We start from the raw sequence: 71,038 nt of genomic DNA on the forward strand, positions 1-71,038 counted from the left end.
AGAGCTTGGTTTTAAAGTCTCTGGATGTTGGCCGTTAGTGGGTTTGGTGGGCTATACTGGAATTTTGTTGTAAGATCTTAACCTACCCAGGTACAACTATTAAAGAAAATAATCAGGGACCAGAGCGACAGATAATATAGAAGGTAAGGTGCTGGCCGTGCACGCAGCCAGCCCAGGCTCAATTCCTGGCACCCCGTATGCTCCCCAAACCTACCAGGAATGATTCCTGTGCATCGCTGGGTGTGACCCCAAAACAAAACAAGACAGAAGATGAAAAAGAAATATGATCATTATTTGCAAGCTTTATAAATTGTTAAATAACTTAAGAGTTTTCAGAGGGTATCTAACAAAGTACAACACTGGCAACCTGAGGAACTCTTTGAAAGAATTTGCACAACCAGCTTTTCGCTTTTAACCTTAACAAGCTATCAGCAAACTTCATAAAAGACCAAATCCTCACAGATGATCTAAATACTTCAAAAGTATTGGGATGAGCTAAGCAAATGTACTTCTTTTGGGGGGTTGGCACTTGAACGAATCTACTCACATTTACGCCAGGGCCTGTGGTCCAAAGCATGAAAATCTTTCATCTCCCACCTTCAGCTAGAAAAACAGATGAACTTTGTGCGTTTCTGAGAAATGAATAACGGCCTGTCCGTGTCTATCTCTGTTAAAGCCCCCAGATGGGGTGAACCTGCTTCTGGATTTACCTGGGTAAGAACAAGTTTTCTTTGCACAAACAGTCCTAGAATGAGGCGAGGATAGAGGAAGCCAGAAAAAACCGCCAAACCAATGGGAGAGGAACTGCATTAAAGAATGAGGCCAGAGAGATCATGCAGTGGGAAGGGACGGGACCTGAGTTTGACCCCCGCCAGCCCCTAAGGTCCCCCAAACCTTGAAGTGGGGCATTCCAAAGAGTGATCCCTGAGTGCAGAGCCAGGAGGAAGCCCTCAGCAATGCTGGCTGTGGCCCAAAAAGAAAAGGAAAAAAAAAAAAGCTCAACCTTAGCATTCTCTCGCTAATAAAGATATAGACCTTGAATGAAGGGAAAAGTCCCACTCTGTTCAATTGTGCCTTGTAAAAAGAAAGTTAAAAAGTAATTCTAAAAGGAAGGCAGCCCTGCAGCACCATAAGACTGGTTTTTGTCCCCTTCTTCCTCTGTAACTCTTTTATGGCGAACTGAACGCTCAACATGTCCCTAGATTTATCTATGTGTATTTTTATCTCATTGGAAAAAACGAGGCTCAGCCTTGAGCCTCCCTAAAATTAGCTCTACTTGTGAGAAGGTCTCTGTCAGGTGGTTCTATCACACTTATCTAATAATTACATTTAAACAAAAATGGTTTCTTTCCCAGCGTAGGGCCAAGTTTCTTTGTTGTAAGTGGAGCATTTCAGTTCTTCCTGAGGGATCAAAATCACTGCCTTAAAGTCAGAGTTTCAGTGACTAGATTTCTCTCTGAGCTAGCTGAATCAGTGGTTTTGCTACAAAGTTATTAAATCGCTGCATAACTGATATGTCCCATGGTGGGAAATATTTCTATCATTTTGGTGCTATGTGAAAATTACAGTCCTCTAAAAGTAACATCTTTGTTGGGGTAAGAGAATTATTCATTTCTTTTTTCAATATAACATTCTCAACTAGGAGAAGTTAAGAAAACAAACAGGTTTCTAGCACAGTGGGTAGGACATTTGCCTTGCACCCGGCCGACCCGGGTTCAATTCCTCTGTCCCTCTCGGAGAGCCTGGCAAGCTACCGAGAGTATCCCGCCTGCACGGCAGAGCCTGACAAGCTATCCGTGGTATATTCGATATGCCAAAAACAGTAACAACAAGTCTCACAATGGAGACGTTACTGGTGCCCATTCGAGCAAATCCATGAACAATGGGAAGACAGTGCTACAGTGCTACAGTTTATTTGGTTGGTTTGGGGCAACACCCAGTGGTGCTCAGGCCTTACTCCTAGCTCTGTGCTTAGGGATCACTCCTGGTGGGCTCAAAGAACCTTAGAGGGTGGAGGAGAGGCCGTGTGTAAGGCGAGCACCCTACCCACTGTTCTCTCTCTCCAGTCCCCAAATATTTCTTTTTAAATGTTAAGCGTCAGAGCTTCCTCTTCCAAACCTTGTTCTCCCTTGTGCTCCCATCTCGCTCGCTAGTCTCCGTGTGGCTTTGCTTGCCTATCTCCTCTCTGGAGAAGTCTGTGTTCTCTCTTGAACACACACTTTTTTGCTTCCCCTCCCCACCCCGCCTTCACATCTTTCTAAATAAATTTTAGTAAAAACTATCTTGCTTCACAAAAAAAATCAATCAATCAATCAATGTTTACCATCAGGTTACCCCTCTGCACAGACATTTCTATGGCATCCCACTGCATTTTAAACAAAACGGAAGTTCTTTCAAGTGGCCAACAGGGTTGCTAAAATGTGGCGGCCACCTGCCTACCCGCAGGTGTGTCCCTTCCTTCCTTCCCTGCCATATAGTGGTGTCCACCCTGGTCTCTGATCGCCTCCTCCTCTTCTTTTTGTTTTTGGGCTCAGGGTTTACTCCTAGCGGGGCTCAGGGGACCATATGGGATGCCCTGGATCAAACCTGGGTTGGCTGTGTGCAAGGCAAATACCCTACATACTGAATGAACTTGGTTCCGCTTACTGTTTGTTTCTTGTTAATGCTTGTGAGCACTTGAAAGCACCACATTTGGGGCCAAAGCAATAGCACAGTGGGAAGGGTGCTTGCTTTGCCTGTGGGTGACCTGGGTTCAATCTCCAGCATCCCATATGGTCCCCCGAGCATCACCAGAAGTGACTCCAGGAGTATTGCCAGGTACCCATCTGCCCCCCTCAAAAAAAAAAAATTATGAAGTTACCATGTTTAGTTACTTTTTTGTTTTCAAGTAAATGTATTTATTTAGTTTTTGCAAGGTAACACTCAGAGGTACTGGGGGTTACTCCCAGCTTGGTGCATCGTCACATAGTGTCCAGGATCAATCCAGAGACTCCAACACGCAAGGCCCTTCAAGCCTCCTTCCTGGAACCTATTAGCTTCTCTCTTTGGTATCTTTCCCCTACTCAAATCTAAGGTCTATTTCAACAGGTCTCTCTTCTCTCTGGGTCACAACTGTTTTCGGCAAGTCTAGCAGAGCAGCCAACACACAGCAGGTGTTTAGAGCTCTTTGGCCAAGTACAAGCTTGATGCTGCTATATTTTTTTCTTACTTCAAAAAAAAATATTTCAAATGAGATGTTAGTAAGCAAAAGTATTTTTAAAATGGCGGGAAAGCTTAAAGATGTCACTGGCTAGGCCACACGATGTAGCTCAATGGAAGACTTTTGCACACCTTGCATGTGTGAGGTCCTGAGTTCAATTCCGGCCCTGCAACAATAAATGAAAAGAGATTCAGTAGCAAATACTAGGATATGGTGAGTGAATTACCACTACACATTTTTTTTCTTAAAAATATACACTTTCGGAGAGTTGACATATTTTTTTCCCTTAAAAAATATCAGCATCAGGGCTGGAACCATAGCACAGCGGGTAGGGCCTTTGCCTTGCACGCGGCCAACCCGGGTTCGATTCCCAGCATCCCATATGGTCCCCTGAGCACCGCCAGGTGTCATTCCTGAGTGCAGAGCCAGGAGTAACCCCTGTGCATCGCCAGGTGTGACCCAAAGGGCAAAAAAAAAAAAAAAAAAAAAAAATTTGTGTCTTGGGCTGCAGCAATAGACAGCGGGGAGGGCGTTTGCCTTGCACTCGGCTGACCTGGGTTCGATTCCCAGCATCCCATATGGTCCCCCGAGCACCGCCAGGAGTAATTCCTAAGTGTATGAGCCAGGAGTAAGCCCTGTGCACCGCTGAGTGTGACCCAAAAAGCAAAAAGACAAAAAAAAAAATTGTGTCTAGTGAATTCAACTTAAAAATAGATTAAAAAAAAAAACAAGATGGGGGTGAATGAGAATGTTGATTATTCATCAGTGACCCAATGGCCCTAGGTTACTAGTTTTCCTTGATTTTGCATTTGACTATTTCTTTCTTTCTTTTCTTGGGGGGGGTTTGGGGGGGAGGTATTTCTTTAATTCATACTAGCTTCCTTCTTCACATAGATAGAGCCCAGGTTAAGGATGGGGGAGGGGCATAGGTATTAATTTGCAGAGAAGCAGTTCATTACATGGCTGTTTTAAGTAACACCCAAATCCTTGTGCAAACATGGATCATGGGTTGAGCTTTTAATGAGGATGAAAGCTGCCAAAGTAGGATTTCAAGTATTCGAAAGTTAAATGCTAAAAGTGGTTTGTTTCCAATGACTAAAGTGCTAGTTATTTTGGAATTAAAACATAACTGTGAATACAAAGTAGTCATGATTCTCTCCTGCCTTTCAGTCCGTGGTTCCTCTGACTGAAAAGAAGTCCAAAAACAAGGTGAGCACAACTTTCACATGAGTCCAGAACGCCTAGCCATCCTTTAGGGCCAAGTTCAGTCTTGTTACGAGGATCTACACGCAAACATGCTCTTCCTTCAACCACTAAATGCCAATACAGTAACACATAAATGGAACCATAACACAGAAACCTAGGAACTAGAAATGTCTTTCAACATTCTTTTTGAGTGAATACACAACTGAAAAGTACAAGTATATTACCACTTGGAGCAATAAATAGTGGTCTCCACGAATATATTCCAATTCATATACAAGAAATTCACATGGAAGAAAGACAAAACATAGTGATAATTTATTTTACCAAGGGCTATGCCATATCTGTAAGTGACAAATGTGGCTGAGGACAGAGTATGACTTCTTCATAAAATCACGTTGGCTTAGGAACTGCTTTTTTTTTCTTTTAATTAACAAATGGTATTGAAAGCATGACTGCCAATAGTATCACACTGAGTCGCTCACTTTTCTTCCAAAGATGCCAAGACACTGTCACGTTTATCATTTTCCTTTGTCCTCTTAGCAGACTGGTAAACAACTTGTGCTTCTTTTTAATACTGTAATACTAGTCATGGGGAAACTGAGGGATTCATAAACTTGTCAACAGTCACAAAACAAGCTTCAAGCAAAACAGCACTTTCTCTTTTTTTTTTTTTAAATTTGTTATTAGAGAATCACTGTGAGGTACAGTTACAAACTTATGAACTTTTGTGTTTGCATTTCAGTCATACAGTGGTGGTTTACCCATCCCTCCACCAGTGCCCATTCTCCTCCACCAATGATCCCAGTATCCCTCCCAGCACCCCCACCCCATCCCCCATCACCCCACCCTGCCTCTGCGGCAGGGCATTCCCTTTTGTTCTCTCTCCTGGTGGGTGTTGTAGTTTGCAATAGAGGTATTGAGTGGCCTTTATGTTCCGGTCTATAGTCTACTTTCAGTTCGCACCTTCTAACCCAAATGGGTCCTCCCAACATCTTCTACTTGGTGTTCCCTTCTCTATCTGAGCTGCCCTTCCCCTCAGCATGTGAGGCCAGTTTCCAAGCTGTGGGGCAGATCTCCTGGTCCTTATCTCTACTACTCTTGGGTGTTAGTCTCCCACTCTGTGATTTTATATTCCACAGATGAATGCACTCTATGTCTGTCCCTCTCTTTCTGACTCATCTCACTTAACATGATACTTTCCATGTTGATTCACTTATAGGCAAATTTCATGACTTCATCTTTTCTAACAGCTACATAGTATTCCATTATGTAGATGTAGCAAAGTTTCTTTAACTAGTCATCTGTAAAACAGCACTTTCTCTTAATCTCATTTTCTCCAACTAGTCAGTGTAGGATTTCTTTCATTTTTACCCCACATAGGCACATATACTGTAAAACCCAAAATAGGTAATGTCACTAATAATTTTCAATTAAAGTTGCCCAACATTCTGCATTTCTTTTTCTGGGGGGAAGGGGCGAGAGGGACACCCCACAGTGCTCAAGGCTTACTTCTAGCTTTGTGCTCAGTAATCACTGCTGGAGGGCTAGGGAGACGCTTTGGGGTGCTAGGGGTTTAACCTGGGCCGGACACACGCAAGGCAAATGCCTTGCCTGCTCTATTATCACTCCAGCCCCCCAACATTCTGCATTTCAACTAAATTTCAGAACCACAATGACAATTTTCAATTCTAAATGAAGTTCCATTAATAAAGAAAATAGACTCTACGAGAACATTGTTATTTGTTCAAACTGCACTCTGTTTCTCTTCCACCAAACTGCTGTTTTACTTGACCTTCAAAGGTCTGTGGGACTCAGGGAAATCTTCCTTATTAAAAACAGACATGCGGGCTGGAGAGATAGCACAGTGGGTAGGGCGTCTGCCTTGCACGCAGCTGACCCGGGTTCGATTCCCAGCATCCCATATGGTCCCCCGGGCACCACCAGGAGTAATTCCTGAATGCAAAGCCAGGAGTAACCCCTGAGCATTGCCAGGTGTGACCCAAAAAGCAAAAAAAAAAAAAAAAAAAACATATTACTCATATTATATAATTCATAGCATATAAAATTCAAGAACTTTTTACAAAACTTTTTCTTAAAAGTGAAAATGAACACTTGATGCTCACTCAAGTAAATTTGGTACATCTCCATTAGGTTATGTTTTATTTATAAAAGTATTCATGGAATTTCATCAGCCACAATTCTCTTTCATTGCATTATTTTTCTTTTTTGGATAACGTTACAAAAGGGTCTCCCCTAAAGGGTTCTTAGGAAAATACTTTTCCAGACATGGATCCCCGGGAATATCAGAGTAATAAATCAAGTACTATTCACAAAGACAACTGATATTTCCAACAAAGTATTTGGGAGCTAGAGAAAACCAGTCTTCAACTTTGGATTTTTCCAACAATTTAATGATAAAAACATAGAAAATAAACAAGTTACTTATAAACCATAGAGTAACTTTTTGGACTGGAACACAGGCAACCCAATTCCCTAAAATATACAGGGAAGGCTCAATAAATGTCACTGTCCAACTGAAGTTTTCATTCTCCAGATTTTACTTGTCTTAATTTTTACTGTCTAATTTTTTCTCCATCCTACAAGTTCCAATTAATGACCACTTTAAATACAACATATGTTTCTTGAAAGAAAAAAAAAAAAAGAAAGGAGTCAGGTTTTTCTTGGGTATCCTCCGCTCACATTCCATGGATCTTATGCCTAAGAAACACTTTACCATCTGGAACTGATATGGTTCAATAGAACTGTGTGTGTGTATGTGTGTTGGGGGGGGGGGGCGGGGTTGTGCTCTCAATGAGAAAACAATTTGCTATGGCTGCTGTTTTATTGGTGGAAAGGGTCCTTATTCTTTAAAGTCAATTTCCCCTACATTGTTCTCCCTAAATAGACTTTCCCTGTCTCTGAGGGAGATAAGGGTGTAGGACGGTCAGCCTGGGGGTTCTGAGAGCATAATCGAGAATGCCCCGTGCAGGACAGGACAGCGGGTAGGGCATTCGCCTTGCACACAGCTGACCCATGGTCTCCTGAACACTACCAGGAATAATTGCCAGGTGTGGCCCCAAACCCAAACCAAAACAAGACAAAACAATTCCCACTGTTGGGGGATGGAGAGACGGTTTAGGGGGTAAGGCATTTGCCTTGCACATGCCCGACCCAGATTCAATCCCCGGCATCCCATATGGCCCCCTGAGCACTGCCAGGAGTAATTCCTGAGTACAGAGTCAGGAGTAAGCCCTCAGCGCTGCCAGGTGTGCCCACCCCCCCAAAAAAAAAAAAAAACCCAAAGCATTCCCACTGTTTATACCTCGGATTCTGGTGATGGGAATGGTCCCAGAAAGCTGCAGGAAGACCCAGAGGGGAGGTTTAGGGCTCTGTGGCACTCCCTTGATAAAGTGAGAAACTTGCCCAGCTCACAAACATGTGTCCTTGCCCATTCCTCCTGCTTGCTACCGTTTTAATTAGCTATGTGGAGGTTTTTAATTCACTGTGAACCAACAGGAACACATCACTTTTGTAGTTTGCTGACAGCTATGCTCCCATTCCCCCTCTGTAAAATGATCTCGAACCATCTGAAATCATTAAATTTCTCTCATTTCTTCCTAGCTATTTTATACAACAAATCCTCTATATTTCTAAAGAACCCAGGTATAGAAGCAAGAGTCTACAACATATTTGGAATTTCTACTTTCAAGAAAACTATTGTATGCGTTTAAATATACACAAATCCTTAAGTATGTAAATAGACACTTTAACTTATAAATCTCTGTTTTTCACTAAGAAGTCCTTTTAACTTCTTTAACTGCATCCTTGTATGTATCAAGTCCCCTTCTGGATCTCTTTCTAAATTATCCTTGCCGTCACTTTCACTTAAAAATGTTATTTAATAATAAGCGTGGAGGAGAAATGATGTCATAGATTAAGTTTCTTTCCTTTAAGTGTACAATTTACTAGTATCACAAGTAATCAAGAGGTTTATATGATAAGATAATGGGACAATTGGGTAAATGATATCTATTTTTCCACAAACCCTCAACAGCTCCTATTGATCTTTTTAGCAATCTGGTAAATCAATCCAAAATGAAATTAAGCATTTATAAATTCTTACTGGGTTTAACCAGCTGATCTAACTTATTGATAGAAAACTGTCTCGAACAATTAACTGAGAATTACAGATTTAGAAATGAAACATTCCATGACTATCTCTGCCCCTAGACGGCATAGTGTTACACTGTGTTTCTTTATCCTCTCCCACCCCCCGGAGAAACAGGGATGTCATTATGCGCTCTTATTTCACGTCCTGACCTCAGCCACTGGGATTTGGAAGACACGATTTTTCCACTAAGGTGAAGAGACAATATTTCTACATTATTTACAAATCAGGACCTAAACATTTCTATTGCTTTTAATGATCAAAATCTCTCTTGCGATTTGAAAAAAAAAAAAACACCCAAAACCTACTAAGAACAATGACTCTTCAAAAATTAGAGAACTGCATCTAAGGATGAAGTTGTGACGGATATGAAATCTGTCATTTTCCCTAAATTATGAACTTCAGCGTGCTGAAGTTCAAGAGCTGCCACCCGCATTTAGGAGATGGGAGGGGGGAGTGAAAAAAGAAAGGCCTTCCTCTTCTCTTTGGCCAGAAAGTAGCTAAAAGGTGATACAGCGGCAGCCTTGGCACAGCGGCTGGGGCAGGAGTCGGTGCAAAGCGTGCCCCCCGCCCCCTCCAAGCCTTGCAGCACCCCGGCTCCAGCTAAGGGGTTCGCAATAAACAAAAAGAACCCCAACTGCTGAACGCAGGAGGGTCCACACGGCGGGAGCCCCTGAAGCTGACTTCGTGCTGCCAAAGTGAACACAGCCTCGAGACTTGCCGTGGGACTCCTGGAGGCTGGAAATCACAGCAAAATAAATAAATCAATTAAAAGCAGCGAGGTCAGGACTGTGCTGGGCGCCTCTCCTCTCCCTGCAGACTGACCTCACCCGGGTCCAGCCGCCGCCTCCCGAGGCTGGGGTCCGAGCGGGACTTTCTGGCTGCGGGACGGCGGCTCCGGACCCGGTCTGGCTGCGCCCTCCGCGGCGCATCCTCACCCCCTGCTCCCGCCGCCCGGGGATCGACGGCCCGCCTGGGGGAGGAGGGAGGCAGGCTCTCGCAGCCCGCGCCCCCCGCGGGCGCTGCCCGGCCGTCGCCCCGTCTAGGATGCGGCCCCCGCGCCGCGGCACATGACCTCCTTCCTCCCCGCGTCTCGGAAGCGCCGCGGGCAAGCCACGTCCGGCCGCCGCTGCCCCGGGGCCCCGCGCCCGTCGCCCTCGGCACCGCAGCGCCCCCGGGCCCTGACAGCGCTCGGAGATCAGGGGGAAAAAATTTCAAAGCCCCCCAATCCGCTCCCCCTCCCCTCCCTCTTCTCCGACTTTTTTTTTTTTTTTGGCTGGCCTGGCCCCGCCCCCGGGCGCCACGCGCGGCGCAGGAAGCCGGAGGGGGCGGGGCGCTGACGTCACGACGCCGTGCGTCACGGGACGGCGGCGGCTGCGGCGCTGGCGGCGGCTGCGGCAGCGGCGGCATTTTAGTCGGCGGCGGCGGCGCTGGCAGCTGCGCGGCTGCGGCTCCTCCCGGCATCCCCGGCGCGGCCCTCGCAGCCCCACCTCGGCCGAGGGGCGGGCGCGGCAGCCGCCGCTCGAGCAGTTGGCAGTCTCGGTCCCCCGGGGGGCGGCCGCCGCCGCCGCTCCCCGCCGCGCGCCCGCCGCGCCGCTCCCTGCGGAGAGCGCGGCCGCGGGAGGAGGCCGGGCCGCGGGGGCGGCTCCCCTCAGGGCCCGCCGCCCCCCGAGCGCGCTTCCGCCGCCGCCGCCGCCACCATGGCCCCGGGGCTGCGCTCCGGCTAGAGCCGGCCCGGAGGCGGCCCGCGCCGCCCGCCACGCCCGCCGCGCCCCTGCGCCCGCCCCGCCCCGGCCCTGCTGACCGCGCCGCGCTGACCGCGGCCGCCGCGCGTGCGGGAGAGGAAGCCGCCGCCGCCGCCGCGGGGATCGCAGCGCGGGAGGAGGAGGAGGAGGAGGAGGAGGAGCCGCGGGAGCAGGAAGCCGGGCGGGGGACGCCGCGGACCAGGATGCCCGAGCGGGCGGCCGGCGCCGCCAGCCCCAGCAGCCGCCCGTGACCCGGCCCCGCGCCCCGGCGCCCGCGCCCGCGGGCCCCCGGCCTCAGCATGTCCAAGATGCCGGCCAAGAAGAAGAGCTGCTTCCAGATCACCAGCGTCACCACGGCCCAGGTGGCCACGAGCATCACCGAGGACACCGAGAGCCTGGACGACCCGGACGAGTCGCGCACCGAGGACGTCTCGTCCGAGATCTTCGACGTGTCGCGGGCCACGGATTACGGCCCCGAGGAGGCGTGCGAGCGCAGCTCGTCCGAGGAGACGCTCAACAACGTGGGCGAGGCCGAGACGCCCGGCGCCGTGTCCCCGAACCTGCCCCCGGACGGGCCGCTGGCGCCCGCCAACGGCGCGGGCCGGGCCGCGGCGCCCGCGCCGCCGCCCCCCGCCGCCGCCGCCGCTGCCGCCTGCAGCTCGCGCTTCCGCGTCATCAAGCTGGACCACGGCAGCGGCGAGCCCTACCGCCGGGGCCGCTGGACGTGCGTGGAGTACTACGAGCGCGACGCGGACAGCAGCGTGCTCGCGCGCTCGGGGGACTGCATCCGGCACAGCGGGCCCCCGGAGCCCGCCGCCGAGCGCGACAGCGGCCTGGGCGCCACCGGGGGCTCGGTGGTGGTCGTGGTGACCTCGCTGCCCGGGCCGCACGGGCCTGAGCCCGGCCCCGACGGCGCCCCGCCCGCCGCCGCCGCCGCCGAGAGAACGAGCCAGCCCGGGCCAGCCCCGCCGCCCCCTTTCGGCGTGGGGCCGCCGCCGCTGTTCCCCGGAGCCCCGGCGCCCGGCCCGCCCCCGGGGAGCGCGGTCCCCGCGGGGCCCCTCGGCGCGGGGCCGCCGCTGGCGACGGTCACCCTGGCGCAGCCCGGCGCCCCGACGACGGCGCAGCCGCCCCCGCCCTTCGCCTACCCCCAGCCGCCCGCCCGGCCGCCGCCGCCCGCCGGCCCGAGCGCGCCGCTCCTGCCCGGCGACCCCGGCGGGGCCGGGCCGCCCCCGACCGTGCCTGCGCCGCCCCCGGGGGGCAGCGGCGCCCTCGCCGCGGCGCCCGGAGCCGCCAACGTGCCTGCGGCCGCGCCCGCGCCCAGCGTGCCTAGTGTCCCCGCCGCGCCTCTCGCTATGCCAAATGTCCCCGCGCCGCCGCCGCCCGCCAGCCGGAGCGGCGGCGCCGCCCCCGCCGGCCCCCCGCCGTCCGACCCCAGCCCGCCGGCCGCGCCCGCCGACGAGGCCCGGAGGCCGTCGGAGCCCCTACCTCAGCCGCCGCTCGCGCTGCTGGCGGACAGCAAGCCCGCCGCCAAGCCCGCCGCCGACGCCCTGGCCCACCCCCTGCAGCTGACGCCCATGGGCAGCCTTGCCACCTCCGTGTTCAGCATCGCCATCCCCGTGGACGGCGACGAGGACAGGTACGCCGGCCCCCTCCCCTGCCGCTCCCCCTCCCCTCCCCCCGGCGGGCGGGGCTGGCGCGCATCGCGGGCGGGGGCGGGGGCGGGGGTCGCGCCGGGGCTCCGGAGCCCCGCGGCGCTGTGTGCTCCGTGGGGGCGGGCGGGTCCCAGAGGAGCGTGGCCTGTCGCGCCCGTCGCAGGCGCCGGTGGCCGGGGATGCCCCGCGGGCGGGCAGGGGGCGCCGGGGAAAGGGCCCTTCCCGGGACGCGCCCCCGGAGAGTTCCGTGCGGGGGGGGGGGAGTAGGACCGGGACGCAGCCCCCTCCCGGGTGGCGCTGCCCAAGGGGCCCCCTGGGAGCCCTCCGCGCCCAGCCTTTCAGTGAAGCGGCTGCCCGCGACGACAGTGCTCTCAAGATCAAGCTTTTCTTTTTTTCTTTTTTTTAATTCTTTTTCTAAGCGAAGCGTTTGTTGGAAAAATGGTATTTTTCCATCAGTCCTTTTACTGTCGGGAAGGTAGGCGAGAGAGACTTTAAAAGAGGCAGAGGCCGTGGCTCCTGAGATTAGAGTAGTTTTAGCAGGGGAAACCGAATGTTCACAGTTGCCTCCCGGTACTACAGAGATGCTTTTTTTTTAATGAACCGAGGGAGAATTGGTGCACTGCCATACCGATTCTATAACAGTTGATATTTGGTTACAAGTTAATGAAGTTTCAAGGTGGTTTGAGGAAGTGTCACTTGAAAACTTGACGGTACATATCCTATCCATAAAACAGCCTCCTATAAAGCTTTAAGGTTACATTTTAGGATCTAAGGAAGTTTTAGGTACTTAGCAGTGTTTGCTGGGGTTCTGTTTTACGAGAGATGAAGTTTAGACGTGTTAAAGGCACAAAACTTCATGCATTCCTAGAATTGGTATGTAAGATGCAATGAGATCTGTTAAAGCTTTTTTCAACTGTTCCTTCTGAGCTCTCATATTCTGTTATTAACATTTCTGATTAGCTTTGTGATTTTGTTATACGCTTTGTTGACTTGAGAAATGCTCACTCAAGTCCATCTTTTTGTAATTCAAAGTTCATCTTTTTTTGTAGGTGAGTTGGCTTGTGGGGAGTCTCCCTCTCCCGAGAACTGGTAGAGAATACCACGTGCCCAGAAGTGAGCTCAGCTAGCTGGCCGTTGGGAAATTTTATATGTAAGGGACTCCCGAGAAACCGATTCCACGGGCCACTCAGAAAACCCCTCTTTACTTTCGTTACCTTCACTTTTTATACACGAGAGTACACGGAAAGCAGATTGAGTCCCTTTGTTCACCTTGGTGGCGGACAATAAGCCTCTTTCCTTCGCAGGCTGCAGAAGCTCATTTTTTTCTGATGAGTTGTAAATCATCATTGGCTCACTCTGCTCCTGTTGTGCACTTGCCCGATATTTCTCACACACACACACACACACACACACACATACACACACACACACACACACACACACACTTCTTCACACCTTTTTACATCATGTAATTAATTTCATTCCCCAGAGCTTTAATATAATGATAAAGCATGAAGAAAGGTCTGTTGACAAATGGGGTGTGTTCTTAGGATGAGACCTCAAAGATACATTCCTGTCTCCTCTTACTGAAAATTGAGCATTTCAGGATTGGTCTCCGAAGGGGAATGAACCAAGGCTTGCCCTGTGTTAGTGCTTTCGTTAGTTCCCAGTTAGTGTAGGGCAGGGCTCTGATGGACGTGCCCTCCTCACCCAGTCTCTTGAAAATCTCGCACTGCTTATCAGATATGCATCTCTAATTTTTTTTTTTTGCAGTTTATCATTGATTTTTAAGTTAATGTGTTAGTTTCCAAGATGTAATCTTAACACATTTGACTGTTTTGTCACTGGACCAAAACACCTGGTGAAGGATCCATTAAGCAATTGAGCAGAAACAACTAGTGTATTTTTTTTTAAATTTTGTTTTAACGGAAAGCCTTTGTAAAGGAGAGCGCATTTTAATAAGTTTTACACTTGAAATTCAGTAACAGTTTTTCCAGGCCCATGTTTAAATTATTGAAATGAATAATATACTTTGAGGAAAGAATACTAACAAAATTATCATTTTAATATAGTGTTTGGGTGGCTTCTTAAAATTTACAGTCTTACTTGCAGTGGTTCAAATGGAAAATAAAACCGTGGAGTGAAAGGTGTTGAGTAATTATGATTGACATTGACCAGATTGACAAATTTCAGATCCCATTGCTAATGTTTATAAAAATAAGATTTTTTGAAAAGCTGTTCAGACCTCAGTAATAATCAGAAAGGAAAGAAAATGGAAGATTAAATTAAGTGATTGTGGTGCTTTAAGTTGATATGTTAGAATTTCTACCGTGTGATTTTTATTTCCATGATAAAATGTTAGACTTTACATTGGCTCAGCGTAAAGCTATATATTTTAAGTAATCAAACCTTATGTACGACATTCTAATATCAAGCCTTTACAGGGGCCAGTGGTTGTATATCACCATATGAAAATGTGCTGAACTTTTCGGTTAACTTTTCAACTTGTATTTTTTATTACCATAAGGCTTATTTATTCTTCTAGTCATCCTCATTAGGAAGACAGTTGAGATTCTTCACATTGATTTTGATGAACTGTAGGATGTAGTGGATGGTTGGAAATACTTTTCGTAGAAAAGAAAAATGTGTGGCCACTTTCACAGTGAATATTACGAAATTTCTTTGAACTACTTACACATTTAAAAGACTTCTTTTTGGTGAAAGTGGGGGAGGGGGAGAGAATTACTGCCACTCTGGAAAAGGAACCCGGTACAGATCGTTTTCCATAGATAGCTGACCAGTGTGAACTCTGGCAGCCACATTCCAGGAACTCTTATGAATGGCTGCAATTGTGAACTGTCAACTGCAGCCATAGACTGTTGAAAACCTGATTGTAAGGATCCCTTAGTGGCACATATCTCTGTATCTTGTTAGTAGTTTTATTTATGTAGCTTGCTAATGACTACTGATAAAGTCATATAAATTGTGAATGTTAAGTGGTGTATCCTGGTATTGCTATAAATACAAATTTTGTGGAAGTTCCAAATATACAAATACTTCTTAATGGAGTCTTACTTGACATGGTAAACTTGAAGTTTAAATTACATGAATTGAATAGCAGAAGGCAGTACTGTAACTGTTTTTAAACTACTCTTAGTCTTTAAAAAAGATGACTGCTTACTTGAATCGGTATTTCATGGGAGTGTATGTCTGCATTGAATTACAGTAGTTACACCCTTCCAGCTCTGCTGTGATGCCAACAGCCATTCACTAGATACTTTTATGCATCTTGAAGTATCTTTAAAATACTAGTACCAGGGATTTTGTAATCAACATGTAAAGTCTTGTGTATGAATGATGTCATTTAATATAAAGACTGATGGTGGCACTCATCAGATGCCATGTTGACTACTAAATAGAGTTTAGTCACAAACATGGCTCTAAGCAAAGGAAATTAATCATGGATTTCCAGAAAGGCAGATGTCCCAAATTCCCCCAGATTAAGAATTGTATCAATAGAAATATGACCTTTTATTTTCTTTAAAGTGACACATATATTGAAAAATTTGTGTCAACTTATGAAATCATTAAAACTGACCACTAGTTAACTTTTTAGAAAAAATGGATTATATTTGTATGGATAAGACACACTTGAAGTAACTAATTTAATGATCCTTTTTTTGTTTTCTTATCAGGGAAGGAACCAAATTACTTTTGTAAGTCATTTTATTCCAGTGGGTATATGTTTTCTACCTGAGAATAAGTTAATGCTCTTATCTGTTTGTTCCTTAAGAGTTCTGGCACTGATTCAGAACTAGTAATAAGACCATGGCTACTGGATTTATGAGTCTGTTACTTGTTCATTTCGAATGTAGTTGAGTTTTTCTCTGCACCAAAAGAAATTGGAGGCAGGCATGCTTTCTTGGATCCTCCATTTACAAAGCGCAGCCTTGCCCCCCAGGTGTGCTTGATAGAGGGTATAGAAAAGGATCTTGACTTTTCTTCCTGCAACATCAGAAGCCGAGCAGTGGGTGGGAGTTAGAGGTGGTGGCAGGCCAGCCGGAAGAGATAGAGTGAAATCACATGACCTGTGGTCTCCGAAGGAATAGGAACACTGATTAATAGCAAAGAGCCATGATAGAGTTCCTTCTTTTAATAACTGGCTTAAGCCAGTGTGTGTTTTTGTTTCTGAGCGAGTAGTTTATTTCTAAATTGAGTTACTCTTTAATAAGTAACTATGAGAAAGAGAAGCTTTAACCAAAAAAATACATCTGTTTGATTCAATGCCTGAATGATGTGCCTTAAGTAATTTTTAGTAATAGAGCAGATTTCTAATAAATCTTAATAGTTGATTGGCAGGATTTAGGAGGCATGGGCAGCAAAATTTCTGAGTTTAATAAGTTTCAAGTTCATAGATGGTTTTTTTTTAATACTAAAGCAGTGGAGTTGTAATTTGAAGCTTCTCTTTTTGAATGTATGATAATGAGTTATTGCAGCTACAAGGAATACACATACCCAAGTGATTACTATAATTCAGGTCTTTCCAGCAATAATGCTTGAGCACAGCTAATTACTTTGGCATTGATTATGGTAGAGGTTGGAATTCCGCCATAAAGATTTAGTAGCAGTCAGTTCTATCATTCTAACATGACTTCACAGTAAAGTTTAACGTACAGTATTTTTGTTGATAATCATAAAGTACTATTAATCATCTGATGTATTTCTACATTTATATTATTTATCTTTAAGTCAGATGAATTGACCAGAGAGAAGGCAACTGGCCGAGCTCCTGCTCTGCGTGCCGGAGACATGGTTCCACCCCTGCACCACACGGTGCCTCCCTTGAGCACTGAGCCGAGAGTACCATTAAGAACCCCCATACCTGATACAAACAACCAAAAAAAGTGAATTCACTTATACCACTCTGGACAACATATTGTCATATTTAAAGCCCCAAATCAGATTGTTCCGTTTTCTTTGTGTTAATACTTCATTTAAAAAGAACAAGCTGTCATCTTTTAAATTGTTTTATGTGATGACTGTGAAAATTCTGCAGATCTTGGCTTAATGATTCCTATAGTGTTCACTGAAGACATAGACTATTACTAAATGCTTTGCGAATTTATAATAATCAGTAGGTAAGATAAATGAAGGCTGGATGTTTAATTACACAAAGCTTCCTTTCCCATAAGCTTACACCAAAATTCCACTGCAGAATACTGATGCAGGTGAAGGTAGTATGGTTCGAAGGGCTAGAGTACACGGTTCACAGCACAGCGTGTCTCAAACTAGGGGGTAGACACCCCCCACACACACTGTTGAGTGTGGCCCCAACCAAAAATTAAATTGGGGGGGGCGATGGATAGAAGAGAAACTTTGCTATTGTTTCAGTTATAATAATAAATAATGCAGGTATATTTTAGATGTTATTTTTAATGTTCTAGGCTAGTCTTCATATTACAGAAGTAAGTTGTTTAATCTGTGAATGAAGAATACCCATGGCAAAGTTTAATAAAGCCAACTGGTTTCTAAAATAGAATGAAGAGTTCGGTTTACAGTAGTTAAACCAGAACAGATCCCCCTTGCTTGGTATGTGGTGTCCCTAGCTTCAAAATGGAGAGAACTGGACCAGATGAAATCAATAGCTTGTTAACATACCCCAGGGGAGATGGAGGGGGGGCGGCGGGGGAACGTGCCTGGGCTGCAATCCAACTGTGCTGCCTCCTTGAGGCATCCGACCTGGAGCAAGTTGTTTAGCCCACTAAGCCCCAGGTTTCCTGGAAGACAGATGGGGATAATACCTACCCTTGGGGGCTTCAAGACAGCTAAATGAGGCATGCAAGGAGTTGGTGAACAGTATGGAACATTCGCTGTGTGGCAAGCAGATATCCTAGGAATCGTCAGTATTTCTGTACCCCAGCTGCTTTACCACATGGACCCTTTCACATGTTACACATCATGCTAGCAGTCTCTAGTTTGGGTGTGAATGTGTAACTGTATGTTACACATCCTCTGACGGAAGCCGTCAGAGAAAAGGAGGCCATGTTGCAGGCCAGAAAAGCCCTTGTGTAGTCAGGAGGGCAGATTGCGATCTAATCCTGGCTTGTTTTCCCTAGTGGTAAAGTGAAAATTGGGGGCTCGGGTCAGCTCTCCAGTTGCCCCAGTGAGATTACACATTTAGGCCTAAAATACTTGTAGATGCTCGCTTTCATGAGAGAGCTATCAGGCCACTACTTTGTGACAAACTAAGTTCGCAGGGGTGGCCTTAGTCCAGGGTTAAAGCGGTGCGTGCCGCAGACTCGCAGGGTACGGTGCTTAAGGCCTCCTGGCATAGTTGCGAGGACCATTTGGACTCATGAGCACTGCTTGGAAGCCTGTGTGTCGTTCCCTGGGCTCCTCAGTGTAGCTTACAAATACTCGTGAAGGTCCTGTACCCAAAAAAACATTTAAAATAAGAACATGTTAATTAGCTTGCTCTCTGGGTGGAAGGACTGGGATACAGAAGACAGACTCTGACCTGGGGCCGGGGAGAGCTGACCTGGGTTTGACCCTCATCATCCCCTGTGGTCCCCCAAGGGCCACCAGGATTAATTCCTGAGTGCAGAGCCAGGAACCCCTGAGCAAAACCAAACTTCTCCTACCCCACCCCCCAGAAAAGACCGTCCAGCAGTCTTAGACCGTATGAAAAATGAGTAGCTGCGTACTCTGATCCACATGATAGGCTATTGTGGAGTAACAGTGGAGGGCATCACAGTAGATTATTAGTGTGGAGAGGAGGCAGTTAAAATAACTTTAAATTTTTCTCTGCACTTGTGCTGAGAATAAAGGATAATTCAAATTCAGAGTCATTGAACTGACTCTTAAAAGGGTTGTTCAGATTAGGCCACTGATAAGAGGATGGTGTTGCAAGCAAGTAGAGGGAGAAGGCAATTCAGCATTATAGAAAAGTGAGAATGTCAGATTTGAGAAGTGATAGGGTTAATTTGGCAGGGTTCCCTAATGAAGGCCTTAAATGTCATGGTAAGAAATTGAGATTTTTATCATGTTTATGTTGCTGTTAAAGGTTTCTTGAAAAGTAGTATGTATTTTGGAACCAATCCAGTACCCATTAGAGTGGTTATTATGTTTTTAATTAGAATCTTGTGATTAAACTGTATATAGCGAGTACCTCGTGGGGGCTCTGAGTTCCAAAAGTCAGGATTCTCTTCCATTGGAATGTAGTCAGTGCTAGCCTGGTTTACCTGACCCTGAAGGTTAAAATAATTGTAAGTATTCTCTTTGCCTCAGTCACCTTTTATAAAGCACAAAGTGAGTGAGGTGTGTGTTTTGGATTGGGGATAACTCCTGGCTGTGCCGGGGGACCAAATGGGGTGCCAGGGATGGATGGAACCCAGGCCAGCTGCACGCAAAGCTAACACCGTGACTGCTGTGCTAATAACTACAGCGAGAATTAGTGTCATGCCCTTGTATATCTATATGGTCTCATTCGATAGCTACCTGTAAGGAAGTGTTTTCTTCCCTCTTTTTATGGATTAAGGAAACTGAGGGTTTGAGTCACAGCTATTAAGTGATAAAGCGTAGATTTAGACTTGGCCCTTTGTGGCTGGTCACTTGCCTCCGACCTTCCCAGGGCTGATTGTGTTTTATTGCTTTCCTGGCTCTAAGATAGGAGGAAAGACTCCTGTGCCGCTCATCTGTTGTGTTCTGCCCTTTTCCCAAAGGATGGTTTTAATTATTAAGTCCCTCGATGATCCTGTTGGGGATGGCCTTGCTGCACTGGCTGCATTTCCTGGTTTCTATTTAGGGACCTTTGAAGTAGAGGTTTGAAGAAGTAGGTGTTTGGGACAGAGCAGTAGTACAGCAAGTGGGGTGCTTGTTTTGGCACGCAGCCAACCGGGATTTGATCCCTGCATCCCATAAGGTCCCAGGCACTGCCAGGAGTCATTCCAGAGCATTGCCGGGTGTGGTCCAAGCCCTCCAACACCCACCCACCCCCAATAGGTGCTTACTTAGTTTAAGAGGCTCATTCACCTCATGCCTTCAACTTTGGCAATTTCTGTAGTTTAGATTTGATAATGCGTGTATTTTTCCTTTCAGTTCTAGTTACCCTACAAAGAATAGCATATTAGTAAAGCAGGTAGACACTCATTTTCTTTTTTTTTTTTTTTTTTTTTTTTTTTTTTTTTTTGCTTTTTGGGTCACACCCAGCGATGCTCAGGGGTTACTCCTGGCTTTGCACTCAGGAATTACTCCTGGCGGTGCTTGGGGGACCATATGGGATGCCGGGGATCGAACCCTGGTCGGCCGCATGCAAGGCAAACGCCCTACCCGCTGTGCTATCGCTCCGGCCCCAGACACTCATTTTCATGAGTCAAGATTTTGATGTACTATTCAATCAGCTTAATAAAGGGCTGAATAAATAGCAGTACTCCTACATTAAAAAGACGACTTTGATGGGTTTAGAAATTAACATGACAGATATGTATAAGATTGGGCTGGAGCAATAGCACAGTGGGTAGGGTGTTTGCCTTGCACGCAGCCGACCCGGGTTCAATTCCTTCGCCCCACTCCTGCTTGGAGAGCCTGACAAGCTACCCAAAAAAAAAAAAAAAAACAGTAACAACAAGTCTCAGTGGAGACGTTACTGGTGCCCCCTTGAGCAAATCAGTGAGCAATGGGATGACAGTGACAGTGATACGTATAAGATTAGAGAGGGAAGATTATATTTTGTTTATTGGTTTTGAAAAAAATCATGTTTTCATTTAGGTGGTTGAAATAAATTTAGAATGAACGTCAGTCTTCCTCTAACGCTCTTTATTAGATCTGTCATATTGACATCAAATATGTTGTTAGAAACTGGTTTCAAATTTTGTTTCTGGGACAGCAGAGAATTTATGACCCAAAGCAATAGAATCAACATTTAGTCAGTTACCTCTTAGTGCCTTCAGATTTCATGCACTGTAACCTGAAATGGTATAATTTGAAACCCAGAACTTTTTCTTGTTCTCTTAATTTTCTTGATTTTATGTCACTCCAGAATAGAAGTATTTGGTAGTTGGGCCCTTCAGTATTTACAGATGGCTTTTTGAAGCTTTCTGATCAGTTGGGTTTCGTACTCCTTTAATCTATGACTGTTAATCAGTTTTGAGACTGATTGTTGCTTTTATTCGCTAAAATATTATTTATTTATGTCTAGCATCCTATATGAAGTATTCTAGATACCAAACAGTTAAAATTTTACAATAAAACGATCTCGGTGTCTTTGGAATCTATATGTATTTATAGCTCTGGGACTTTGAATTTTTTGGGTTTGGGGGCTGTTCCGGGTGGTGCTCAGGGGTTTTTCCTGCCTCTGCACTCAGACAACTCCTGGTAAGGCTCATGGGATGCTGAGGATTGAACCCACGTCGCTGCGTGGAAGACACACCCCCTACCTGCTGTACTGTCTCTCCGGCCCTTGTGACTTCCTCATTTTGAATATATACACAAAGTTAAATGCCAGCTTTTGCACCTAAGTGCATATATTCTGGTGTGTTCTGAAGGCTTAGGGTTCATTTAGAATATTAGATTCTTTTCATCCCCTAAAATATGTGACTAACTGTATGCACATAAATGTATGTGGGTATAGATGATCTTTTTTTTTTTAACTTCTACATTTGATGTAAGAAAAACATTTTTGTTTTAGAGTTTGTGTTATAAAAATGCTTGACGCTCTAACTTAAGTCATGTCACTTTATTTAAACTTTTTCCCGGGGCGGGGGCTGGAGTGATAGCACAGCAGGTAGGGCGTTTGCAGTTGCCTTGCAGGTGGCCGACCAGGGTTTGATTCCCAGCATCCCATATGGTCCCCTGAGCACTACCAGGAGTGATTCCTGAGTGTAAAAGCCAGGAGTAACCCCTGAGCATCGCTGGGTGTGGCCCAAGAAATGCAAAAAAAAAAAAAAAAGAACCTTTCCCGGGATATGAACTTAATTCAAATAGCATATATATATATATATTTCCCCCATTCTAAAGTCAGGTGATCTGAACTTTTTTAACAAATATCATTCTTATAAACAGACTCTAAATGTTCTTTCAATGTTGAATTTCAGACATGTTGAGGAACTTTTAAGTTTTACTGTTATCTCTTACGTTTTACTACTTTCCTCTTGAGTCACTGTTTATTTGAAATCCAGGGTCTCCAAAAAGACCTGTGTAAATACCTGACTAATTCCCATATGATCCTGGGTTAGCTTGGTGATAAAACCAAGTTGAATTTTCAGTTGTTTAAGTTGACTTTAATTTGGCAGACCTGATGGCTATAAGTACAGGGAAAAGAGAGGCCCTCAGCCTGTCAAATAGAATAGGAACTGTTAACTAAACAGCAGGTGGCAACCTCTAGTTCTTTCTCAGTATCTGTAGGTCTAATCAGGGGTGCATTTGATTGCCCGAGACCAAGAGAGAGGTAGGGAAAAAAGGGTTAAAGGAATAGCCAGGAGTTGAAGTCGAGCCAGCTAAGAGAAGTACTCAGACTGAAGACCCCTAATTAATCAAACAGTTGCTTTGGTGACACTCTGGCATGCAGAGCCTGCCATGTCTATCTTTGGATCACATATGAGGTACTCTCTAGTTAAATTTTAAAATCCCACTGAAAAAACAATTCTTAAAATTTTAATAAAATCACATAATGCTTCATGCTCTGCATTTTGAAATCGTGGAATTCTCTTTGTTGTTTTGTTCCGTGATTGTTGATACTTGATTGCTCTTCCAGCGTTGGTTAGTGGTTTTTCTGCAGACTCTTATAGATCGCTTGTTTGGATTTCAGAATTCTGCCAGGTTGTTTCTGAACCTCATTTTGATGATAGAACAATAACTCATTTATTGAGTGTTGCCTGTTAGGACAGAAGTTTTACATCCATGCAGTCTCAATTTCTCAGTCATTACACAAAACTAGTTAGTAGCAGCCTTTTAACTCTACGTTCCCCAAAGAGAATGCCTGCTCCCCACCCTGGAGAGGGTGCTAGAATGACCCAGGGGCGGGGTATTTTTGTTGTTTTTGGTTTTGTTTTTCAAGGGGTCAGTGACCAGATAAATTCGAGAAACTGCTTTATCTGATACTAAACAGATAAAGAGAGCTACAGATTCAGCTGCTATGTTTAGTGTAAACTTAAGGGCCAAACTGCCACCTAAGAGGTCAGGCAAGTTAGTTTTGTTTCAGTATTTCCTTATCTGTGAGATGGGAATAATAATAGCACCTACCTCTTAGGGCTGTTGGAGAACTGAGTTGATAAATGTAAAGCACTCAGAGTGGTGTCTGGTGTTCAGAGCACTCTCATCATGTCATTCTTAGCTTGCTGCTGTTGCTTTGCTGCCTACAGCATGAGTAAGTCAAGAATTACGAAGTAATGAGGCAAGATTGGTTAGCTCGAAAGGGTGGTTGGTGAAACTTTGAAAATATACCGAGGTGGAGGAAGAACTGTTTGTTGAGAGTTTAGTCCCCTGAGTAAGCACACTCCTGAGATGAGAGTGAATCATGCATGCTGGGGTTGGCCAGATGAGCCCATCAGTTAAGATTCCCTGGGTAGAGCCCCAGGGAACGTGCCCCTAGGGAAGGGTAGAAATGGATGGTGATCCTGTTGAAAGCCCTTTTATCTCTTAAAGGGGCACTGCGCAGGGGCGAGAGATGAAAAGGCTGCTGTACAGTGGCAGCACCCCCTCCCCAAGCCCAGAGAGGCCACACAAAAATAAATGGATTTTGAAGGTGGAAATTCTGTCAAGTCATAGCCAAAAGTAGGCTCCCATTATTCTCCATTAGACCCAGTCAGGTAGAGCCTATTGAGCATTTCCATGGTGGGGCGGTATCCCTGGCTGAACTGCACAAATGCTGCACCAGAGAAGAGCTTCGCTAAACTGCAAACCATAGAGAGGGTCCCGAAAGCATCTGATACCGGGTCGTGTTGATTAGGCCAAGAACTGCTCTAATTCAAATGTAAATCAGTGTACGCACAATTGGATGCTAGTTAGTGTTCAATTTATCTGTCCCGCCTGCCTTTTTGAACTGTGATCCTGAGTTGTGGGGTCGGCTGGCCTTGGCTCGGTTTTGAATTTGCAGAATGTTTCAAGCAAGCTTCAGTGTTTTTTTTTTGTTTGTTTGTTTGTTTTGTTAAGCAGTATCACTGTGCTAGAAACCTAAAATCTTCCATCTTATTTGAAAAGTAGTGATTGTACTGAATTTTCTCAAATCTCATTTCAATTTGATTCTTGGATCTCACAGGAATCCTTCAACTGCTTTCTACCAAGCGTTCCATGTGAACACGTTTCAGGAATCAAAGAGCCTCTGGGATAGGTATGAATACTCACGTACAAAATGCATACATGCAAAAGTGTATGCATGAATTGCTTTGCACTGTACTGGTTTCTCATCCTTAAAACTAATCTTTATTATTTGGGGGGAGTCTGGGGGAGTCACTTGGGATTTAGCGTGGGACAAAGCAGCAAAATAAACCAAAAGGATAATCTATAGAAAAAAAAACATACTTTTTATTGTATTTTACGTATGTTTAACTTTTGAAGGATTTACATATTGAATTTCACAATATGAATTATACACTTATCCATGTGTATTTTAATGTAAAAATACATTTTATAAAATTACACTTAACTCTTAAATTTTGTTCCATTTTTCATATGCATTCTCTGTAAGAAGCCTTTAGTGACTCAAAGCAAAATTTGGTACAAAAAATTGGAACAGGAACTGGACCAACGTATCAAAGTAATCACTGTTTAATTTTTGATGAGACATCTAACATCACATTCGCTAAATCTACATTCTTGTTTTATAATCCCTAAAAATATTTTCTCACAGAAATCTTCTGTAGGTTTGTAAATTTTTTTTTAATATGGAAGTTTTGAGTTCATTAATAGCAAAAGATACTTTGGTTTATATTACTGCTTAGTACACAATTCTAAATAGCATATGCTCTTTGGATTATTTTGCTGAATATTTATTGGCATTCCATCATTCTGTGTCTAATTAATAGAACTTGAGTGCAAGCAATGTTTTTAAAATTCACACAAAGCTTTGTTAGACTCTTTTAGCTCTGCCTGGCAACGCATTTGTGTCTTCTGGCATAATTTGGGTAACACTCCTGGCCTCAGCTCCACCTCTCTCGTCAGAAAGGAGTATGCTAAGTGCATGTACATGTCATGTTATGACATGGTCTCCCTTGCCTAGAAGTGGTTACAGTTCTTAGGCATGATTTGCTGTGTGTGTCACTCTTACAAAGTTTTGGTGATGTGTTCCTTACTAAAAATGTTTTAAAATAATTGCTGGTAGGTTTTCAGCTTTGTAGTACCATGTTTATAAAATCAGTTTTTAAGTTGTACTGCCACAGAAAGATTAACGACATAAAGATAGTTGTGGCATGAACAGTTATGAACAAATGACTTACAAAATAGAGCCAGGATGAGGACTGTGGGTTGTACTTTTAGACTTTTCCCTTAGAATAAGGAAATCTATAAACAATTAGAATCATTTTCAGGTATATGGCAATTTTGGTTAGTTGCCATAATAGTATGAATGTTATATAGTTTTTCATTAGTGTCAAAGTTTAAGACTTGATTTTTGCTAATTTGGATCTAACATAAGAGGGGTTTTTGTTGTTGCATTTTAAAACAACCATAGAAATTGCCTGCTCATCGGTTATTGTGACAGCTAAATTATTCATATCTGTTTTCTTTTTTAGATACCAGAAACATTTAAGGTATCAGAAATGAGGCAAGTGGCTGTATCTGTAGTTTCTCATGGGTTGAAAATATTTTCACTTCTCCTTGGAGCCTGTTGTCCAGAGACAAAGAAGCTTAATGACTACTTGTCTGTAGTGTGTGAATGCCAAAATATAATCAGTTTGTTGTCTGGGGCAGCCGTTCCTCACTGTCCATTGGCTTGTTGAGACCATGCTGATGAAGCCCACCCAGCAGAAACTGACTAGCTCAACTGACTTGTTTTAACTTTCACCCAGCATATGAAACGTTCTACTGAGAAAATCAGTAGTGGCTGGCTTTATTAGTTCTGTCTTCTTTTGGCAAATTCCTACAAACACTTTAATGTGTAGATTAGCCTAAATTATTTTGGAAACAGGTTGAAGATTTTTTGTTGAGCTTTCCCCAACCTTGGTTGTGTTGGATCACACCAAATTGTCTTGTTCATTTTGATTCTACAAACTAGGGCCACGGGGGCAGGCAGCAGTGGTTTTACTCCCTTGGCAAATACGTAGATTATAACACTGATTCTGTTACATCATCGAGACATTTAAGGCACTACAAGTTCCTAATATAATCTTTTTCCCTTCAGATAGAAATTTGTCAGTGCTCATATAGGTCATATTTTAGGCCCCTGCTTAAGAAATCTTGGAAATCAGTTCCAGTTAGGGCCAGCTTTTAGAAAACCCTATCCCTGTTTTCATGAAACCTGCCCTTGGTCTCTGAAAATCTGACTTTTCCTTATTGAAAAATAAGAATCTTTTCCTGGGATTCTTTTGGCGACAGCTTTTAATCAGAATGCATGTAACTGATACACCTTCAGTGCACTGACGGGATTCCATGGTCACCCCTTTATTTCTTCTCTGTTGAGAAGAAGAGATGGCCGGCCTGGACTCTAGCTCCAGTGGCAGCCCTGGGGTCAGTCCCCGGGCACTGTCTGCACTCCTGCCTCTTCACATGGCCCCCACGGCAACGGGTGAACCAGAGTTAGTCAGCGGAGCCGCTGCCACCAGTGTACCCATGCATACTCCACCTTTTTCTCCTGTCACAGGAGTGTTGTGCTGAAGTTGAGACGGTTGTCCAGCTTCCCTCTCCCTTTTCCCTGGAGGTGCCATCATTATTTTCTGTCTCCCCTTTTGTCACCTGTAGAATCCTCAGTGTTTCAGTTAAAACTATTGCCATGTGGAACAGTAGATAACTGACAGTTCAGAAGTAAAATCAGGGCTGGAGCAGTCGTACAGTGGGTTGGGCATTTGCCTTGTATGTGGCTGACCCAGGCTCAATTCCTGGCATCCCATGTGGTCCCCTTGAGCACTGTGAGGTGTGGCCCCCAAAAACAAAACAAAAACAATTTGAGTTTCTTTTTTGACAAGTCCAAATTAAGTTGTTCATTTTGACTCTGAAAACTGGGTAGTGTAGCTTCCATGGTTTGCTTTCTGGAGATTATGTTACTGTGCAGAAGTCACTTTATAATGGGACGTTAGCTCATTGGCACTTCCAGTGTGAAGCCTCTCGTAGGGTCACTGTGGTGTAGATTCTCATTGGGAATCTTTTGTCTACCGAAGTCAGGTCCAAAATGTAAAGGAGTACTAGAGAGAAGAAGCTTTAGCTCAGGCACACCAAAATAGAAAACAGATGACTTGAAAGGATTTAGCATTAATGATAACTGCTTACAGAATAACCTCTTGGTGACAAAAATACCCAAGTGAGAGGAGCAGTTGCTAGGTGCATCATCCCCTGAGCTGGCCTGTCTGTCTTGATCCTTGTGTCTGTGTTAAATGAAGAAGAAAAGCAGTGCACTTCAGTCACTGACAGGAAATGCTGCTCCTGAGGTATTGGTGGTATGTCTTGTACTGATTTTTGTATTACTTTGTTAAAGCTACATTTTCCTGATTTTTTAAATTATATCTAGTTTATAAGCTATTGGGTTAAAAAATTATTTAAATCACCTCAATACTTTGTGTTAGAAAGGTACTTATTGTTCCCTGTGACTACTCAAAAGCTTTTCTTTTTGAGGTTACGAATAAATCGGTACTAAGCGACATGTGAAAACGTGGGTCCCATATGAGACTGTTTACTTATTTTCCAAAGAACTTGGATTCATCTGTTTGATTCTCTATAATTATAGATCTGAACTACATGTGTTTTTCTTTTGGGGTCACACCTGCAGTGCTCAGGGCTTACTCCTGGCTCTGTGCTCAGGGTCCCTTGGAGTGAACTACATTATTTTGAAGATGACTGTGGTGTGGATTGCTCGTTGGTGATTGTTATTGGTTCAGTACTCTCCAAATATATTTTGAGTACCTTGCACCACCTAATACCTAGTATTCCTATACTTTAATTGCATTTTACCCTCCTTCAGGTAAAACATCTACTAGAACGGTGTTTTCTCAACCTTTTTCTAATCATGGTCCTTTCCAACCTGGTTTCCTTCCTAGGGCCCCTTAGAATATTCTGGGGCACACCACAGACCATAAGCCCCAAATGAGAAATGCTTTCCTGGAGGCTGAAAATGAGAGGACACCTCAGTGACCTGTCACCATTCAGGACTAGATCACAAGGTTTCAATGAAAATCCAAGGACATGCTTATAAAGTGTAAAAGCAGGAACCCTTTAACTGCCATGAAATTGAGAGGTTGGAAAAATTGGTACATTAATTCAGGGCGGAGGAAACTTGCATTGAATAAATGCAGGGAAAGGAATGAACCTCAGTGTGTTGGCGTTGGGTGCAGGTGGCAGGCCTTCCACAGAAGCTGCTGTCGTTTCAGGTGATGTTTATGGAGCTGGGATAAATAGGAAAAGATAGTGATAAACCTATTGTGCTACTTCATGTCTCACATCATTATTCTAAATAAGTGCCAACTAGAAAATTTTGATGATCTTCAGATACCCATTGACTTGTCCTTCCTAGAAAATAGTTCTGCCGGTTACTGAAAACAGTAAAACTGATGAGGGATGTTGACTGAGTTTAAAACCAGTTGCTGGGGCTGGAGAGAGAACAGGATGTAAGGCGCATGCCAGGCAGACAACCCCAGTTTGTTCCCACGTGCCAGCACCACAAGCACCACAAGGAAGCCCCTGCTCAGTGCCTCTGCCATAGGGCCCTTGTAGTCAATCCCCAGCTCAGTGGCCAGATTTTTTTTTTTTTCTTTTTGGATCACTCCTGGCTCTGCACTCAGAAATTACTCCTCGAGGTGCTCAGGGGACCATATGGGATGCTGGGAATTGAATCCGGTCGGCCGCATGCAAGGCAAACGCCCTACCCGCTGTGCTATCACTCCAGCTCCAGGAAATTTCTGAGTGACACCAAAATCTCTCCTCCTCACCCTCCGTCCCGTCCCTCTCCCTCCCTCAAAATGAAAATCTATTGGAAAACAATCATATCTTAAGAGGCAATTTAGTGGTGATCCCAAATAGAGAAACCAGTAAGATTGGCCTTAATATGAAAGTTAGGGGCTCACTGTCATCACAGGGTTGAAAGCGGTAACTTTTAAATTAAGTTGTTTTGTGCCTTTCCCATACAGCGCTGATCCGGATTAGTCAAGATCTCACGTTCAGGTTCAGTTGGAACCTAACAGGTGGAGAGAAATTGGTAGTGTGTAGATCAGGAGCTGAGACAGGGAGTGTTCCAGGCAGAGGAAGTTCCATGTGCTGCTGTGAAATACAGGGTATGTATGGTAAGACTAGGTCACTTCAGTTCGTGTGCTAGACATTTGAAGGCTATGGAGAAGTGTGTTAATGAGGGCGGGAAATGTTAACCTAAATCTGAATTAGCCAAGGGAGACCAGGATGGATGGTTCTTAAAAAGTAGCAATTACCCAGTTTTGCAACTGATAGGTGCGGCATCGAGCAGCCTGCTTTGACTCGGATGCGTCAGATGTCAGTCGTTGCCTTCATCAGGGAAGGGTGTGCTGTGAGGAAGCCTTAAGGAAGGAATGATTGGGGGATGGGAAAAGGGTGCCGCAGCTATTCTTGTTAGCGATCTTGGTCTCAGAAGTTGAAGAGCTAGTGGAAAATCACAGTAGAAATATGCAGGACACAGCTGGATCTTGACAGAAGTTAAAGCGGGAAGATCTGAAACAGTTGTTTTCAGATTTAAGAAAGCTGAGGGAAAGGGGACCGGAGAGATGGTACAGAGGGTAGGGCACTCCCGTGCGTGCTGCCAACCCGGGTTCAATCCCAGTAACCCATATGGTCCCTGGAGCCCGAGTCTAGAGCCGGACATGAGCCCCGAGCACACCCCGGAGTGACCTAAAAATCAAAAAATAAAAAGCAGATAAGAAAGCTGAGGGGAGCAGAGCAGGGCTGTGAGGGTATTTTGCAGTCCACTTGCATTTTGGAAGCAGGAGAAACTGATGATGAAGTGGTTCAGAATTAGAAGATTCTGTGAATATTATTTCCTAACCAAATGGAAGGGGGACATATTTGAATATCAGTTTAAAGATTTTAAGTTTAGTGAAATAATTTTAGGTTGAGAGAATATTCTTTTTTTTTCCCCTTTTTGGGTCACACCAGGGATTACTCCTGGTGGTGCTCAGGGGACCCTATGGGATGCTGGGAATCGAACCTGGGTTGGCCACATGCAAGGCAAATGCCCTACCCGCTGTGCTATTGCTCCAGCCTCGAGAGAATATTCTTCTAATAGTGCAAGACATAATAACAGAGCTCCAGTAATCTTGCCAGAATTCAACATTTGTAAATGTTTTGTTGTTACTGCATTGTTTTCTTTCCATATTAGCAGCCAGTTTGGAGTAAGTTGCAAAAAGAGTTGAATCCAAAAATACTTGAGCATATGTTTTCTAAGAGGACTGAACACTGTAATTACCATCAGTGTCAAATAATAGTTCACAGTCGTATTTTACCTGTTGTCCTAAGAATGTCCTTATAAGTGAGCATTTTTATCTGATCCAAGAGGCAGTGCATTACCTTACACCTAATCTTTTCTTCTTCCCGGTACACATAAATTAGTACTGTGCTTTTCTTGGTATCCTGTATGATCCATTCAAAGTTTAAATGATCACCAAAACGTGGGCAGGCTGATGTTCTGGATCAGCTTGCGGGGAAAATGGATTTGCCTAGCTAGTCTGTTTAGGAGGCGGTAAGTGAGAGACCAGCGGGTAGGACGCCTGAAATTCAGCTGAAACTGCTCCTGGAACTGGAGAAATTTGATCAAATTTTGGAGGAGGTGGGGAAGTAAAGGCTAGACGAGAGTATATAGATGATTGTGTGGGTGCCTCCCTGAGAAATGGATTCTGAAATGCTTTCTGTACTGTGATTGTTATCCTTCGGACGTAAGTTGATTTTAATGATTTTGAGTTGGAAAAAAGTGTGATTTAGGACATTTTAACTTACTACTTAGGTTTACAAGTTATGTAATGGCTAGCCTCTTAGTTCACCCTGCTAGTTGTCGGAAAGTACTCGTCTGCTGCCAGATTTTTAACCATCGATCTTTTTCTCTCCTGGGTTGAAGTGGTGAGTTAGTGGATCCTGCCTGTGTTTTGTCTCCCTTCTTCCCTCACGCTAGCTGAAATTGGCCATTGGACTCTAAAGTGCTCTGACGTAGCACTTCCTGCCAGACCTCGGAATTGATGAGGAGAAAGTGTCCATTGCTTCCTCCTTTAACTCACGCCACCTTTTTTAGTTAGAAATCAGCACAGCCTGTTCAGAGAGGTCTTGGTAATTATTTTCAGGGTGAAATTTTAGAGAAAGTCAAAACGGATGAAATGGTGGAGTACAGTCTTTATTTTATATCGATAATCTTTGTGTATCGCACTGCTATTATTGATTGTACTTCTTTCCACCGAATAGATTTTTGAATAGAATAGAATAAAAAAATTCAGCGTGCTAAGGCACGTATTGTTTCCCTATCAAATCCAGGCTCTTGCTGGGACAAGGACTTTCAAGGAAAAAAACACCTACTGAACTTGGCTGGATTGGGGAGGAAATTTAAATATAGCCTGATCCATTGAACGAAAACAAGCATAGCATTAAGCTTTTATTTTGTTTTTTAATTCTAGTCCTCCACCATTTAAAAATGTAAACTCCCACCTCTTCAGTGTATTTACGACTGCATATAGTTGGCTGACCTTAGAAAGAGTGTGTGGGATTATTTTCTAAGATTTGGGTTGGTAAATAACTGGAAAAAAAGACTGTAGTTGACATTATTTGTTCAGTAGGGGTTTCTGTTTTAAATTAGTATTGCAGTTCATGTTAATGCTTTTGCTGTACAGTTTTGTGTGCCTCAATTCACTGCCGGTGCTGGTGGCTGTTTTAGGTACCTTAGCTCACCTACAGTTGGCTACTGCGGTTGGGTTCAGTTGCATTCTACTAAACGGTTTTCCTATTTGACAAAAATGAAACAAATGGTTGTTGGAAATGGTACTCATTGGTAGGTAGCTTCAGGAAACAGCATTTTTATGCCACTTTGTTTCCTGGTTGTTTTCAAATCCTGAGGATCTTTTGGTTTTAAATACTAAAAAGATTCAGGAGATTTTGGTTTTGAGATAGTATTAGCTTATAAAACTATATTTTGATTACAGTTTTGCCCATCCCAAGCCCCTTGGCAGTGCCCACCTTCCTCTTCACGAATCCCAGATCTGTAGTCAGTCACAGTGCAAGATTTCTTCAATTTCAGATGTGATATTTGGCCCAGAAATAGTGATGGATGCAGTCTGTGTGCTGAGAGCCAAGAGTACATGCGTGGCATCAGAATACCAAGACAGAGACAGAAGTGAGACAGACCCGTCCCTCCACAGTGACCATTTACCATTGATCTGAAACTGCCCCTGTTTAGTCTCAGCAGCTGTCTCTATTTCAGATATTGCTGACTTGTCTAGAAAATGTTGCTAAATATATGAGTACGTGTCTGGGATGGTTATAACATTTTGTAGATATTGTAATATATATATTATTTTCTCTTGGGGCCACACCCTGCTGATGCTCTCGGTAGTACTCCTGGCTCTGCACTCAGGATTGCTCCTTGTGATACACAGGGAACCGTATGGAAGGCTAGAGATCAAACCCAGGTCAGCCAAGCGCAAAGCAAACCTGCTGTACTACACTCCGGCCCCAATATCTTAATTTTTTTTAACTCGTTACATTTACTGTGTTAGCTGTTACTAAAAGTCCAGAGTGACATAGACAACTCAGAGAACAAAGCCAGCATATATGTGAATATGTAACTGACTTTTGCCTACTTAAAAAATTTTCATATTCTTCAACCATCAATTTTAATTTAAGTTCTCTATGGGGCCAGGGAGATGGTATTGGGGAAGGCATTGGCCGTTCATGTGGCCAGCCTGGCTTTCATCCCCAGTGCTCCCTTGAGCACCACCAGGTATGGTCAAATAAGAAACCTTTAGTGAATAAGGACTATAAATTATTTATAAGTGACCAGTCTGTTAAAATCCTGATGCCTATTCTGTGAGCTACTTTTCAGGGCTAGGGGTCTCCCCCGCAGTGCCCAGGGAGCTACTGGGGCCACCCCTCTCGTGTGTTACAGGACATGCTAAAACTTTGAGAGCTATATCGTTTCTCTCTTCCACCAAAAGCTGTTTGATAACAATGTACAGCACATGAAATAATCTCTTATTAAATTGGTTACAGTTAAACATTGTCTCTTCTGTTCTCTTTAGTCCTGCTCAGCCCCAGACGCAGATTTCTTGTCATTGTATGTGTTTTGTGTTGTGTGTGTGTGTGTGTATGTGTGTGAGTGAATTTCCTGAAACATTGTCCTTCTGGTGTTTTCACTCTAGTCATTACTTCTGAAATAAGTGGGTTTTCCTCCCATAATTTATTGGGGCATACAGGATTGCGCCCTTTGCCCGTTTCCTCTGTTCAAAAACAAGCATCTCTGGCCTTTCAAGAAGTGAACACTGGCCTAGTCTGCCCAGGCTTCTCAAAACAGTGCCGCATGAGTCTTGTCAGGAAATGGGGCTTACATTTGAAATTGAGATTTGTTGTCAAATTGAACAGTAAGCACCGTTTATTCAAATAGCAGGTTCCATTAGGAACGCTACGAGGTTTGAGTTTGCAAGTAAAGACTGCATTTTTTAAGAAATCCTGTTTTTAAAATTACAACCGGTTATATCTTTGTTTCACATACAGATCATTTCAGTTACCCAATTTTAGATTTTTTTAAATAATTTTCTCTTACATGTTGGAATTCAGTGATTGAAACTGTCACCCCTGTATTTGTAGTATAAGGTGTTGAAAGTACATGCTCAGGGGAATTGGGTATAGATTTTTTTTTCATATATCCTGCTCTGTAAGTCCTAAATTTGCCATATAGTTGTAGAATGTGCTCACCTTTCAAAGCTTTACTGTTTTACAGTAAAATCAGCTTTATGTGGCTGATTTACTTTTATCTCCCAAAGGCTTTCCAGACAGTTGTCGTGGTGGGGCAGCCTATCGGCAGGCCCTGTGAGAACGGGTCAGGTATTCTGCCCTTTGAATGGCCACCTCATCAAGCCCCGACGGGCAGATGGCTAGCATTGCAGAATGTGTATTTCAGGAAGCATTTACCAAAAATATGGCTGAGTATCCTCTTGGGACATGTCCCGCAAGAAAGCGAATCCTCAAAATAGCATTTACAAAAATTACATTAGTATTTTGGTTGGTAGGAGACAAAGGAGCATTTGAAACATTTCTAAAACATTTTGAGACTAAGTTGATGAAATAATCACAACTATAAACAGTTTTTGTTCTCATAATTATAGATTTTTGCCTTCACCAGGTGATTACATTATAAAGCTTGTTTTGACAAGACAGTAAAGTTGTGTGGTTTTATTGAAGTCAAATGTGTCGTGAGATTACATTTGGAAAGGTTATATTTGTAAGTTGGAAAAATCCTACTGGTTGTTTAGGTTGTGTGGAACGCTTCTCAGAGACCATGTGTAGTAGAACAGTCGCAGTAACTGTTCTACTACAGTTAGGCCGGGTCAGGCCCTCCCTCCTCCATGAGGGCCGAGGGTCTCTGAGACGGCGACAGGACTTTCTTCACAATGCTGTCTTTTCCTTTCCTGTAGCTTCCCACACACTGATCTTCAGTAACGGCTCTTTCTCTCTCCCTCCTTCGGGTTCCATTATGATATTTCATTTAGGGGCAGATTTAGAGGGAAGTTGGCCATAAGTGAGTGAATCACCTTTTCTGTGGGTTACTTGAAACTAGATGAGCCTTTTTACCAAACAGTATTTTTATATATATATATATATATCTGTTTCCTTTGGAAATTAAAATAGATGCCCAGTTAAAAGTTTCCTTGTAAAAAAATTAAGTTTGATATTACATTTTTCATGGATTTTTTTTTTACCTTTATGAAATCTTTCCCAGTTTTCTTCTGTACCCATATACAGATAATTACTTCTGAATAGGAAACTTCGTTGTGCCTATTATATGAAACATATAAAATCTCTTTCTTTTCATCATGTCCAATTTTTAAATTGGGGGTGATAGATATAGACTAGGATTTAAGTACAAAAGTTAGATGCTGTCCTGAACATTTAAATGATCAGTATAAATTACTACTGATCCAGCCAATTGTGCTGTAATTCCAGAAACTTCCATGTGATTGTGAACAAAACAGTAGCCCGCAGTGCCATTCTCTAGGACTACAAAGTTGGGTAGAGCAGTTTTTGGTGTTAAATCATAATTTCTGGATCATGATCTTATACCCTTAATTGGTTCCATTTCTGCTTGACTCTTTTGCTAACAAGTATTCCGACAGCCTGAAAGTCCATGTTGAAGTTAAAAGTTTGAAGTATTCAGGTCAAATATGAAATTATTTTACTTAAAAAAAATACTTAAGTACAAAATATCAGTTGTGTAATCATGGTAAAAGATAAACTTTGCTATAAAAGATTTTTAAAGGCTATTTGATTAAAACACTTATTTACTTAAACTCTTTGCTAGAATTTTTTTTAGAATTCAGCATCGGAGGAGGAATGAGACATAATATTGATCGAAAGCCGAGAGTGTAAAGGTTGTGATGCCCTCACATGGTTGGAGGGTTATTCTAGCTTCTAAGGACTGATGTTGTCCACAAGAGTTCTCATCAGGTCATAAATTGGTAAGACTTAATGGATTAGATTTTATGTATTATACCTGATGTTATTGTATTGAGATGAATATTTATGAACAAAATGAGCACATTGTATAACAGTATAGTATTTCAGTATAAGTTAAAACTTTGGGATTTTAAATACTTGGAGTATGTAATCCTTTCAAAGTCTCATGAGGCTGAAAGCCTTCTCTTTGCAGTGGTGTTTAATAAATAGCTAAAAAAAAAAATGTGGCATCCTGTATTCTAGTGAGCTCATTTAAATATTGCTGTTGCACCAGCTGTAGGTGCTGTCCATACAGTTAGGAGCCCCAAATACTTCGAAGTTAGCCCAGGCGGTATTTGAAAAATATTAGTCTTTTTTTTAAAAAAAAAACCTTACATCACTCTCCATGAAATATAATTAAGTTTATTGCACTGCTTTGGAGATTTTAATTTTTTTAGACATTTTCTTCTAGCAGTCTCTAAATCCAGAATTTTTTCTCAATTTTATGTTGAGAACATCTAATATAGCAGTAGTAAATGAAAGCATACTGGAAGTCGAAAAACATTTTTGTATGTCCTGAAAATTAAAGAGCATTTCCTTTCAGAATTATATTTTGCTTTAAGAAAAAAAAAAATGTGTACCTTATTTTGCTTTGTTTTACACAGCTGTATTTTGTAGGGAGATTCTTGGACTAACACAGTATAGATCGGGATGACCTTAAATCTCCAATCTAAAGAGCGTCATAGATTGCAGAGGACACAAAAGAACCTGAGTTACGTTTTATGTCCAACATTGTAGAAATGGTATTTCATTAAAGTGTGTTGCCCATCTTTCGAGTCTGGCAAAGGTTAATTGAGAGTGTCATCTGAAACAGGCTACCGTATTCAGTCTTAATCAGGCATGTTACTCTCTCACCTAAACACAGACACACATACTCACACACTCTCTTTCGAATACCCTTCCAAATGATAAAATATCCTATGACTCTGTTCATAACAGCCTACAGACTTACGTGTCTTCCACAGTAATGGGGAAGCAGTGGTGCTGTATACAGATTAGCGACAGTTGCTTCTTACACTTTCCTCATTCCCTCCCCCTCGTTTTCTGCAGTAAGTGTACGTATCTGCCGCAGTGGGGTATTCCCCATTTACTCGGGAGTCAGTCGCTGGGCCTCTGGCTGGTGTCTGAAGGACACGGAGACAAGTCCTTGTGGCGGAATGTTCTGGAGCACATTGCCCGTGGGGCGCTCAGTGGGCAGCGGTCGGCGGAAGTGCCTGCTGGCCAGAGGAGACCCTCCCATCCCGGGCTCTCCGCAGAGGAGCAGCGGTCACTGTGTGGCAGGCACTGTATTAGAGGATTTTTAGCGTGTTGTCATTTCATTTTCACCAAGGCCGTGTAGACTCCCGCAGTACCCCCAGTTTATAAGGAAATGGCAAGTTTAGTGCCTCCCTCATTCAGCTGTTGTGGCAGAACTAGGTTCAGATCGGGCTTTCTGACTGGAAACTGGCTTCTCCGTTGATAGACGTGTACAGAATGACCTGGGAAACTGGAGGAGCAGCAGAAAGGAAAAATTTACAAAAAGATAAAACTCGAAATTTGATTTCCTTTGAATTGAAATAATAGTAGGTCAGCTCTGATTTTTTAAAAAAGCCATCTTTTAAAGCACTTGACAAAATAAATGTAAATTGCTTACTATCTATTAAATATTGCTTTAGAAAATAATCTATTCAAGTGTAATGTTTATGTATAAGCAAAGAGCTGGAGGCAGCATCTTTCCAGCATGTACCGTTCCCAGGTAACCATAAAGGGTTTCATTGCTTAGTGGGGTTTATGAGTGGGGAACGCGGGCCGGAATCTTGAAAAGCTGCTCAGCTGTTTGGTGTAGGAGGATTAGTCACAGGTGAAACCCCACTACTTAGTGCTGCATCAGCTTCCCATTTTCCCTTAATTACGAATAATTGGATTGAGAAATCTCTTCTAGGGTCTGGAGAGAGAGAGAGAGAGTACCACGGCTAAGGTGCTTGTCTTGGATCTCGATACAGCATATGGCCCCCTGAGTACAGCCAGGAGTAAGCCCTGGGTATTCCCAGTTGTGTTCCCAAAAAATATCCCTTATATTTGCTTATGTGTAAAGCAGATTCATACATTGGTAAATTTTCCCCCTTAAGTTTAGAAGTTTATTCAGCATTCATGAAGCAAAGTTTATTTCTGGGACAATTTTTCAGGATCTCTCTTTAAATCAAGCACCTGCTTAGCACATTCTTTTTGTTTTGTTCTCAGATGCTCTCTACATCTAAGACAGAACCTTTCCTATTTTTAAGTATTTGTAATAAATTTCTATCTAATGTGAATTGAAGTACGGTTTAAAATTAAGCCTTCAGCAATAGTACTGCTTAAGAGTAAAGTAAATCAGTGAGACTTTATATACCTTTTGTGTTCATGTAGATACTCATGTAAACCAAAATAGTCTCCAAATCAGGTATAAAAATTTACTCAGGACCAGACTAAAAATGTAGACGGGCTGGAGAGAGTTCAAGGGTTAGTACAAGGGTTACCACCCTCCTTGATGCAGGGGCCAGAGAGATAGTACAAGGGTTACCACCGGGGTTGGATCCTGGCAGTGTGGACGGTTCTGGGGCATCGCCAGGAGGGACTCCTGAGCAGCCAGTGGCAGGTTTTCTTTAAGAAGTCTCCTTTTAGGTACTTTGTGTTCCTTTCTGTTTCTCCAGTTGTAGTGTAATTGCCATTTCGGCTTCGGAAAGTTTGGTGGATACAGTAAGGACAGCCACGCTTTGTCTGAGACCAGGACACTGTTGGGGTCTAGGTTCCCTTCAGACTTGGCATAGGTACGTGGATTTAATAGTCGCAGTACATCATATTTCGTGTGTCGAATTTTTGAGCGGATAACTTGGTGTCGGGCCCGATGCCTCCAGGTGTCCTGCTTCTCAGGCTCTTGGTAGGCTTTGCCTTTTCCGGTGGTGTCCAGGGATGCTTTCTGGCCCTCTGAGAGTCTTCGTAGCTAACTTGGGGTCTCACCTGCGTGCTGCTGAAAGTGCCCCATCTCCTTCCTTAGTTACCACAGTAAGTTCAGATTTCCATGACCTCAGAGCCAGTGAATCCCAAAGTCCTCCGGGCCTACCTCCTGCCGCTTCTGCCTTTCCCTCTCTTTTATTCCCATTCAGGGCATCATTCTTCCTTTTGTTTTGATCAAGGTGCTTTATTCTTTTAGTGACTTTTCTAATATCTCTACTTACTCTTTTTACTTGGAATATTTTTATATGTGTGTCCTTTTCTTCACCTGCTGTGGCACTTCCTCTACGAAAGTCTTTTTGACCTTAGGTCTTGAATATGTGCCTTCAGAACACCTTTGAAAATCTTGCCCTGTCTTAGGGCACTTTATTACACTTCTGAGTTATCTGTTTCCTACACCAAGCTATAAAATCATAACTCTAGAGTTGTGTCTATTTGTTCATTGTATACCTCGCATCTGATACTGAGCACAAGTGCATTAGAGTCCCCTTGGAATGGGACCTCATAACTGTACCCGAAAGAATGTTAGAATCATCGGATGCAGCTAAGACAAAAGAGCAAACAGTCCCCTGATTCCTAATTTGGTGTCCTTGTGTAGTTTGGATACTTCTCTTTTGGCCAATTCGCCATACTAATACGAACGTAGAGTTAACACATTATATATTTGCTATGTGCCAGGCACTAAAAATTATCTCAGAGAATTCCCAGCACCTTTTTAAATTTCGAACCTTTGGAGAGACTAATGGGTAAAATCATAGTGTACAGGTGTCCAAGCTGGGGTTCAAACCTGGGGGGCTAGTACTGAAAGGCCTAGAAAAGAGATTAAATGGAGGGTCCAGAGCCATAGAACAGCGGGCGAGTCAGGTGCTTGCCTTGCACACTGCCAACCCACGTTCAGTCCCTGGCACCCCGTCTCGATCCCTGAGCCCCACCAGGAGTGAACCTGAGTGCAGAAGCAGGCTCCAGCCTGAGCACGGCCGGGCGTGGTCCTAAAAACAACAAAAAAGGCGGTGATGGATTTGAGTTGAATTCCTGACGATGACTTCAGAATCAAAATTCAGTCATCCAGTATCACCTCTGAATTTATTTTCTGAGTCAAAAATTCTGAGTTGGAGCGGAAGGGAATTTAATGATCTTTTGTTTCTCTACCGTTCGTGTCATACTTGAATCAGGTCTGCTCTGCAGCTTCTGACTTGTCATCTGACCTCTGGGACACTTCCAGGACGGTTTGTCATGGCATCCTGGTCATCTGTCTTGATTCATTCCCTCCTAACCTTTCTTAAACTGCTCCTATTTGCCAGAAAATGCAAACTGTGAAGTGGGAAATCAGATGCTTGCCATCTCTGAAAGCATTTATTTATATAGATTTCATTCTTAAAATATGTAAGCTCTGTGCATGATGTGTGGACATTCCGAGTTGAGAAGAATCTCCAGCTGTTTTTTCACAGCTGCCATCAGCCACAGTACGGGTTGCGCTTGAGAGTTGCCAGTTGTCGGTAGTGCCAACAGTTCTAAACTTCTTTCTCAAAAGTGGGAAAGGGGACTTTGCTAACAGTTTGCAGATCAGAGATGTTTGCCAGGTCCCAGTCACTGGCTAACGATGGTGCGAGGGTTTCCTGGGACTCCCTTTATATGTGCTTTGATCGGGACCTGATGTAATAGGACCGACAGGAACCGAAGTTCCTTCAGACTCCTAGCTCTAACAGCTTGTTCCGAAAGACGCTTCAAGGTGTGCTGGGGGGTGTGCCTCGGCAGTAAAGCACTTGCCCGTCAGTTTCCTGCTGGTGAATGCACTTCGAGGCTTGTCTTTACCTAATTGACAACACAAGCCTCCCGCCGCAGAGTAGCCCTTGTCTCCCCGAGGTCGTGTCCAGCACAGCTGCTGCACAGGCAGAATTCGGGAATCCTGAGGACCTCCCGCTTCATCGCTCGCTCCCTGCTTGGGTCGACGGCAGTAGAGAGACAGGGCCACTCTTCACCTTCACTAAGCCCGATGGCCAGGAGCATCACTCCCCGAAAAAGGTTTATTGGCTTTTCACTTGTGTGCTCTTTGTCGGGGAGTAAAATTTCTCAGAAATGCTCCTTTGTACAGAGGACAACAGTTAGCTTGTCGTTTCTTGGTATTAGTTATACCTACATAAATTCATGCTGAACTTGTAGAATACAGTTAAGTAATATTTTACATAATCTAGATTTTATTCCATCTTTTTTAGTTTGTTTGTTTCCTTTTACTCCGGAGGGAGAGTCGTTTGGTTTTTGTTTTGCTGCTGTTCTCACGGGTCGCACCTGGCGTTGCTTGGGCGCGCAGGACCCTGCCTGGTGGGGCGTGCTAGGGCCTCGCCGTGCCGGGGCTGGAGCCTAGGGCCGCACGCCTGGAACAGCACCCGGGCCACATCCCCAGCCTTCCCAAACATGTGGTGGTGTCACACAAAGGCTCCTGAGATGGGCACGGTTTCTGCTGTGAAGGTTTTTGTTTCAAAGGAGAGTCAATGAAGATAGCAGACCCTAGCACAGAAGTCAGAGTCCGAAATGTGGGTAAGACCCCCCACTGCTGGTGACAGTCTTTAGACTAAATTGATTTTCTTAAACAAATTTGACTCATGGAAAAGTCTTGAATTCATCTGAAAAGGTTTTACACAGCTATATGTATAAACGATTGTAAGTTCTGTCACCATATCTGTATTACAGAATTTGATTTCTTAGAAGAGTTGGACTCTTTGGGTTTTAAATTATGCTACAAAAGATTTACCTGGAATTGCTCTGGCTGCTCAATTACCTTGAATCAAGATAAATGCACCTGAGATGTATCTGTTTGAGGTAAATACATTTTAGAATAATTGTGCTGGAGTTAAAACCTCACAGCCGCTTAGATTTTATTATAGTACTTTAAACTTGGTTTTTTCCTTATTGTCCAACATAGAATTCCATTTTTTAATTAGGTAATTCAAAAGTAATGATTTTCAGCTAGAATAATCGGTGGTTTAGAAACAAAGCAGCACTTTACCTCCCACCGCTTTGATTTGTATTAGTAATAGTGTTGAAATTTCAGAGGAAGGCACAGACACATTTTTTGTTAAATACTTTTTTGGAAATGGTTGGGTCAGTTAAAATAAATCAGTTCAATCACAGTGTGACTTTTGGGGGAAACATCCATAGAAAATTGGGATTATTTTTATTCCAGTGAAATGTAGGGAACATAATTTTTTTTAAAAAAAAAAAAACCTTATTCATTTTAATCCTTAAGAATGCCATGCTTAATAAATACTGTTAGAAATTTAAATCTCAGTATCAAGTGAGAGCATTGTGTTAGCTTTTATTTTTGTATTAAATCTTTATATTTAAATTACTGAGTACAAAAATATCAAGCAAATGTGAGAGACAGTAAGGATTGTTTCATGTGTGGAGTTCACACATGCAGGCTGGTTTTTAATGATCACAGTGGGTTTCTATTTGTAACTCACTGTTTTAGTGATAATTGGAGATACGTTGAGATAAGTCTAAAAATTGTCAGGGCCCAAGCTGATCAAATCATTGAAACAGTCGTTTTGTTTTGTGTTTTTTTTTTTTAATTTTTTTTTTTTTTTTAGGATTTACTATAATAGACTATCTCCTGATCCTCACAGCAGCCCTTTGGAGAAGGGAGATGCACACCCTAATCATGACCCGACCCTAGAGATGAGAAACCTGGTTTCACTGTTAGACAGAATCACCTCACTAATAAGAGGTGGGGTTGGGGTTTAAACCCATGTGTCTAATTTTGAAAGCCTATGCTCTTAATGGCTGCTTTATTATATTATTCTTCGAAAATTCCGCCTTTGCTCAGACCAACTGAGTGAAGTATCACAGAGCAGCATCAAGGCAACTGATGGTAAAAACCGAACTGGCTTTCCAGGACACGTTCAGTGTCTTCTGATTGGTGACGTGAGCAGTTTAACTCTTTACTCAAACCCAAGTCATTCTATATTTTTTAAATATCCCAAATGCAAAACAGTTATTGACTAAAAGTTTAAAAAAAAAAATTATACCCATACCTCCACCACCCAGTTGGATTTTTCTCTCCGTGTCATGTGGTGTGGCGGCCAGTTAAGTGGGACGTGCAGTCTCTGGGACGTGCAGCTTGACTGGGAAGGGACATAGCTGACACCTGGCACAAAAACAGGGGTTCGGGCAAATCATCCTCTTGACTGCCTCATGTCACTTCACCAGGTCAGATTTCCTTAGAATTCTTCCATAAAGCGGTTTTTAAATTTCTTACCTTCAGGACAGGGACTCACAGGTGAAATGATGAGCTGTAGGATGAACACAGTTGTCCCCGTGCTCTTCGCTGGTGTTGCCGCGCCAGGGGATAGTAGTCTCAGGTAGGTGGGAGTGAGGGAATTGAGGGGCTGCTGGGTGGGGCGTGTGCCTTCTGCGCATGCCCTGTGGGCTCGGTGCCCTGCCTGGCCAGGAAAGAGGAAAGGGTGAAGGCTACAGCCCAGCTCACCCCGACCTCCAGGGGTGGGGGGCGGGGGGCCATAAAGGGCAAGTGGGGGCCAGTCAGTGAAGGGAAGGGCGCTTCCCACCCTCCGTCACGGCGCCGCCCTGCCACTCTCAGTCCCCCTCCCGTCCCGGAAAGCTCGGCTCCTGTCACTGTTAGCGCTTCCCTACCCGGTTCTCACTGCTCTCAGATTGACTTCCAGGTCAGAGGTTGCTCTGCAGAGGTCTGGAGACCCAGTTCCTGCAACCTTCTCTGTCTTGTTTGTTCTTGAGCCCCATCTAGAGCATCAGGGCTTTCACTCCAGGCTCTGTGCTCGTGAGACCATGCGGGGTGCTGGGGATCCCACCCGGGTGGGCTGCACACAGGACTGGCGCCCTCCGCTCTACTGTACCCCTCCAGCGATCTCTGCATTTCTCCCCGCAATCTACACCCTCCAGTTCCTAGACTCAGCAGCCGCAAGCGAAACTGAGACGTCTCATTTCCTCACCTTTATTCCCAGGTTCCTCCGCCCTGCACGCCCCACCTGCCCCCTCCTGGCCCCCCACTCTGCTTCCGGTGACACAGTAACCATCCTTCTTTCCCTTACGTGCGTGTCCCTGTATCATCCCTGTGATACTGTACACGTTGTCTGTGCCTCGATTGTAAGAAGCAGCTTCGTTTCCCCCTGCTGTGTGCCGAGGACCAGGCAGCCTAAGTGTCCTGCTCGTCCGCTCGGGCAGCTTGTGCTCAGGAGCTGTCTCGAACCCAGAACCCTCCATTTCACAAACACACACACACACACAGTAGCTCCACCCAATTCCATGAAGGCCTTTGAGACGAAGTGCTGGAGGGACCGGCGCGAGTAACCGGCCTCCGGGCCCAGCAGGCAGGAGCTGAGGCCGCGCTGCACAGCTCGTCTCGATCGTGGACACTGTCCAGCTCTGGCCTTCAGCCAAAGCGGCAAGTGTTGGGCAGTAGAAAACATGTTCCAGTCACCCTTAGGAAAGGTGTGATTCGGGGCTGGAGTGATAGCACAGCGGGTAGGGCGTTGGCCTTGCACGCGGCCAACCTGGGTTCAATTCCCAGCATCCCATATGGTTCCCTGAGCACCGCCAGGAGTGATTCCTGAGTGCAGAGCCAGGAGTAACCCCTGTGCATCGCCGGGTGTGACACAAAAAGGGGAAAGAAAAAAAAAAGGTGTAATTTGAAAAGATAAATGTTCCTGAGCTTTATTGTGAAGGAAGAGACGAAGCTTGCTCGGGATTCATAATCTCTTGCCTCTGGAGGGCTGTGGATTATTTCATAAATTGGGTGATAGGCAGCAGGATTAGCTGGTAAGTTTCATTTCTGACTGAAACTACCAAATTCAGGAGTACTTCCCCGGTGATCTTTATGTAGGTGTTACTTGGCCATTTCCGCTCAGTGACAGGGCTGTCGCCCAGAGTCAAGAGGAGCAAATCCTCGAGCCAAGGCTCAGGCCCAGAGCTTGACTTGTCACCAGTTTTGTATAGAGCGACCAGCCCAGGGTAGTGTGGCACCTGGGGGAAGATGGGCTCACCTGTGCATGCGATGGAGGCCGGCCGTGCGGGCAGTGCCGTCAGGGTGGTGGGCCCTGGCCTGCGGGAAGGCGGCCAGGGAACAGAAGGTGCTTGAGTGGAAGCCGTAGAGGACGGCGAGGTGTCCATCGAGTGTGTAGCCGAGCCGGGTCAGCGCGGAGGGTGGAGGGAGTCGGGACGCGGCTCCAACGCAGCGGACAATGTTGGTGGATGGTGGGCCGCAGAGGTTAGCTTAGAGACCAGGGAGCAGCCCTTCCTGGCACCCACGGAACCAGGTTCCTGCACATGCCCGCCAGCCCCCTCCCTAGGAATCTTAGATGGACTTAGCTATCTAAAAGGCAGTTTTTTCTCGCAGGCCACTGCTGGATGGAAATTTTTATTTAATGCTTGTTGGTTTCCAAAAGCAGATCTTAAGTTTCCATTTTAGTTTGTATTTCCCTCCTCGTTCTTCACTACATCTTTCTTCAACTGTAGTCATTTTACACACTCACACCACGCAAGTGTCCTTAAATGCCAAAAGTGCTAGCATTCCCTCCCGGCACAGGGGAGGAACTCTGAGGCTTGTGTGTAAATGGAACTTGGCCTTCCGGGGAGAAGGCCGTTTACGTGGTCCTTCCCGAGAAGCCCTCCCTTCCTTCCTCCCTCCTCCTGGCGTCCTCCCTTCCCTCCCTCCCTCCTACCCAAAGGGGCTCTTCCCAGCTCACTGCTTGGGGTGAAAGGTCATGCAGGTGTCTTTCAAATCTTCAGTTCGTAGTACAAAATTGACTGAAACTTTCTCTCCCTTTTTTCAATATCATACTTTCTAAGAAAGTTCTTAAAAATCATTGTGTGGAGAAAGATCTTTCGTAGTTTAACTGCACTTGCATTGCTGCTTCGGTGTGTGTTGTTTGGGTTGGCGTTTTGTCAATTTCAGTCCCAGAAACAGGAGAGGATGGTTTTAGTGTTCTGGGATATGGAACTGGATCCACCTTCTTGCTCTTCACCACGACCTCTTTCAGGGTTTGTCAGGTACTCCTCGTTACTAGACGTCAGTTGGCAGAGTTTTAGACCCGTCATTTTCTCTTGTAATTTCCCTCTGCGGTGCCATTGTGTATGCTGAGCCCTGGCCCTTGTTTCCTCTGCCTCGTTCCTTGCGTGGCACCTTCCGACCGTTTCCTCTCTTCCTGTCTGTATCCCGCCTCCCCCCATCCTCCGGGTGGCTCCCTGGCCTCATGCTATGGCCACCCATTTACATGATTCTCACCTGTAACCCCCCTGCCCCCAGAATACCTGGGGGTGGCGGGGTCCTGTGGCCTCTGGTTAAGAAATGCTGTTCTAGGGGCTGGAGCCATAGCACAGCGGGGAGGGCTTTTGCCTTGACACGGCCGGCCCGAGTTCAGTCCCCAGCATCCCATAGGGTCCCCCGAGCACGGCCAGGAGTCATTCCTGAGTGCAGAGCCAGGAGTAACCCCTGAGCATCACTGGGTGTGACCCAAAAGCAGAAAAGGAAAGAAGTGCTGTTGTAGCCCCTGACTCCTCAGTGGCAAGCTGCCGCTGTCGCACGGCGCAGAGAAGGCTTGTCCCGAGAGCCTGCAGTTCCCACCCCTTTCTCACGCCCTGGCTTCCTGCGCACTGACTCAGGACAGAGTCAGTTCTTCGTCCAGTCATACCTTGCCTGATAGTCTCATAAAAAGTAATTACATTTAACAGTCGATTTTTCCATGTCCACACTTTAGTATTTAACTCAAAATAATGGCACATTAAATCTTAAGCTTGGGGTTTTTGCACTGCCACTGTGTTGTATTGATGTCCATATTCCACTTCTGTTTCGGTCTCTGAGTTGTTACCATCTTCTACTTGAGGGCTTTTCATAGAAACTAGTTTTAATGTTCTGTTATCAGTTTCCTTAGAGTAGCTCTTACACCCCCCCCCAAAAAAAGAACTAATTATATATAAAAATTGACCGCCAAATATTAAAATGACACCCTTCAAAGCCGCAGCATGGAAATGTAAAATCATCTGCCGAAGGAAGGTGAAGTTGGTGCTAATCTCCTCTGGCCCTTCTTTGAAGCGCCTCGTTGGCACTTCCTGTGCGAGTGTGTCGCTTACTGATCAGAGCTGTTTATCACAAACCCTGCTGGCCTTCACCAGACCACTGAGCCAGGAACGGGGCTGAGAGTGCCGGACCCCAGGAGCCCGAGGTGGCGGCGCCCTTCCTAGCTGAACACCTGCCCCTGCCCCATTCAGGCACAGGACCAGTGCCGGCCTCACCTCACACGGGGACAGTGCCGCATCACTGCCTCCCCTCCCGCTTCACGTCTCTTTCCCGTGCCGAGGGGTCCCTCCTTCCTGGGTGCTCCTCCCGAGTGATTGGCCATGCCTGCCGGCCGCCTGTCCCCAGCAGGCACTCGCCATGTGTGCACCTGCGTCCATCCGATCCGTGTCTTTCTTGGCAGCAAGCGACTCTGGTAACAAGTGATCACCCCTTTTCCTAGTGATAAAATACACGTGTATATTTAAGGTCTCGGGGATGTCTGGTTTCCGTCTCAGCACACAGGGAAGGTGTTGGCAGGGGGTTACTTAGACCAGTGTCCGTCCACAGGTGTCAAAAGGTTGAAACGCACCGGTCTGCCTCAGTGGTTCCGAGTGCTAGTCTGTGCAGCGGTGTGTAGGCAGGTGCCAGCCTGCAGTGGACGCTGTCCCCTGCGCGTCAGAAACAGTGCTGTCAAGAGTAGTCTGTGCCGGCATGATTCCCTTTGCATGAAAAAGCAGCTGTGGGCAAACGCCCTTGGGGGGGGGGTGTCTCAGGGAGTGAGTGTGAGGACTGTCGGGAGGAAGCTGAGTGCCCCTGCCCTGGCTCCTGAGCAGCCTGTGGAAGAGGCCCCTGCAGCCCCCCTGTTGGGGGAACTGAAATCTCGCAATCTGTTTTGATTGTAAGTGAGATCTTGTGTCTTTTTTCATGTTTTTTTTTTCCTGTGATTGTTTTATTTACTGGGTACATAGTGTGGGATCAGATAGAATGCTTGGTGCCTACCATATGTTTTGGGGTGTTTTTTGGTTTGTTTGGTTTTTTTGGGTTTGTTTTGGTTTTTGTTTGGTTTTTTTTTTTTTTGGTTTTTTGGTGAACTGCCACGAACTTCCTTCCCGTTTTCTTTTTTTTTTTTTTTTTTTTTTGCTTTTTGGGTCACACCCGGCGATGCACAGGGGTCACTCCTGGCTCATGCAGTCAGGAATCACCCCTGGCGGTGCTCAGGGTACCATATGGGATGCTGGGATTCGAACCCGGGTCGGCCGCGTGCAAGGCAAACGCCCTACCCGCTGTGCTATCACTCCAGCCCTCCTTCCCATTTTCTTGAGGGTCTTAAGGATTTCTAGAAGTACTTTAGATTTTGGGAAAACTTTGGAAGAGATTTTGTTTTTTTAAATTTTGAGGCCTGTAGTTAGACTTCTCCTGCTCCAGAAATGTTCTAAACGGGCCTCTTTAACCATGGCTAGTACAAATGATGTGATTGACTTCACAAGCAGATCTGAAGTAAGAGAAGGGCTTTTTATTAATTTCCTGCCCTTTTCTATATATTTTAAAAATCATTTAAAAATAATATTCGTAAGAAAGGGCTAGGAGGTCCCATATTTCACCAGCCATAGCATCTTACATGACTGGTAAGAGGCCAAATGCAGGTCATGGATATTGGTTCAGTCAGTACACAGAAAGTACCTTTTCCCCTTAGTTTCAAAACTTTCTGGCTGGATTTGACCTGGAATTGGATGAATTACACACTGGAAGCACTGGAGAATACGGATTTTATAGATGCCAAAAACTAATGCTAACTATTATGTAAATACTTTGGGGTTTTAATGATTCCCAGGTAAAGGCTGTTTTCATACCATTGTTAAGACTGGCTACTTGAGAAAATTGTGTAGCATTTAGTTTTGTGAGTAAACATTTTACTCAATTATCTTGCAAGAATAATAGCTTAGCATCATCCATAAAAATTGCTTTTATTTGTAGTTATTACTACAAATAAAAATCTCCATGGGTATTTTGTGAGTTTTTTTTTATCACATTGCTTTTATATTTATAGAACTTAATAGTCAATATAAAGTTTTGAGTTTTTAACTTAATTTACTGTTAACTTCATTTAATGGTTTAGCTAGCGATAAAGATTAAGTCTGCATGAATTTCATGTCTACTCTTTTTTTCAGGAAGAGAATTATTTGCTCTTAAAACTAAATATTGGGCTAGAGCAATAGCACAGCGGGTAGGGCGTTTGCCTTGCACGTGGCTGACCCGGGTTTGATTCCCAGCATCCCATAGGGTCCCCCAAGCACCGCCAGGAGTAATTCCTGAGTGCAGAGCCAGGAGTAACCCCTGAGCATCACTGGGTGTGACCCAAAAAGCAAAAAAAATAAAAACTATTTTTTCAAATTTCTCTTCCGTAAGAGTGACAATAGATTTCCTTTTTCATACTGTTTGACCCTCTACTGCAGTTTTGGTTTGTTTTTCTTTCCACAATCAGTAACTTAATAGTTTCTTTTTAAAAAAATAAGACACAGAACAGGCCTGTTAGAGGGGGTGGAGTTGCCCAGCCTGGGCTTGGTGAGTTTCAGTGAGGAGGTCACACAGAGCCTAGTGCAGGGGACATGGGGGAAAGTTCTGGTTGATTAGCTGGAAACAGTGTATTACTCCAGAGAACTGCCGCCCATCTTACTTCATTTCTGAAGAATCGTGTTTACCGGGCTGGGGTGCAAGGACTTCTGCTCTGCCTGAACTCAGTGTATCACAATTACCAACCTAATCACAGGAGTTTGTTCCTATTACAGATTTTATTTTCTAATTTGGGGGATTCCGTAGTGGCTTTTTAATTGTGATAGTGACAACACAGAAGGCCCAAGGGTCTTTGGGGCAGGCAAGGTTGTTTGGTTTTGCTCTTACAGATCCACGAAATTGGCAGGTGCCTCGAGCTTCCTGAGAGAGGGGCGGGGGGACGGCGCAGGCGAGCCCGCCTGTCTAAAGATCACCCGGCCGGGGCCCTTTCCGAGAAGTCCCCTCCCTCTTCTGAGAGAGCGCCCTCTTCAAGGACTGTGCCGATAAGATAAATGGCACACCGTGCGCCAGCTGTAATCTTTGGATTCATGCTCTGCTTTCACAAGCTGCTTTGGTGCCCCGTGAAAGCCCTCCTCGGAGTCTGCGCCCGCGAGTGTCTTCGGCTCCTTCCGGGCTCTCGCTTGCTTCTCAGTCCTGCTGTCTGTCCGGCAGCCCGTGGGGTCTCGGCTTGAGTTCCGATGCTGGCACTGCGCCTTGGAGCAGGTTGCTGCGCCTCACCCAGTCCCTGGAGCTGGCGTGCCCGTGCATCCCCTCCTGCAGGGGACAGGACAGGGCAGGACAGAAGACAAACTCTCAGAGCATGTCCAGGTCCACTTGCAATAGAGGAAGGAATCGAAGAAATGGGTACTGATTTTAAACAGCCGTGACTCTGGCCCCATTTGTTGGCACAGGATTAGAAAGTCAGTTTCTCCAAGACTTCCTTACAAATGGGAACTCGGGTCCACCGAGTTGAGTTTCCAGGGAGCAGATGGGACGGTCTGCCATCCGTGAGCTGCGGCAGAGACTGTTAGGAGGGTGAGCGTGTCCAGACCGTGGGATCCCCAACATCGCACCTGGTTTCTTGTCTTCTCGGGTCGAGAACAACCTCTCTTGTGAGACAGGGAGAGGCTGGGGAGGCCCCTGGGTGCAGACGGTGTGCAGCGTTGAAACCCCCCTGCCACGCAGGCGCCCTTGAGCTCCCCCTCTCCTGTGAATGCAGTTACATTTGTTCTGACCCTGGAGTCAAGCCTTTGGTTCTTTGGGGGACGGCACCTTCAAAAAAGATTCATCATCTGAAAATAATGGTCATTCTCATCCTCTTCCCCTCTGCCAGTATTCTAATTTCTGTTCATTTCCTCCATACCTGTGAGTTTTAAGTCTAGTGAAAAAAATAAAATGTCAAGTCAAGGTATGGCTTTATTTTGAAAGAGTGACTCCTAGTCCACAGCAAGTTCCCTTTTTTGAAAATGAGCCCTTGCCTTTCAGATATCAGCACGTATGGTTTATACTGAGTTACAAAGCCGGGGAAGAAGGCTTTCTACGGGGCCAGAAGCCAGCCCCAAGACACAGTGGGGCAGTGGGAAATAAAAGGAAATGAGGCCCGATATTCTATTAGGTCAAGAAAGGGAACTTGAAAAATTTATTCTACCAGTTGAACTTTTTCATTTTAAGATTCTGAAGTTCAAACTACTTTGTTTACTTTGAACATACAGGAAAGAACTTGTGACCTTCCTTGAAACAATATTCTGAAACCATGTTTGGGGATCTTAGAATAAGCAGTTTAAAATGACCATAGTGGTATCTTTCATCGTAAATCAGACTAATTAAAGCTGCGGTTTTCAAACGTTAGTTACTAGCAGAATCACCAGGAGGGAAGAAAAGATTTCCTGGACCCCACCTCAGGGGTGTCAGGTTCAGCTGGTCTTGGTGGAGCACATTCCCAGGTGAATGACGCTGTCTTCAGGCTCCAGAGGACTCTCTCCTGTGCTGAGTCAGTGATGTTGGCCGTCTGACCGCTGTCACCTGGGCTGTAGGGGCCCTTCCGACACAGCCACAGGCTTGCTCGGCTGTGGGAGTCTGAGAGGAGTGTGATGGATCGTGTTAACCCTTCCTTTCCGGGAGGGGACAGGGTTAGAAAGCTAACTTCCCGGAGGTCAGGCCGTTGGTCTCAGGAGGAACCAGCGTGGTTTCCTGGTGATGCCCCATCAGGTGTGAAGATGGGGGTTAAGGGCGGGGCTGTGCCTGGGGGAGTCAGAGGAGGGAGCAGGCAAGTCAGAGGAGGTGCAGACCCAGAGCACAGCTGTCCCGCCGGGTGGAGACAGACGGAGGGCGGGAGGAAGGTCGCCATCAGCTCCTGGAGGCAGAGGGAGCGTCCAGGGGCTCAGGTGCCTTGCAGACAGCCCACCTCAGTGAGAGCTGAAGCTCACATGAGGACCCCGAGTTCTGCCCCAGTGGGCCCTAACCACAGAAACCCAAGAACACTTTTATTTTTTTATTTTTTTATTTTTTATTTTTTGCTTTTTGGGTCACACCCAGCGATGCTCAGGGGTTACTCCTGGCTTTGCACTCAGGAATTACTCCTGGCGGTGCTCAGGGGACCTTATGGGATGCCGGGGATCGAACCCGGGTCGGCCACGTGCAAGGCGAATGCCCTACCCACTGTGCTGTCGCTCCGGCCCCCCAAGAACACTTTGAAAGGGACCTGGGGAAGCTTGCTGCTCGGCCCCTTCCTTTGTGACCGGCTCAGCAGGTCAGCCCGTGCACCAGCTCTCCCCTGGGAACCTGTCGGGAATGCAGATTCCAGACCCAGGAATCACTAGGGCGGGCCACACTATTGTAAGCAGACGGCCCACGGCGGCTTCAGTTTGAGAGCCCTGCAGTGGTTTGTGCGGCTCTTGAGCAACCTCGTCAGCCACCTGACACTGAGGGCAGTGATCTGTGACTGCTGGAATTCCCTTCAGTACAGTGCTTAGCAGAGAGACAATACCTTGGAGGGACACGCAGCTTCACATGACTCACCTATGTGTTGCAAACTGGTTCTCCTATTGATCTAAAGAGAGAGGACCCAGGACTAGAGTTTATCTGATCAGAATTCAAAGAAAAGTGTATCAGTGATTATTCCTGGGTAAAGGCTTGGCCTGGAAACTTGCTAATTTTAATTATCAAAAGGGAAGCGATAAACTCTTCTAAGGGTTTGAGGATTTGGGCGTTGTTGATTTTTGTTTTTTTGTTTGTTGTTAAAAACGGGGTTAAAGTTAGTATTTGAGGCATTCTTTTAAAAGATGTGTTGAAAGGCCCAAACAACATGAAATAACTAAATCTAACTCAGTTTTTCCTTGGCAATAGAATGCGCAATCAAGGAGTTTCGGGAAAATTCTAATCTGGGAACAGGCATTATCAGTATCTTTGTGAAATCGTAGCCAGTATTTGGTGGCTGTACAACTGCACAGTAACTGCCACTGAATTCCACACAGAACGGCCTTGTGGTAATGCTGTGGTCGGTCGTCACGCGTAGCCATCCTTAGCTTTGCACAACTCTTTACATTGAAAGCCTGACACGTGTAAAGATTTCTCAGGGCTCATCTACTCTCCGTCCCAGCAACCAGGGCAACAAGACCCTTACTCCTCTTACAAAGAGCACAGGAAGTGGAGCAGTGAGGCAGGGCGCTGAGTCGGTGTGGTGACACATCCAGAGCCGTGTTAGTGTCCCAGGGGGGCTGCGGGAGGGTCAGGCCTCAGCAGTGGCGAGACCCTTGAGGTGTCAGTCAGCACCTTCGTTTTCCAGATGAGTCTCCAGGGACCAGCTCAGAGTGTGCCGTGCATACGCACCATGCGTCTGGCCTTGGTGCTTGAGCCTTGTCTGCCAGGACAGTTGTGGGTCTGGACCCGCCAGAGAGATTCTGAACACCTCAATTTTCCTAGGTGAATTGGGCTCCAGGAGGAATCAACTTTCTATAGAAACTGTTTCAAGACTTTATATTGATAATAGAGCGTCAGATTAGCCTTTTCTGAAAACCTCGTCACTGTTCTTCAGAGTTTATTAAAAAAAAAAAAAACAAAACACCACGGAAAGGACATAGTTCCTCACTCCTCACTGTTCAATACATGGCAGAATATGTAACTACCAGAGAGGAATCTTGGTCAGCTCTCTGCGCCCTTGGCACACAAATGTTGCGACCATATTACGGCCCTGAGCACGGGGTGGGCATGCCTGTGAGGTAGGCTGCTTCCGGTGATTTCCCCAGAAAGCCAGTCAGAACCGCATCCAGCCTCCAGTGATTGTGCAAGCTCGTACCTGAAGGCTGACTAACTCACTGAGCAGCCGAGCTCACACGTTGGCACCCACTGCCCTCGGAATCATCTTTAAAGGCAGTTCGAAAAGTCATCACATCAGATCTTGAAATTTAAAAATGAATGGGATTTTCACATGAAAAGCACTTAGAGCATATCATCGGTAAACAAAAACAGCAAGAGCTCATTCAAAGTAGGTCATATTTTAGTGGGCTGATTTGAGAGGCCAGAGAGCTAGGACAGCCGGTAGGGGAGAGAGAGTCGCTGAGCGCTCACAAGCGGCTGACCTCTGCACACCCCCAGGAGTGATCCCCAAAACCAAAGATCAGTCACATAAGTTCACTGAATCGAGACCTGAATTAGAGAAATAGGATTGAGTTACTTTTAAAAAGAGTTAATATGTCTGTATGTCACATTGGAACTACCAGAAATTTTTAGAAATCATCTATTTAATGAGATCTTCATTTAAAAGTGAACACTCTAATCCAGCAGTTGTGAAGAGAGACTTTTGAATTGCTAATTTTGGTTTTAAGTAAAACACAGATGTGTTATTTTTTAAGAGTTGGAAGAGAAGTTGCTTTTTAGAATAACTTAATAAAATATTCTAATTTTTTCCAGTGCATCTGGGGGAGGTGGTGTAGCCATTGACAACAAAATAGAACAAGCAATGGTAAGTGTTTCTAGTTTTCTCATTTGTGTGTTGGTTGGAAAAAGTATTGGGTTTTTCTCATTTTGAAAAGTATCTAGTGATAAAATGACAAAATGTTTTGATAGTGGTTTAGGTTAAGATAAAACTTCGAACATTGAAGTGAGTATTTCCCCAGTAGTTCATAAAATTTCATAAAATCCCCTCATATTTTATGAAATAGCATTATTTATTTAAAATCATTTGAGGAGAGAGAGCACAAGTAAGTAAGACACATTATTTACTCCAGATATTTCAACACTGAAAATAGTTCAGAGATCAAAATTTTAGGGCTCTGGATACAGCTCAGTAAATATAGCATTTGCCTTTCCTGTGTGAGGCGCTGACATTAGCCCCAGTACCACAAAAAATAAAAGTGAAATAAAGACTCGGACTGAAATTTTTGGTTACCCTCTTTTACCCAGCTTTGATAGACGTCTGATGTTTATGATTCTGATTCTAAATTCCGTATCATCGAATGATTTGTTCTCTGGAAGTCTCCGGGCTAGTGGCAGAGCACAGGTCCCTTGTGAGGCCTGATTGCGACCTCTGGCTCCAAAACAGAAAACATTTATGAAGCTACTCTTCATATCATAGAAAAAAGTTGAGTAAGGTTTACGTGAGACTGTTTTGAAAACTCAGTTTCAGACTTTTAATAATTGTTAAGTTCCTGTGATGCAAGCAGTCCCGTGATGAGGTTATGTCCGTCTAATCTTTGTGATCTTGCATCAGACACCCACACTGTTGGTTGTTTAACTTATATTCTAAGCGTTTGGCAATTTAAGCAGCTTCTTGACTTTTGGAAATCACTTTAAGCTTTGCGAAGAAGATCTTGGGCTTGCTGCCCTGGTCTGGAACTGTGTTTTGTCTTTACGGCCCATTTAGATTCAGTAGAAACGTAAAAAGCAAAAGCAGAACCGCCAGTATAGAAATGCTCTTTCATGGGGCTGGAGAGATTGCAGAGCCGGCAGGCGCTTGCCTTGCAGGAGGCCAGCCCACGGGCAGTCCTCGGCGTCCCGTGTGGTGCCCTGACCCCAGCCCACTCCCCAGGAGTGATTCCTGAGCATCGCTGGGTGGGACAACCCCAACACCCCCCCCCCCCCAAGAAAGGTGCTCTGTGTGTGTGTCTCAGGGGCCAGGGGGACGGGAACAAGACAGCAGCGCCTTTTCCCTGGGCGTCTTCAGCAATCCTGCTTCTGTTTCCCACAGGACCTGGTGAAAAGCCATTTGATGTATGCAGTCAGAGAAGAGGTGGAAGTCCTAAAGGAACAAATAAAAGAATTAGTAGAAAGAAACTCTTTACTTGAACGAGAAAACGCACTGTTAAAATCTCTCTCCAACAACGACCAGTTGTCCCAGCTCCCCGCCCCGCAGCCCAGCCCCGGGAGCACCTCGCAGCCGCCCGCGGTGCCGGGCCCGCCCGCACAGCCTCCGCAGCAGCCGAATGTCTCCTCAGCGTAGCCCCCCCGCCCCCAGGAAGCGGCGGCCCAGCCTCCTCGCGTGCCACCGGTGTCGCGCCTCCTCCCACGACAGCAAGTAGCCATGCTTCGGTGTGTGTTTGGCCTTTTCAGTATTAGACAATCATCCTCCAGAGCTCCGCCCCGCCCCAGACGCCCGGGCCCCGCGCTGCCGCCAGACGCGGGAGGCGAAGCCGGGTGGACCCCAGCGAGCAGCGGCGTTTCCCGGGGGCCACAGGTGTGGGGCCCTCCCAGAGCGTCCTGGGCCCGTGGGTTCCCCTGAGCCCGCCTCTCCCGTTATAAGCAACAGTTCATCGACAGAGCCACTTTCTTTCCGTACCAGTAACATTTGCCTACATACGTTTTCATTTATTTGTGTTTTATTTATTACAGGGCTGCTATTTTCATAATGTACATGAACAATGTCACAGAACTTTTTTAATTTTTTTGAATAATTATATCAGTCAAGGAATTGAAAGGCAGGATTGCATTTACTAGATTCAACGTTTAGGCAATAATTGAACAAAAGAAATCCTGGCCTATTTCTAACACTAACGGCAATTTCCCTTCGGTATTTATTTTCAGTAGTCAGGACCCAGCTTGAATGTAAATTTTGTATAGTGTAAGTATGAAGAACTTAGTGCAACTGTACAGGTAGGCCCCAGTTATTGTGACATAATAAATAATTGGGCTATTTTGATGAAGAAAACTTTGTTCATTTGTTTCTACTTTCTAATAGAGAAATTGCCACGATTCCTCTGCTTTTTGACATTTCGTATGACTTTTTTTTCGGGTGGGAATAAAAAGCTGTGAAATTGTTCAACCTACTTTGTAACCAAAGAAGCAAAGCTGTGTAATGGAGTTTGTTGGTTTTTTTTTTTTTGTTTGGGTTTTTCTTTTTTTTTTTTCTTTTTTTTTTTTATATAATGCACATTCTTTATGTATTTTTATTTAGTGTTTTCTTGGTCACAATTTTCTTTGCTGTCTAGCATGATCTGCATGACCTATACTCTTTGAACCACTTTCGTACCTCATGTTTTTATCCAGCACTCTTATTGTAATATGTACTAGTCTGTGAACAATGTCAAATAAAGAAGAACGGACAGGTAGTACGGTGGGGCTGAGCTAGTGTGTACTCTGCACTAGTTGTAAAAAAAAAAAAAATGAAGTGAGCCATCTTTTGTTCATTTAAAATGGTGTTTTGAATTTCGTATGCAGAAAACGTTTTGTTACATTGCAGATTTTAATGTATTTAATAAATGCAACATGCAGATTAAGTGCAGTGTATACTGAGTATTTAAATTAAAATGTACATTTCATAAATACAGTTTCAAAAGAAAGCATCATTTTGTGTATACTAACACATTAAGTGTATGTCAGAAATTGATGTATAAATATATATTTTAACACATTTTCTGAAATTAAACTGCAGTTTTGTTGAAATATTTGGCTCTACATGTGTTCAAAATTTGATTTGATTAGATTTGTATTTCCACAATTCAAAACATTCCTAAGATGAAAACCTATGTTATTAATGACTTCTAGTTATTAAAATTTTCGAAGTAAAACTTAAAGAATGCAAAAATGCTCAGCAATATTTGTACTCAATATTCGTAGTGTGTCAGTGACATTTTCGTAGGAAATACTTGTCTACCAAAAGTTTTACTTGAATTCCAAGTGGTGCCTGGAGGAGCCGGCTCTCGTCTCCGGCCAATCAGGAGGCGCCGGAGCCTGTCAGCTCTCCAGTAAAAGGATAAACGAGTGTTCTCTAAAATCAAGTGTAACCAGATTAATCACAACTAAAGGCAAATTCAGGGTGTACGTGGGATTACCAAATATTTTCTGTTTTGTTACAGGATCTGATGGGTAGCAGCAAAATGTTGATGGTTGCTAGCATGAGAACGATTAAGCCGTGTGTAGCGTAAGGAAGCGAACCTAGCGGCTTCAAGTATAGCCACGCAGATGAGGTGAAGGAGAAACTGGTTTCTGTGCTGACCAAAAGGTTCCCCGATCAGGCCCCTCCACAGCTGCCCTCAACTCAGATTTAACCCAGGTGGAGAAAAATTAGGATTGGAGAAAGGTTGGGGCTTTCAGTGCATTTTAGTTCTGGAGATAGAAAAAAAAAAATGTTATAATGATGATCAGTCTATAGTGGAAATTAAAAGCAATCAATTGCTACTATATTTTTGTTTTAATTCCCACAATGGAGAAAACGGTTCTATAGAAAAATCAGTGGCAGTTCCTAAGGGTTGAAACTTAGAGTTCTAGTAACCTATGAATTACAAATTAATGTGACAATTTGCTGTTTAGTCTAAATAGCAAGACCTAATGTAGAAAGGCAAGCTTTCTTCCTATGTACTTCTAGAAAATAATTTGAGTATCTCAAGAGCCTTAAATACAAGCTTTTCAGTTTAACGGTGAGAAGAAACTCAACTTACGGTGCAATGTTCAAAAAATGCAAATTTTTAATTGTGCCTGTCCTCTGTGCTCCTGTCCCCCCCCCTCCTGTGTCCTTTGCCCCCTCCCCATGTCCACGGCCACACCATGCTGTGAATGGCAGTCCCCTCCGTGCCGGCCTCGGAAGGCAGGACAAGCTGCGGTGCTTTTTGAGCGTTGGTAGTTGTATTTGGAAACGAGCAAGCATACTCCAATGATTATTTGTTTAGAGTCTAATAAATGTCAATTTTTGCCTTGGACATTTCCGGTCTCTTCTCTAGCTCCTTCTAGCCGAAGTTTGTTTATTGAGATGCCAGTTTGCTGGGGTCCAGTGCCCACTGGCCACGGTGACATCAGAGTTTTCTGTTGGTTGACTTGAACCAACCAGAGTACCAGAGGCGGAAAGTGTTTCTGACACTCAGCCACCTGCATTTCCACCCTAAGATCCCCCAAAGAACCTTGATTCTGGGTGCGAATCTCAACTGGGGAGGGTTACGAAGTGTGTGATGTCATTCATTCTTGTGGGTCCCGGCTCTCGGGTGTTCTGAGCTGAGGTGAGGGCAGCGGCGCTCCAGCAGCAGGTCCTTGCCGATGAGTTCACAAAGAACTCAGACTGGTCTTGCCCTAAGCTCCAAATTCAAGTCACTCCTGAGACTTTCCCAAAAATGGGGGGGATGGGGAGGACGAAGCTCCTTATAGATAAGCATTGAAATTGCTGTGGCACTGTGGCACTGTCATCCTGTTGTTCATCCCTTTGCTCGAGCGGGCACCAGTCACGTCTCCATTGTGAGACTTGTTGTCATGGAAAGGCATCTTTGTTAGACTAGAAAACAATCAGCTTTTCTGGAGTCAGACACCTAAGGCAGCAGCCACCACTGCATTCCTCAGAGCAGCTTAATTGCTCCGTAGCGACTCGTGGTGACTCCTCAGCCCTGACCCTCGGCACCCAGTCTGGTGGAAGCCCTGAGGTAGCCAGCCAACAGACCCAAAAGTCAGGAGCACTCGTTAGGTGCCGTCGGGCAGCTGCGGTCAAGGAAGGTGCCTTCCAAGGCGCAGGACTTCACTGACTCCAGGAAGCCCTGAAGAGCCAGAAGGTTCAGCTCGGGTTCAGCTCCAAGGAGAGCAGGGCAGGGTACCCCCCCACCAGGGTAACTGCACACAACAGTGCCACGGAGTGCCGTCAGATTGGGGTGTACATATTTCAGAAAACGTCACCTTAGTGGAGTTAAAGGGGTCATTTAGGAAGGACAATAAGCCAGAGACAATGCCCTGCCAGAGTTAAGAGGCGCACTGGTGACAGCCCTGAAGACGGGGTGGTCATGGGTCCTGGTGACCAGCTTTTCCCTTCCACGTTGCATTGAGCGGCCCCTGGCCCCCATCGTGTGCCACACTGGCCAGGAACCCCAGTGCTGGGAAGCTTCCTCCTACCGGCCTTCGGTCCGTGCAAGCTTTTGTTCCTTACTGAAGGAATTATGAGAGTTTGGGACAGCATGGGCACCAGAGCCGGAGGTGTGGGAAAGGTTCCCGAGGGCGATACTTGATGAAGTCTAGTTCAGCTCAGCTCTGAATGTTCAGGCTTTAGGTGACAGCCAGGACTAGGGGGGCCGGAAGCTGGGTTGTCCCGTGCCTGGCTTGTCACGCTTTCCCGTGGCTCCCCAGAAAGGGTAGGGGGCAGTCTCTGGCACCCGTCAGAATCGGGTTAGGTTTTACTCAGCCTTTCATCTTTGACACGGCCAACTCGGAGCTCATGTGGGTGTGTTCTGCCCGGAAATACCCTTCCTGGACCCAGACGGACTTTTTCTCCCAGCCGCCTCAAGGCGCAGACCTAGAGATCTGCATTCCTGTCTGGTAACCAAGACTGACTTTCCGGGTCCTCTGTTCCTGCCCCGGTGCTGCTGAGTTTCTTCCTCGCAGTGTCGATTTCCAGGCGGCCCTCGCAGGAGTATGTTTGCCTGCCTTGCCCTCTGTCGAGTCCCTCTAGGACAGTTCTCTGCCAGCTCACAGTTTCTGCAGCGAGATCTGCTCCTGCAGAGCAGTTTCTTGATCAGGGGAAGGAAATCTGGACTGGTGCTGCTGTCGTAGTTTGCTTCTCGGGGGGACAACGGCGGTGCCACACAGTGAAAAATGCTCAGTGACGCACTGATCGAAGGCTGGAGGTCACGGCTCTGTTTTTGTTTTGTTTTGTTTTTTGGGTTTTTTATTTTTTATTTTTTATTGAATCACTGTGAGATACAGTTACAAAGTTTTCATATTTGATCCACCACCAAACCCCCGCATACCCCCCTTCCCACTCCCCCTCTGCCTGTGTGGCAGACATTTTTCACTTTACTCTTTCCTTACTTTGATTACATTCCATTTTCAACAGGAATCTCACTATCATTATTTGGAGGTTTTCCTCCAACAGTCAGACATGTTGGATGGCATCAATAGATCATATGTTTTCATTTTTCAGAAAAGGTCTGAAGATGTGGACCTTCAAAAACCATCTCCAAAAGGTTCGGAGCTGTCCCAGTCCCGCATACCGGAGCCGTGTTAGTAGCTGCTCAGTGTCGCCGGGGCTCCATCTGGAGAAGGCGTACCGGCTGTACCTCCTCCGTCTGGCTCCCCGGTGTTGCTGGCCCGGTCTGGGGTCCGAAGCAGTCTCCGGCCTGTGCCGCTTACCAGAACGCCCGGATTCTTCCATGGCTCTGTTTTAATGCCATTGTAGAAGCTGGTCCCGCGTGACGGGAACGCATTGGAGAACACAAGCGTCAGCTCAGACCCTGTCAGCCAACAGTCGAATGCCTCTAAATGAGGGCTGGGGGGGCATGAGAGAATCAGAAGGCCCCCTGAGTGGGAGGGAAGCGGGTCGGTTGGCATCAGTGCCCGTCAGAATCTCCCACGCACGTGCACAGTGGCCCGGCAATGCCAGTTTCCGATGAAAGACACTTGCGCCTCATTCCCTAGGCACCTTACCCAGCGACACTAAAAACACCTTTGCCTGTGATAGCTCCCCCCCCTCCCAGGGAGAAGCCGAGCAGGGTACCGCAAAATACTAAGTAGGGGTCTAAGAATAGGGCGCGTGACCTCCGTGCGGACCTTGGAAAGCAAACATGCCGTGTCTTGTTAGTGTCGGACCCAGAGCCCCACCAGCCACACACCGACTCGATAGCTTTCCCGTTTCCCGTCCCTGCTGGATGTATGAGCAACGCGGCGAGGCGGCCTCCGGGCTGGGGGAGGGGCACGCGCTGGCTTTCACTGTACCGCTGGATGTCTCTGGGGCTGCATCCCTGTATCCTTTATGTCCTGGCTAATGAATAAACCAGATGCGAAAGCGAGCGAGGAAGTGTTTTCTTCTTGTCCGCGTGGGTTTCCCCTGCGTCTCCGGGCACCGTCCCTTTGTCGCTCCCGTTTCTTGGATGTCCTGCCAGGGGCTGAAACCATCCAGGGCTGTCTTGGGATAACTCCCTCAAGCTTCTTCCAGACTCTGCTGCCAATGGCAGGTTTTCATCTTTTTTCCCCTTTCAGCCATGGAATAAATAGTACTGCACTATATCCACGTGCTGCGGATGTGCCCAGTGATTCATCAGGGTCCTTCATTCCCGTCCCCATCTCTGCCGCCGAGGGAACACGGGGGTGGGCGGAACCTTCTGTGCTGCTGCTTTGTAGCCGGCTTAGACACCTGGGCTGGAGCGATAGCACAGCGAGGAGGGCGTTACGTGGCCGACACGGGTTCGATTCCCAGCAACCCATATGGTCCCCTGAGCACCGCCAAGAATTAATTCCTGAGTGCAAAGCCAGGAGTAACCCCTGTGTATTGCTGGGTGTGACCTAAAAAGCAAAAAAATAAAAAGGGATCGCTAGATTCTACTGGGAGCTTAAGATCATTATTCTTTAAAATAATAATAGTAACTATTTATTTGAGTCTGTACCTCTGTTCGATACATTGCAATTGGCTAGTATGGCCTCGCGTCTCCTTTCATCTGTGGGTGCCCCTTCCCGACTCCGTCTTTTCTCTTGTAATTCTTTCCAACTCCAGGTGTTTGTCTTCGGGCCTTTCCCTGGCCGGAGGACTCTGAGTAGCCAGATGGCACCTGAGGCCGGTTCATCCCAACTCACTTTTTGTCAACTATGAGTCATTTGTGGGTGTGCCCGCGAGTCCCCCCAGGGACGCCTGATCCTCCACTTTGAGGTTTTTGTGCCTGTCTGTTTCTTGCCACGCTGGTAATACTGCCTGTGCCCATCCACCGGCGATGGGCACGAGCCTGTCTCCCACACTCTAAAGATCAGCGTCACCAAGTGTGCCGTGGCCCATGACCTTGAGGCAGCATCCCGTGAGAAAGGGCCCCGGGCTTCGTGCAGCTGACCCTGGTTCACTCCTTGGCATGCCCCTCTTGCCCCCCGCCTCCCCCCGTTCCCTCTAGAAGTCATCCCTGAGCACAGAGCCAGGAGTAAGTCCTGAGCACCTCAGGGTGGCACGGACCCCCACCTTCCCACAAGAGCACACTGAGCACTAGAAAGGAGTCAGTAAGGGTGGGCTGACTCGGATATCTGGGAAGAGGGGGCTGAGTTGATGGGGTGCTAGGGAGAAGCCAAGAAACAATACACACACCCCAAAACCGAATCCACCAAACTTGACTGTCAGGCATGAGCGTGTCTGGGTCTGGGGGGCACCTGGAGGGGCCTTGGTGGGGGGGAGCAGCGGCCCAGCGGGGAGCAGGCCGCACCGTGGGTGCTGGGCTCAGGGTGCTTCCTTTCTGCTGTGGGGACTGGGGTGATGCTGTCACAGTCTCGTGTCACTCGCCCGACAGGACGTTGTGTCTCATCTTTGCCACCAGCCCCTGGACACGGACACCACCGGAGCCCTAGGCAGGACCAGAACCCCTCGCCAAGCCCCTGACCCCCTTCCTCCAGCCACCCTCATTCCGCTTGTCCCCTAGTTCCCGGGGCTGGTGAGACCCTCCCTGGGGACGCCCGAGGGGTGCCTCACTCCCGAGCAATGGCCCCTTCTTCAGCCAGGCAGGGGGCCCCCAGAATGCCCAGGCGACAACACCAGAGGGTCCGCCGGCCCCCAGCTCCCAGCCCCGGGCTCCAACGGCCCAGGGGTGCAGGCACCAGGCCTGCAGGGTGGTCTGCCTCTGCAGACACACAGGGCCGGAGAGCAAAAGGCATCCACATTCTGGAAGCTTCAGGGGAACCCTCCCGGCGAGCAGGAGCACCCCAAGGTGCTGGTGGGGGTCAGCCTGCGCCAGGGTCCCGGGTCGATCGTCCTCCCCTTTTGCCTCTGAGCTGGGGAGGGAAGTTCCGTGAGATGGGTCCCCCCACCCCCAGGCTCATTCAAGGACAGACTTGGGGGGTGGAGGAGGAGTCACAGCCCAGTTCCAGCATCTTCCTTCCTGGCCTTGGACACACGTGATCACAGCGTGGGGGGTAGATGGGGACAGCGCATGTGGCCCCCAGAATCATTTAGGACCTCTCGGGTTTGTGCTTGTTTTTGGCTTTTTGAATCACACCCGGTGATGCTCAGGGGTCACTCCTGGCTCTGCACTCAGGAATCACTCCTCGCGGTGCTCGGGGGACCCTATGGAATGCTGGGGATCGAACCCGGGTCGGCCTCGTGCAAGGCAGATGCCCTCCCCGCTGTGCTATCGCTCCAGCCCCGGTCCTCTTGGTTTTTATTATTTTAATTCTTGGGCCGCTCGAGTGGTGCTCGGAGGGGGAGCATGTGGTGCCCGGGAACAAACCGCCCCCCGGACCCCAAGTAGCATGTAAATTCTGCGCTCCGGCCCTGGGTGCTCGAAGACCCATGGGTGTTGCTCTCTCTGTCGTTCACCACTTATCCCCTGTGAGTGGCGAAACGCAGCAGGATTTCTTCACCTGGCATCTGATCGATCCGCAGGCCACTTCCTGCCTGAGCCGGTTAGAAGCGCGGCGGACACGTTTGTGTCTGAGTCTCTGTCCGGATGCACTGCTCTCGTGTCTCCTGGGTCAATAACGCAGAATGACTCATGCAGTAAACGTGGGGTCAGCTTCGTTTTATTTTATGGGGTTTGGGAAGCAACCCAGCAGTGCTCAGGGGACCATGTGTGGTACCGGGGATAGAACTGGGCTGGCCACGTGCGAATAAGCACCTTGAAGCTCGGTTCACGCTCTCTCTCTCTCTCTCTCTCTCTCTCTCTCTCTCTCTCTCTCTCTCTCTCTCTCTCTCTCTCTCTCTCTCTCTCTCTCTCTCTCTCTCTCTCTCTCTCTCTCTCTCTCTCTCTCTCTCTCTCTCTCTCTCTCTCTCTCTCTCTCTCTCTCTCTCTCTCTCTTTCCAGCCTCTCAATTTGTTTTTTTAAAACAGCCCCATGTTTTCCAAAGTGCTCCCTAGCGTGGTTCCACCTTCTCGAGAGAACTTGGTCTTGTCACTCATTTTTGTTTAGAATGGGGGTAGAGGGGCCCCACCTGGCGGTGCTCAGGGCTTCCCCCTGGCTCTGAGCACAGGGATCACTCCTCCCGGTGCTTGGGAGATCGTCTCAGGTGCTAGGGATCAAACCTGGCTTAGCCACATGCAAGGTAAGCACCCCTCCATTCCTTAATTATGTTTTTTCTTTTTGAGTCACACCCGGCGATGCACAGGGCTCACGCACTCAGGAATTACTCCTGGCAGTGCTCTGGGACCCTATGGGATACTGGGAATCGAAACTGGGTCGGCTGCGTGCAAGGCAAATGCTCTACCTGCTGTGCTATTGCTCCAGCCCCCATTCCTTAATTTTTTATTTTAAAGGAGAATGTAGCTAGATCTCACTGGGAATGTAGTTGGCATTTCCCTTATAAACTAGTCATGTAGCACATCTTTTCATATGCTTATTGGCATTAATGTATTTCTTAAGTGCTTAGAGTATCTGTCCAAATCCCTCGTCTACTTTTAATTAGGTTCTTTGATTTCTTATTGCCTAATTTCAATATGCCTTTGAAAATTCTGTCCACAATCTTTTGTACAATGTAAGTACAAATATTTCCTCTGGCCCATGATTTGCCTTTTTATTTGGAGCAGAAAGTTCTCAGTTGAAGAAGCACCATTTACAAAGTGTTCTTTTGTTTTGCCCGCGTTTTATAGCTAATCCAAAATGAAATCTTTGCTTACCCCAAAATAGTGAAGATATTCTTCTTAGTTCTCTTCTAGAAAGCTGTTCATTTCACTTTAAGACTTAGCTTAGGGGCTGGAGTGATAGTACAGTGGGTAAGACGTTTGCCTTGCATGCGGCCGACCCGGGTTCAATTCCCAGCATCCCATATGGTCCCCCGAGCACCACCAGGACTGATTCCTGAGTGCAGAGCCAGGAGTCAGTCCTGAGCACTGCCAGGTGTGACCCAAAAGCCAAAAAAAAAAAAAGACTTAGCTTAGATTTAGTCATCCAAAGAGTCAAAGCTTGAATTAGATAAGAGTTTTAATATACTTTCTATATGTGGATTTTGTGTTTGTTTTCATTGAGCCACACTGAGATGCACAGTTACAAAGTTGTTGATGATTGGGTTTCAGACATACAATGTCCCAACGCCTGTCTCTCAACAATGCACATTTCCCACCACCAGTGCCCCCAGTGTCCCTCCCATCACCCACCCCCACAGCCTGTCTCTATGGCAGGCAATTGCCCCCGCCCCCCTCTCTTTCCTCTCCTTCTGGGCATCATGGTTTGCTATACAAACACTGAAAGGTTACCAGGTATGTCCCTTCACCTGCTCTCAGCACACAGTGCTTGCCCAAAGTGATCGTTTCTGTTACTGTCACACTGTTCCATCCATATCCTATATATTATGGCAAGCTTCTCTGTACGGATTGTGATTGGAAGTATTAGCCTTTCAGTACTCGGTCACCTTCGCATCCTTGTCGAAAAGTGACTTCTGGCGAAACACCTTCACAATGTATGCAAACCCATTTCTGTGCACCTGTGACATGGCTCCCACAGGCCAACATTCTGCTTCTTGAGTTCTATAGCATTTCATCCGGACTCCCAATGGGATCATTAACATCAGCTATGAAAAAGTGTTCATCATGTGAGTGTGTGTGTGTGTGTGTGTGTGTGTGTGTGATATACCCTGTGGTGGAAGGTGTTTCGTCCAGAGTTGGGTCCTGCCTTGCCCACACCTTGACTCAGATTAATCAATGGGCAAAAGAGTAGATGCATGGAAAAGATGGATGGAGTGAATGGAGAGATGGGATGGATGGAATGAATCTATTGACTGGTTGAGTGTATGGGTGTATGGAGGAACAGAAGGGATTGATGAAGGAATGGGATGGATGGATAAAGGGTGGTAGGGATGAACTCTAGCTGATGAGTGGGTGGGTGGGGCAGAGGCATGGGTAGAAAGGACTGGATGGACTGATGGCATGGCTGGATGGATGGACAGATGCAAGGATGGATGTTAGACGGGAGAGGTGAACAGCTGGATGTGTGGATAGAACTGATGGATGCCTGGGATTTCAGCTAATGGATGGATGGACATAATGGGTGCGTGAAGGGATCATGAATGGGTTGTACATGAGTCTAGGTATTTGTTTCTGATTAGAAGTGTCTAGCCTCAGGGGGCTGGAGTGATAGCACAGCAGGTAGGGCGTTTGCCTTGCACGCAGCCGACCCAGGTTCGATTCCCAGCATCCCATATGGTCCCCAAGCACTGCCCGGAGTAATTCCTGAGTGCATGAGACAGGAGTAACCCCTGTGCATCGCCGGGTGTGACCAAAAAAAAAAAATGTCTAGCCTCTCCTTAAATGTCCATTGATGTTTCTATAGGAATTTGATTGTTGTTCCTACCCATAAGCCATCAGTAAATTTGTTTCAATCCACACAGTGCAGTTCAAGTTTTACTCTCCCAGAACATTCTGTGAGATTTCCTCCATCAAACATTAAGAAAACCAAACATTTTTCTCACATCTCGGAAGGACTCTATTTCCAAAGTGCTCTCCCAGGCCTCCCAGCTCCCTCTCGACAGTGTCTCTGCAGGCTCCAGTCCCTGCCTTCCAGACACAGAGAGGCGGAGTGGGTAGCCCAAGGTCACACAGCTGGCTTCCTGACACGCCAGAGCCTGCGGCTCTGAGGACTTGTGAAGTGGACTTGGCCAGTGGCGGTTCAGCCTGAGCAACCCCGAAGCGGTGCTAGCAGAGATGGAAAGAGCGTGGCCAGGACGCCACGGGGCCCCACTTTGCTGTGGTGTCACCTCCCAGGAGTCCTGCCTGTCCCACGGACGGGCTGCACAGGACCCTGAGGCAGCCAAAGGCCACACCGTCAGCTCCAAGTTTCTACTTTCCGGGGAGTGCGGCCCTGTGGGCCCCGACCCACCTTTGATTTCGCCCAGTTCCTGGTAAATAAGAGACCTGAGGGGGCTGGAGCCATAGCACAGCGGGGAGGGCGTTGGCCTTGCACGCGGCCCACCTGGGTTCTAATCCCAGCATCCTATATGGTCCCCTGAGCACTGCCAGGAGTCATTCCTGAGTGTAGAACCAGGAGTGACCCCTGTGCATCACCGGGTGTGACCCAAAAAGCAAAAAAAAAAAAAAGAGAGAGAGAGAGAGACGTGAGCGCAGACAAGGACCGTTTCCCTCTCCCCAGCTACAGGGGCAGAAACTTGGGGATCCCCCTGAGGCAGGCAGCAGGGGCTGCTGGAAACCTCAGTTCCCACAGGGAAACTCTCGTCTCTGTGCTCGTCCAGGAACCCCGCACACAGGCAAACCAGGATTTCCTGTCAAACAATCACACGCTCCCCCTCTCCCCCCACACCCTGGATTGATGATCGTTTCCAGGTAGAAAGAAACGAGAAACCCAGTAACTTTGAAAAATAAAAGAAAGACATAGGGCTCCCTCCTGCTGGAATAGAGATATCTCTCCCAGGGGGTCACTAAGTCAATGATGGCTGGAGGGATCGTTCGGGATGGGAGACGTGTGCTGAAAGCAGATAAAGGACCAACCGTGATGGCCTCTCAGTATCTGTATTGCAGACCATACTGCCCCAAAGTAGAGAGAGAGCATGGGGGATGTCGTCTGCCATGGGGCAGGGGGGAGGGCTGGGATGGAGGGGTACTGGGGACATGGGTGGTGGAGAATGTGCACTGGTGGAGGGATGGGTGTTCGATCGTTGTATGACTAAAACGCAAACTGAAAAGCTTTGTAACTGTATCTCACTGTGAGTCAGTTAGAGAGAGAGAGAGAGAGAGAGAGAGAGAGAGAGAGAGAGAGAGAAATACCTCTCCCCTCCACCTTCCTGCAAAGACCCGGCTCCTCAAATTACAAAGAGGAAACTTGAACAGCCCCCATGATTCTGGGAAAACCTTTCAAGTTTGGTGGACAAAGAAATCTCCACCTCAGTACTCAACTTCCCCGGTAGGAGAGAAGACTCAAGCTTGGCACACAAGAGCCCCCCCCCCCCCCAGTTAGCTCCCTGGCACCGCAGGGTCCCAGAGCACCAGGCAAGACCACCCCCGCCCCCCCCCAAAGAGCACCCATGGGTGTGGCATGACCTCAACCCCCCCAAAAAAAAATTGAATTACACTTTGGCACTGGGTAAGGACTCAAAAGGCACATGATCAGCAAACGGGGCCCCAGGTTTGATTCCCGGCCTCACATGGCCCCCCCAAGTGTCACCAGATCCCCTCCGCACCCCACCCCCTGCACTCCAGCCCTGCCTGGCTAACAACAGAGTCAGTACTGTTTTTTGTTTGTTTGTTTTGGGGTTTGTTTTTGTTTTTTTGGCTTTCTGGGTCACACCCAGTGATGCTCGGGGGTTATTCTCCTGGCTCTGCGCTCAGGAATCGCTCCTGGCGGTGCTTGGGGGAGGGAACAAATGGAAAGCCCAGGATCGAACCCGGGTCGGCCACATGCAAGGCACACAACCTCCCCACTGGACTGTGGATCCAGTCCCCAGAGTCAAGTAATGCTGGGAGTGTTCCTGGGGGCTGCCCGAGCACTTCTTGAGAGGACTCTGCCCTCCACCTCACCCCCCACCCCCGCCCCCGCCAAATTCTAAAATTAAATTTTAAAGTTTGCAGCTGAAAGCAGCTACTCTGGGGCCAGAGACAGGCCAACAGGGAAGGCGCTTGTCTGTCACAGCCACGCCCAGTTTGAACCCCGGCACCACAGCTGCCCCCTGAGGCGTCCAGGAGTGACCCCGGACACAGAGCCCGGACTAAGCCCTGAGCACTGCCGGGTGGACCAAACCAGAATGAAATAGAGCGGCCCCGTTTCCCAGCTCAGAGAGGGAGTGCTGGAGGTAAAGACACTGGAGAGGGGGATCCCCTGGGTGCTCGGGGTCAAAATGAGCACCCCAGGGTGCATCCCCAAGACAGACACCCCCCAAGAGTCTCAGAACCCCCACGCTCCCACCCCGATCTTCCCCATATCTCTGGCTGCTACTTCCTCTTTTCCCCCCCACCCATGTCTGCTCTTGCTTTGCCCTCTCAGCCGCCCCGTTGCTAACTGCGGGAAGGAAGATGCTCCTTTGGCCCAGGGTCTTGGCAGTCTGGGGGGTGGCCCAGCCACAGAGAGATGCCTCGTCTCTGTGAGGCCCCGGGTCCCAGCTCCCGCCCCAACAACGGTGATGAAAGAAAGAAACACTCAGGGTGTGCCTTGCATGCGGCCTACCTGGGTCCGAGCCTCTCCTTTTAAACGCCCTGGGTTTGAAGATATGCTGGTCCCCTTGGAGAAACTGTGTTGGTTTTGAATGTGTGCACAGTCTTTTTGTTGTTGTTGTTGTTGTTACAGTTTTTTAATTTATTTTTAATTTTTTATTGAACCACCGTGAGATACACAGTGACTCACGGTCGCTGTTCATAATTGGGCTTCAGCCATACAAGGTCCCAGCACCCATCTCCACCCAGGGTATATTTCCCACCACCAATGTCCCCAGTTTCTCTCCCAGACCCTCCTCCCAATCCCACCCCCCACCCCACCCCCCACCCCGCCTCTTTGGCAAGAACTTTTCTTCTTTCTCTCTCTGTCCTTTGGGGCATTATGGTTTGCAGTGCAGGTACTGAGAGGTCACATGTAAAGTCTTTAAGTCACTGTGTCGCCTTGGAAGGGAATAGTTAACTCATGAAAGGGGGAAAAAATAATTCCTCTGCCCGGATTTAGGTTAAGGAATTGTTCAAATTCCAATTAACGCCCAAGGCGAAAGGCGAACTTTTGTGTTTTGTGTTATCTCCACCTGGTGGATAGAAATCAGAACACAAGGTCTTAATGCAACTGGAGAAAATATATATATGTGTGTGTGTGTGTGTGTGTGTGTGTGTGTGTGTGTGTGTGTGTGTGTGTGTGTGTGTATATATAGGTTCCTCTCAAGAATTTGATCAAAAGTGAAGAGGCTTCTGCATGTAAAACAATGACTGCAATCACTTTATGGGTTGGGAGAATGTATTCACATATCACAAAGGATTCACATCCAAGCTACAGAAAGTACTAGAAAAATGTAACAAAAGAACCAACAAAACAACCCATCCAAAAAATGGGGAGAGGGGCTGGAGCAAAAGCACAGCGGGTAGGGCGTTTGCCTTGCACGAGGCCGACCCGGGTTCGATTCCCAGCATCCCATATGGTCCCCTGAGCACCGCCAGGGGTAATTCCTGAGTGCAGAGCCAGGAGCGACCCCTGTGCATCGCCAGGTGTGACCCAAAAAGAAAAAAAAAATGGGGAGAACTGGGTCAGAGTGGTAGCACAGCGGGGAGGGCGTTTGCCTTGTACTCGGCCAACCTGAGTTTAATCCCCGGCATCCCATGTGGTCCCCTGAGCAGCACCAGGAGTGATTCCTGAGCACAGAGCCAGGAGTGACCCCCCTGACAACCCCCAAGAGTGATTCCTGAGT

The 71,038-nt window shown here is 46.4% G+C and overlaps 1 protein-coding gene across 4 annotated transcripts; it reads left to right on the forward strand.

Annotated features, from left to right (window-relative positions):
- Positions 1-10,363: 10,363 nt before the first annotated feature.
- Positions 10,364-58,488, forward strand: TSC22D2 (TSC22 domain family member 2). Of its 4 annotated transcripts, none has more exons than XR_008628487.1 (4): positions 10,364-11,954; positions 35,621-35,777; positions 54,269-54,320; positions 55,545-55,627. XR_008628487.1 is itself a non-coding variant. In XM_055125886.1 (4 exons), the coding sequence occupies exons 1-4, from the start codon at positions 10,618-10,620 to the stop codon at positions 55,794-55,796; spliced, it is 1,713 nt and encodes a 570-aa protein (XP_054981861.1). In that variant the 5' UTR covers positions 10,370-10,617; the 3' UTR covers positions 55,797-58,488. The 4 variants fall into 4 exon arrangements, 3 of the variants coding, with proteins under 3 accessions (XP_054981863.1, XP_054981861.1, XP_054981862.1); XM_055125886.1 differs by lacking the exon at positions 35,621-35,777 and adding an exon at positions 24,224-24,295 and having other exon boundaries at positions 10,370-11,954; positions 55,545-58,488; XM_055125888.1 differs by lacking the exons at positions 35,621-35,777; positions 54,269-54,320; positions 55,545-55,627 and adding exons at positions 24,224-24,295; positions 25,695-26,024.
- Positions 58,489-71,038: the final 12,550 nt, after the last annotated feature.

Source organism: Sorex araneus, chromosome 2 (genome assembly GCF_027595985.1).
Source record: "Sorex araneus isolate mSorAra2 chromosome 2, mSorAra2.pri, whole genome shotgun sequence".
NCBI classification, from domain to species: domain Eukaryota; kingdom Metazoa; phylum Chordata; class Mammalia; order Eulipotyphla; family Soricidae; genus Sorex; species Sorex araneus.

What these genes read in the sequence shown, in the direction of transcription:
- TSC22D2 (XM_055125886.1), top strand. Translation starts at nt 10,618, where the DNA reads ATGTCCAAGATGCCGGCCAAGAAGAAGAGCTGCTTCCAGATCACCAGC. An exon ending in TCAAAGAGCCTCTGGGATAG is followed by an intron (nt 24,296 to 54,268) that starts GTATGAATACTC and finishes AATTTTTTCCAG; the next exon opens with TGCATCTGGGGGAGGTGGTG. An exon ending in ACAAAATAGAACAAGCAATG is followed by an intron (nt 54,321 to 55,544) that starts GTAAGTGTTTCT and finishes TGTTTCCCACAG; the next exon opens with GACCTGGTGAAAAGCCATTT.